This window comes from Juglans microcarpa x Juglans regia, chromosome 2D, assembly GCF_004785595.1.
Source record: "Juglans microcarpa x Juglans regia isolate MS1-56 chromosome 2D, Jm3101_v1.0, whole genome shotgun sequence".
NCBI classification, from domain to species: domain Eukaryota; kingdom Viridiplantae; phylum Streptophyta; class Magnoliopsida; order Fagales; family Juglandaceae; genus Juglans; species Juglans microcarpa x Juglans regia.
In genome coordinates, this window is record NC_054596.1 from 31131464 (window position 1) to 31203552 (window position 72089).

At 37.4% G+C, this 72089-nt stretch overlaps 3 protein-coding genes across 5 annotated transcripts; 1 reads left to right on the forward strand and 2 right to left on the reverse strand.

The window, feature by feature from the left end:
- Positions 1 to 6303: 6303 nt before the first annotated feature.
- LOC121248959 (phosphoinositide phosphatase SAC3) lies at positions 6304 to 29279 on the forward strand. 3 transcript variants are annotated; one of them, XM_041147588.1, is made up of 17 exons: positions 6304 to 7106; positions 7958 to 8162; positions 8248 to 8413; positions 9159 to 9381; positions 9913 to 9989; positions 10220 to 10407; positions 10482 to 10579; positions 10707 to 10840; positions 10957 to 11085; positions 11318 to 11693; positions 20589 to 20710; positions 21223 to 21336; positions 22170 to 22355; positions 27226 to 27402; positions 27768 to 27876; positions 28358 to 28391; positions 28533 to 29279. In XM_041147588.1, the coding sequence occupies exons 1-17, from the start codon at positions 6990 to 6992 to the stop codon at positions 28544 to 28546; spliced, it is 2469 nt and encodes an 822-aa protein (XP_041003522.1). In that variant the 5' UTR covers positions 6304 to 6989; the 3' UTR covers positions 28547 to 29279. The 3 variants fall into 3 exon arrangements, with proteins under 3 accessions (XP_041003522.1, XP_041003521.1, XP_041003520.1); XM_041147587.1 differs by having other exon boundaries at positions 6305 to 6525; positions 6686 to 7106; positions 28358 to 29279; XM_041147586.1 differs by having other exon boundaries at positions 6305 to 7106; positions 28358 to 29279.
- A 461-nt stretch (positions 29280 to 29740) lies between these two features.
- LOC121250651 (eukaryotic translation initiation factor 3 subunit K-like) lies at positions 29741 to 36127 on the reverse strand. Its single transcript, XM_041149834.1, has 7 exons — positions 35778 to 36127; positions 35573 to 35629; positions 35366 to 35479; positions 34912 to 34962; positions 34769 to 34835; positions 34028 to 34110; positions 29741 to 30128 (listed from the first exon to the last, which is right to left on the reverse strand). The coding sequence occupies exons 1-7, from the start codon at positions 35889 to 35891 to the stop codon at positions 29925 to 29927; spliced, it is 690 nt and encodes a 229-aa protein (XP_041005768.1). The 5' UTR covers positions 35892 to 36127; the 3' UTR covers positions 29741 to 29924.
- Positions 36128 to 44541: 8414 nt separating this feature from the next.
- LOC121251124 (kinesin-like protein NACK2) lies at positions 44542 to 53347 on the reverse strand. The gene is made up of 15 exons (XM_041150449.1): positions 53071 to 53347; positions 52042 to 52291; positions 51717 to 51806; positions 51504 to 51604; positions 51251 to 51364; positions 51072 to 51153; positions 50545 to 50612; positions 50395 to 50454; positions 50184 to 50308; positions 49333 to 49531; positions 47971 to 48108; positions 47357 to 47446; positions 46320 to 47240; positions 45085 to 45389; positions 44542 to 44915 (listed from the first exon to the last, which is right to left on the reverse strand). The coding sequence occupies exons 2-15, from the start codon at positions 52277 to 52279 to the stop codon at positions 44588 to 44590; spliced, it is 2859 nt and encodes a 952-aa protein (XP_041006383.1). The 5' UTR covers positions 52280 to 52291; positions 53071 to 53347; the 3' UTR covers positions 44542 to 44587.
- Between the last annotated feature and the right edge of the window lie 18742 nt (positions 53348 to 72089).

Consider the following 72089-nt stretch of genomic DNA (forward strand, 5'->3'; position numbering starts at 1 on the left):
TGGCATATGTGTGTCTTTTTGCCTTAGTCGACCATCTCTCTTTCTCTTTTGTCTTCATTTCCCACTAGGATTCTTCTAGAATCCTCAAACGATGCATGCACCCCTTCCTTAGGCCTCTATTACTCTTTCTTATGATTGTTTCCTTCTTGAAATTCCCTCACTAGGTGCATGCGTGACACATGACAAGGATGGTGGTGGGGTGCTTGTGGGGGGCGTGTAAATCCTGTTGGCCGAAACCCTAGAGCCCCTTTGAGCCTTGTGCATCAGATTTATCACCTTCCCCATGCGCCTCTCATTATCGCCATGGTATTCTAGGAACTTTCACGCCAATTATTACATGGGTGGTGGCGTGTTAAGGCTTAAGGTTTTTCCGAAACCCTATTTTCTCTCTCCCCTATCTCCCACTTTCACGTCCAGGTCCAATGCGTTCCTAGAGATAGGTTTGCTAGTGAGTCAAGTGGCGTGTGGGTGGGTGCAATGGGCATGTGCCAAAACCCTAACTTCTTCTTCTTCAACTTGGCTTTTTCTAGAAGCCATTAACATGCTTGCTAAGTGGCAAAGCATGTGCTCCTTCCCTAGACTCCTAATAATGAGGACTTAGGAAATCTAAAACACTTGTCCATCCCATAGGCACCTCCCATCTTCCCAAACTCTAACTAGGGTTTTTTTTTCCTAAACCTAACCTTCTAGTGGTCGAATGCCACATAGGCCCTTAGGCCTATTGGTGTGCTTTGGCACCCTAGGTGTGCAACAAGTTAAAGCCCACATTTCTCATTAAGTGCTCTCCTCATCTGGCCCAAAATTTCAGTTGGCTGTGACCTATCTCAATGACAATGACAAGTGAGGACTTGGCTAAGTCCGGGTTGTCACACAATGCGGTCGAGTCCATCTCCCGCCTGGTTATCTAAGTCGAAGCTTTACACTCACACGAGGGAATAAATGAGAGAACACCTCTTCTAAGTGTTCCATCTCTCCTCGCCACCCAACGCGGTTGAGTCCATCTCCCACCTAGTTGTCTAAGCTGAAACTTCGCACTTGCACAAAAAAAAACAAAAGAGAGAATGCCTCTCTTAACTGTCTCATCTCTCCTCGCCGCCCAGCACAGTCGAGTCCATCTCTCATCTAGTTAGCTAAGCCGAAGCTCCGCAATCGCACCGATGAACAATGGAGGGAACACCTCTCCTAAGTGTCACATCTCTCATCGCTGCCTAGTGTGGTCGAGTCTATCTCTTGCCTGATTAGCTAAGCTAAAGCTCTACGCTCGCACCGACCAACAAAGGAGGGAACACCTCTCCTAAATGTCCCACCTCTCCTCGACACCTAGGGCGGTCGAGTCAATCCCCTGCCTGTAGACAAAGGCAAATGGCCCTTTCACTCAAGACAAAGGGCATGCCTCCCAGACAATCAATATGCCTTACTCAACCCCGACATACAAGATAAAGGGCTCACGCAACAAGTAAACAAGAAAGGAAAGAAGCAAGAAATGTACGTATCCATACACACTAATAAAAGTCAAGGAATAAACAAAAAAGAGAGGACAAAGATCACTCAAAACAATGAGCGCCATAAAAATATATATTACAATAAGTTGTTCGTTCAATGTGGGGCTGGGGAAGGTGTCCAGCATCAAATCTCTGCCCAAGGAGTCGAGGTCCTCAGGTTAGGCTAGGGGTTCATCAAAAGGTACTCCCTCATCTTCTCTAGGCCTAGAGCATACCCATAACCCCAGGCTCGATTACAGATTGTCTTGGCCGCCATCATTTGTGGAGAGAGTCTAACAAGCTCTTCATTGGAATAGGCAAGCTCAAATTCCAATTCCTTCACCCGCTTCTTATGGGACTTCATCTTCGCCTTAGCATGCAACCAAGAGTCGCTAAACTCAACATACTTGTCTTCCGCTATAGTTTTGTCTCTCCTGAGCACCGTGTGCCGCTCCTCGAGATTCTCTTTCTTGACATAGTCGAGTTCCAAGCCCAAGTCTAGTTTGGCATCCTCATACTCCTCCAACGAGGTTATGTATTCGAGACAACGATGTTGGGCCTCTTCTAGCTCTTTTTCCAAGAGGGACACTCAAGCCCGCTCTAAATTCCACCCATCCTCCAAGGCTCTAGCCTTGAAATGATTATGAGATGCCTCCTTCGCGAAGGTTGGCAATGTCTTCTGCTGGAAAATGGTTTTAATCGTCAACTTGAGAAAAAGCCTGCTCGACCTAGTCTCTCTTGACCATCAGCTTGACGATCTAGCGATAAGCCTAGTTGGCATAAATCTGGAATGTACGAACCTCCTCGTCTAGCTCGGCCCTACTATCCATGATCCAAGTGGCCAATTGATCAATCCCCTATCAAACGAAATCACTCAATCGACTGATAACAAAAAAAAAAAAAAGAGCCTAATGAGAGACACTAAGAAAGTTTACCGGAGACAAAAAAGTCTATAAGCTCCTTGGCCATCCCGCAAAAGGATTCGGCCCTAGCTCCGCTAACACCAAGTTGGCAAAGTCGTGATCTAGAAGGGCCAGAGTGCCTCAAGAAAGTGGGATCCTCGCCTACAAGAGCCGACCTCGACCCCCAAATTGGCACAAGGGGAAATGATCGATGGTGACGAAGGTCCATCATGCTCTAGATCAATGGTCGTGTCTCCGCTCAGCCATGACGAGGTTCCAACACTCGCTTGGTCAACAGGACTTGGCTCTATCAATTGCTCCTCCTAGCCTTGTGGAGGGGCCTAGGAAGATACTTCCTCAAAAGCAGTAGGCTAGGAGACTCCTTGCCCAATGGATAAACTAAAGAGGGAAAAGGGTATCGAAACCCTATCTTCGTTCAATTCCACAGGGTCCTCGCAAGAAAGACCCTTGGGACTAGCTGGGCGAACAGGCATCTTGCCACCAGAGGCTATGGAAGGAATGGAACTTGGAGTACCTGCATAGCCCTCGGCACTATCTCGAGGAACCCTTTATACTTGATGTGAAGGCACCTCGAGAGCCGATGTTGCTCGATGCCATAAGACACAACCAACCTCCTATAAATGCTCTTCAGGCACTGGGCCTTGGGATACACAGGGAAGCGAATCAAGAAGGGCTTGAAAGAATGTCATCTTTATGTCCATGTCATCTTGGTTGAGAGCTCAACTGGCCCTGGGTCGTTAGCAAGGTAGGAGAAAGGGCGCATGCCGAACTTCTGGCATAGGGAGCTCAAAATCCAACACCATCGGCAAGTCGGCGACAGCTTGCTCCATGATGTCGTCGAAACTATTGGAGTCAGGGGAATCCTCCTTGATAGGAGCTCAGACACTCGACGGTGGCTGGGTTTGTTGTGGCCCCTCAACGGACGGGCAAGAAGTCCCCTATTTTGGCCCCATGCGACCACAGACTTTCTCCAACCTCCTTGCCTTCCCAACGAGGTCTTTTTTCTGCCCCTTCTAGTGGAGCATCAAAGGGTCTTTTCTTGCCCTGCAAAGCAACAGAGTCCCTCAACAAGTGGCGACCAACCGCGTGAGATCGATCTAGCATCACCAAGAATAAGTCGATATCCGCCCTAGTCAAAAGGGCGTTGGTCCAAACCTCTTTCTAGTGCTGCTTGATCCAAGAGTAAACCATTTGCAAACGAACTGCCTCTTTCTCGGAGAGGGTCACGGAGATTACTTTGTTGTCAGGGACAATCCACCATGTAGCTCGAATAGGAAATTCCTGGTTAACAACTTCGTTACCATGGAACTCCCATCCTTCGCTAGATACAAAAAGAAATTTGCATTGGCAGTTTTTGGCGTTGGAGTAGCGGCCTTCAAATTAGGCAACCCAGTACTTAGATTGAGAGCGAAAGCTGCAAATATTCCCCTCCAGGAATTGAATCCCATGAGTGAATATGAACTCTCAGGTATTCAAGTCGGGATACTCCTCGCCAGCAGGTTCTAGGACCATGTGCCATACCATACAACACGACATCAGGATTCTCCATGCATTGGGATGTAGTTGGATTGGGGTCATTTCTAGGAAGTCTAGAATGTCGCGAACAGAGTGACAAAAAAGGAGTCTCATCCTATGTGAGAAAGTACTAGTGTGTAGAGCAACCCTCTTGACGAATCCCTCTGAGTCAACAGCTCCATGGCAGGGCTTAGGGGTCTTCAAGATGATTGAGTTAGATCCCATACGCATCCCTCAATGCTTTGAGGTTCACCTAACTAATGGTGGCAGACCAACCTTACCCCTCATGATAAGTAAGGTCACATCATGAAGAAGGCTTGGACCCCTTCAAAGACCCACCCGGGCGAGGAGAATGCGAGCCACATGAAGAAAACTAAGAAGCATTTCTAGGAGCCATCGAAGGTGAGATGAGAAAGCTAGGTAAATGAGCAGGAGATTAGGGTTTCAGGAAAAAGCACACATAGGAAGGAGAGTGAGAGCTAGCATGGGGTAGAAAAAGTTTAAAGAACAGGGGGTTTAAATAGAAGACAGGTGATGGTCGAGTGACTCCAACGAGAAGCTGACAGGTGGATAGGGAATATAAACATAACCTCTTTGCGATCCTCACGACGTGAAAGGATGTGGAAACAGAACCGTCGTACCCTGTCCCGAGACGTGGGAATGTGTATTGTCGAAGAAATTTATAAGGATAAAGACAAAACGTGAGTGTTAAAAATTTCCACCATGCCCACTTGACAAAATTGGATCGCAAGAAGGGGATCTCGGCGAGAGATCTTGCCCTGATAGGTGCTGCTGCATTAAATGCAATGACATGCCGCCCAGAGCAAGAGGCAAACACCCTAGGCACAGAAAGAACAAAGACCTAACTGAAAAAATGGGATATAAAAGCCTAGACACAAGTACAATTCAGACTCATATGTTATCACAAACTCTCTCTCAAAAGATAAAACTTAGGCATCAAATGTGTTTTCTGGCACTCTGGGCCACCAAGTTACCTTGATACAGGTCAGATGAGAAAGTCAACGGGAAGCGAAACATGTCATTAACACCTTTATTTTATTATATTATTGTAACATTTAATTAATCTAAACTATTTAAAAGAAGAAGAGTTTAGGGATAAAGAATAATAATCATTTTTAAGATAAAGACATCATATTGAGTGCACATATAAGATAAAATCTTAAAATTAGATACCGTAGGATCTTGAGTTGTTTGTCAAAGATAGCTATCAAAACATAACAAACGTATCAAAGAAATGAGAATATTTGAAAACGGAAGAGGATTTTATGTCAGGTTGATGCCAAAAAAGTACGTGGAGAACTTTGCCAAGTAAGTACTATGATTGTCCATGATACTGTAGAACTCGTGGTTTTTGCTTTAGGGTAAAGCAAATACAAAGTTGAACAAGAAACGGCTTAGAAATCTCAATTACGTTGGTGAGAGAAATATAAAGATAAATAATATTATATGAGTATTGTTATTTTAAAGTCTCTACATCACATATTATTTATGTAATATAATTTGATTTGAAAAATAAATTTTAAAATTTAAATTTTACAAATCAAATCTTATCATTTAAGTGACGTGGATGACTTATTCTACATACCGATTAGAGAATAAAATAATTAATAGTATACGTAGAATCTTTTTTACAATTATTTATATAATTATATTTTAAATTAGAGAAGTGCTATAACCATAAACAGATCCTACAAAAATAAACTTACAAATTGACGTAACTTGATGTGGTACATTATATTTATTTTACAATAAAAGTAGTTTTATAATCTAGCGAATCATATTAAGATACGATTTGGATATTGAGATGAGATGATATGATTTTAGATAAAAGTTGAAAGTTGAATAAAATATTGTTAAAATATTATTTTTTCATATTATTATTGTTTTGAGATTTGAAAAAATTGAATTATTTATTATATTTTGTGTGAGAACTTGGAAAAATTATAAGAATGAGATGAGATAAAACACTCTCGCTATCCAAATGGAACTTTAAGTCACGTCTGTTTGTGAGTTTAATTTTATAGAATTTCTTTATAATTAAAATATTTCCTTTTAAATTGAAGATATTTATATTATTTTCATATAAAACAGTATAGTAAAAAGAGTTGTGAAAAGATTTTTATGTGTATTATTTTCCAAATTAGCATAATAAAGAAAAAAAAGACAAAAGAAAAATGAAAGCAAGGGAAGTGGGGAAGATTTTGGAATGGTGGGGAAATTCACGGGTGATAGTTAATAATAATAATAATAATAATTAATAATAACGTGTGGATCGTAGCGGTGGTGACCGAAGTTGTGGTTTTGATTTAATTTGCAATGCATACATTTTTATTTTTTACTTTTATTTTTTAAATTTTTCTGTGTTTTGTTTTGGATCTGAGTTTCTCTTTTTCCCGTCTCTCTATCTGGAGTGTTTGAATAACACAACAACAAAAACAGCAGCTGCTGCTGCTCTCTCTCTCTCTCTCTCTTATAAATATGAATAACATCACCAATAATTAGAAGTTCTCTCTCTCTGGTTTGGACTCCGGGTCTTCTTGAACCTCCCAAATCGATATCTTTCCAGCTCGATCTTCTTTCTGCTCGTATCTTTCCGAACCTCCCTCTTCTTCTTTCGATTTCTGTACATTTTTACGTATATATTCGGTACATATATCTGTTTCTTTTGGGTAAATATTCGATCTCTCTCTCTCTCACTTGTGCTCCCTTTGCCTTTATTTGATTCTGTTTTCCCCTTGATTGAAGAGATCAAAAGCTCTCTCTCTCTCTCTCTCGCGTTGGCTGGGAATGGAAGAAAAGGAGTTGGTGTTGGAATAATAAACAGTAATTGTAGGCAGGGGTCAAAGAGAAGAGCATGTTGTGTTAGAAGCAGCCTAACTCGATTGTATGCGCGGTGGGAGTTGTTTCTTGGAGACTATTTCGCTGATGTATATTCACATATTATTCGTAAGTATAGAAAACTGGATGCAATTCTGATAGTATAATCCCTTAGCCAGAGCCTGAGCCCCTAAGGCTCGGCGGGGGAGGGGGTCGATCTGGAATATTATCAATGGCGTCGCCAGAGAATGAGCCCTCCTCCCACTTTCCCTCTGTCGTTGACGAATCCCTTGGTCCTCCTCCTGCTCACGCTTTCATGCACAAATTCAGGCTTTACGAGACGCGATCGGTAAATCTCTCTCTCTCTCTCTCTCTCTCTCTCTCTCTCATTTCTATTCCAAATGTTAACATCTCTTATTTTTCTTCTTACTTAGGTGAAATGTGCAATTAATTAAAACCTGTGTTTTGTTTTAGCATTTGGATTTTTTTGGTACCACATCAAATTCCTTGTTCAAATGGCATGGGAGAAAGGAAGGTTGTTGTTTGGACTTCTAACTTTAAGGAACTAATTCAACTTGTGCTAGTATCTATAATAGCAATATAAAAAGTTTTAGAGGTCTAGCTGGTTGAGGCATTTTTTCGTATATCTTTTTGATTTGGAGTGTATGGTCTAATTCTCAATCGGCGTAACCTTTGCTCACCTACTAATTTATATTCTTACCCCTTTTTGCAGATTGCTTCCATCAAATGCAAATTTCCCATTATATATTACTCATTTCCTTTTGGGCATACCTTTATTCAGCTTGTGGCAGTTTCCAATCATTAGGCATTTTAATTGATTTATTTATTTATTTATTTTCGCATATGACATAAGAATCCTAACCCACATTTACCATATAGTTAGAGGACCATCCCAATTGGCCGGTCTCATTAAATTTGACAGTGTATTGAAATTGCCATGTCAATGTCATATAGCTCGCTCTAAGTCATTTTAATATTAGTGTTAGTAGATTTTCTGTTGTGACATTCTTTGCTTTATAAATTAGAAATTTATCGTTAGTATTAGTCTTTGGCTATTAAAAGTAGGTGAAATATTTGGTTCGTGTGAAAGTCATCCTGTAACTGGGTTAGTGTGCATTGCAAAATCTTTGTAATATGCAAACTAAGTCAAGCAACTATTTACTATGTTTTATGCTGCAGAATTTTTATATGATAGGAAGGGACAAGAGCAGAACATATTGGAGAGTGCTAAAGATTGACCGGTTGGACCCTTCAGAACTAAACATCCAGGAAGACTCTACCATGTATACGGAACCTGAGTGTTCTGACCTGTTGAGGCGGATACATGAAGGAAACAAGTCCACAGGTGGACTAAAGTTTGTCACTACTTGTTATGGAATTGTCGGTATGTGGACCGAAGTTTGCATTCTTTCAATCAAAATAATTTATTGTTATTATGATCGTACTCAAAAGTGGTTTACTGTGTTCAGGGTTCATCAAATTTTTGGGTCCTTATTACATGCTGCTTATCACAAAAAGAAGACAGATTGGTGCAATCTGTGGTCACACTGTATATGCTGTCTCCAAGAGTGAGATGATTCCACTTCCAAACTCTGATGTTCAGAACAGTATCACGAATTGGAAGAATGAGAACAGGTCCCTATTCCCTTCTGCATGTAAATGTATTTTGACTGTGGTACTTGTTAGGGGAACTGTGAATGCTACTTGGCTTTGTATCTCTATTTTTGTGAAAACCTAGTGTGTTTAATGCTATTCATCCATTCTTTATTTCCCTTTATTTTGGGAACAGAAAGTCCGACTTTGACCACATTCTCTTGTTGTTCATCACTTATTATGCACTTCAATGGTAATACATTGAAGCATAGTAATTTTGTCAATGCAAGAATATGGTGCGGCCATGTTAAGATGAGGATCTGTTAGTCTGCACCCTTGGAGTTATTTTCATTCCTTCCAAGTTTTAATCTTCATTAGAGATCACATGAATTGAATTGGTAAAGTATCACATTGAATTAATCGCGTCTTCCAAACTTGGTTTGAATTTGCTGAGGCTAGTTGATGAAATTCTGCAACTGACAAGTGAAGCTTGACTCCTTTATTCGTTAATGTCTACCTGCCTATATATACAAAATCAAGTTTTATGGGGCACAATCAGGCTTTATTCTTTTGAAAGTTGTTTATTTAATGTGTATCTTCCTTTTATGAATTAGTGTGTATCCATCTATATCTACAGAACCAAGTTTATGGGGCACATTCAGGCTTCATTCTATTGAAAGTTTCTTATAAATGTGTATCTTTCTTCTTCTTCTTATAACAAATTGTTCTTGCTCTAAATATTGCCACTGTTGTCACTAACTTCTTCTTTGTTGGATTGATGACTCAGATACAAGAAGCTCCTGTGCATGGTGGATCTCACAAAGGATTTCTTTTTTAGCTACTCATACCATATTATGCGTAGTCTTCAAAAGAACTTGTGTAATAAAGACACTGGCCAGGTTCTCTATGAAACCATGTTTGTCTGGAATGAGTTCTTGACTCGGGAAATCCGGAATCACCTCCAGAATACGCTTTGGACAGTTGCTTTGGTTTATGGGTTTTTTAAGCAGGTGAGAACCTATAATGTTGTTTTTGATTGGACATAAGTAGGGAAATATGGTAAGGTGGATGGGAAAATTGAGCAAAACTTTCAAATAACTCTGCTATAGCTGTTGCAAGGTTTTCTTTTCCCGTTCAGTAGTTTTTTTTAACTATAGACTCAATTCTGGATATGAATATTACTTTTTAAATAATTTCAATTTCAATTTTACCAGGTTCTGATACTGTGTGCATGGCATTTTATTCATTATGAAGATGAAACCATTTCATTTTTGTTCTCAATTGTCCAAGTGATTGTACTCGTCTCATTGACATGCTTTTGTTTTTTGGATTTAGTTTTGCGAAGTGAATGGAATGCGGACAAATAATATTTATTTCTTGGACTCATAGTTCTACTAATTATTGTTATTGCTGGTTTAATAAATTTACCGAAACTCGATGACTTGTTTGAATATTGCCTACCCAAAATACAGATAATATTTTGTCCCTCTTTGAGCTTCACTATTTTATATTTCTCTGATGGATTTGCTATTTGAATCTAGGCAACACTTTCTCTATATGGACGAGAATTCAAACTGACCCTAATTGCAAGGCGTTCCCGTCACTATGCGGGCACCAGGTAGGGGTGCATGTAGGCTTTTCAGATACACCATGTGCTTAGAATGGGAATGGATGCATATATTAGAAAATTGCTTTTTCTTCTTGTGGTTTTCAATGGTTTTAAATTATTGCTAGAACATTATATTATGTCCGTCACATAATTAAATTGGATAATATGTTCTCATTTGCCATTGTAAAACAATATAAATTATGTACCATGGTTAAGATTGAACTTTACTTCTTATTTAGGTATCTGAAAAGAGGTGTAAATGAGAAGGGCAGAGTTGCTAATGATGTTGAAACAGAACAGATTGTGTTTGAGGATGTTCCAGAAGGGTTTCCCATGCAGATAAGTTCTGTAGTCCAGAACCGAGGCTCAATTCCTCTTTTCTGGTCACAGGAGACGTCACGCTTGAATATTAAACCAGACATTATATGTATGTCCTTGCATAAGTAACATCAGCTAACTTTATGCCATATATTTCTTTTACTGATTTCCCCCCTTTTCCAGTGTCGAAGAAGGACCAAAATTTTGAAGCCACCAGACTTCATTTTGAAAATCTTGTCAATAGATATGAAAACCCTATAATAATTTTGAATTTGATTAAGGTGAGAATATATTTTAAGTTACTTACGGTTCAAATATTAAATACATTTGATTGTCTGTAATTGATATGTTTTTTTAATTTATTTTGACATCCCTCATGGTATCTATTTGAATTTTGGCAATAAATAGTCACATGAGAAGAAGCCCCGAGAGTCCATCCTCCGTGCAGAGTTTGCTAATGCAATTGATTTCATTAATAAGAGTTTGCCAGAGGAGAACCGTCTCAGGTTTCTTCACTGGGATCTACATAAACATTCTCGGAGGTATAAGTCTAACGTGCTCAGTTCTTGCTTCTTTCTTCTTTCAAACAATGCTATTTCTTTTATTGGTAGTTTGATTTTTCCTGCAAATGCTTATTTTCTCCCTAACCGAATTCCAGCAAAGCTACAAATGCATTACTCCTACTGAGCAAAGTGGCTGCATATGCATTGACGCTAACGGGATTCTTTTATTGCCAAGTAACACCAGCCTTTAGGCATGAAGGGTGTGTGAGATGGCTTTTGTCTGGGTTAGTTTTTTGCTATCTCATTGTAATATCTTCCCCCGAATCATTTATGTGATTTTGATCATCATGATTCTTTATACATACTTAAAAACTTGAGTCAGTGCTAAGAGGTTTTGTTCCAATGGTCATCTTATCAGCCTGATGAAGTTATATATTTAAGACTAACTAGTTTGCATGTTTTCTACTAATACTGGGGGTATCTGATGCCATGGCTTGATTTTGAAACTTGATTCAGGAATTTGGACAATGATAACTTTTCGCCTCAGAGGCACTGCAACTGTGATAATGAGGATGATGATTACGTAGAAAGGAAACTTGGTGGTTGTAATAATGGTGCTAGTAATGTTGCTAATGGGAATTACCCTGTCAAGCCACCCATGTTTCAGAAAGGGGTTCTCAGGACCAATTGTATAGATTGCCTGGATCGCACTAATGTTGCTCAATATGCTTATGGATTAGCAGCTCTTGGACAACAACTTCATGTTCTGGGAGTCGCAGACAACCCAAAGATAGATCTTGATGCTCCTTTAGCTGATGATTTTATGGGGTTTTATGAGAAAATGGGTGACACACTTGCTCACCAATATGGTGGCTCAGCTGCTCATAATAAGGTAATTCTCACTTTTCATGCTTCTTCTTAATGCACGCTGCTTAGTAATTCCAAAATTCAATATATTGACCCCAAGGAAAGCCCAAGCCACATTTGGGCTTGTACTCAAAAAGAATTAGTCAATATTACAATTTGAACCATTTGGAATCATTATAAATCTTCGTTTTACCTTGTAAGGAACCGATGTGAGATTTGGCACTCAAATGCATTTTTTTTTTTTTCGGTAAACAAATTTTTATTGATCAAAAGAGTATACAAGAGCCCAAGTATACGGGACATACAAGAGCAACGCCTAGGCGTGCTAGTTTAGTGATACAAGGAATTCATGAAAAGTCATGCGATGAAAATCTATTACAATCGACCAATGGAGTAAAGTATTAAAAAATAAGTTTCTAAGCTCATCCATTGATGCTCTTGATCTTTAAAGATTCTTTCATTCCTCTCCCTCCAAATGCACCACCATAGGCATATTGGGACCATCTTCCATGTTGATGCAATTTGAGAGTTGCCCGAATGTGTCTCCAAGAAGCAAGGAGATCGCTTACCCTTCTTGACATCACCCAAGCCAGTCCCAACCAAGCAAAGACATCATTCCACAAAGTCTTGGCAAACTCACAATGAAGTAGTAGATGGTCAGCAGACCCTCCACTCTTTTGCCACATACCACACCAGTCCATGACTATGATTTGACATTTCCTCAAGAGTGAGGATCTTTTCCAAAGAAGTTTCCATACAAAAAATGTTGCCTTTAGAGGTGCCTTTGTCTTCCAAATGCTTTTCCACAGGAATGGATTTGTGTTGCGCGTGGTCATGGTTTGGTAGAAAGAGCGGACTATGGCACCAAAAAATCTTGTCTTCCACTCCCCCTCGACAAATGGGTGGAATACACAATGTCAAAGAACGCCGAAAAAACATTAATTTCCCAATTTTGTGCTTCTCTAAGGAATCTAACTTTCCATCGGGGAATACCATTGGAGATGATTAGATGGTCCACAATCGAGGCTTCCTTCATTCTTGCTAGACCATAGACTTGTGGATAAGTTTCCTTGAGTGCCCTATCGCTGCACCATACATCATGCCAAAACTTGACCTTGGATCCATTACCCATAGTAAGTGGATATCTCTTGCATGTGCTCTGACCTCTTCTTATATGCTTCCACAACCCCACTCCATAAGGCCCGCTCACCTCATTAGAACATCATCCTCCCCATGGTTCTCCATGTTTCAATTCAATGACGGTTCTCCACAAGGCCTTCCTGTTCATAGTGATATCTCCATGACCATTTGCCAAGCTGCGCTTTGTTGAAAGATTTCAAGTTCTGAATACCCAATCCTCCTTTAATGGGAGAGCATATTGTTATCTTCTTCATTTAAAGATCTCAATGCACTGTTATCTTCTTCATTCACCTCTATCATAGATCTCCTGCCCAATGTGGGGACGTAGTGGTGTTTCATCTTAAGTGTGATGTGATGAAATTTTGTATAATTTCTTTCTTTCTTTGGCTATTCCAAAACTGATCTAACAGAATTACTTGGTGACAATGCGCATTCTAAAATGGTTGCCCCTGTGCAGGGGGTAGGATCTGTCTTTTTATATGGGTTTTATTTTGATTTGACTACAACTTTTTAAAGGGAAGCCATATTTTTCCATTGAAGAAGCTGAACATGCCTAATTCTCAACTGGCAAATCCAGCTTTTTTTAACGTTAATCTGGCCCAGTTGATAACTGGTATATTTTCGATATAAAATAATTTAAGGTTTTGTTTCTTTTCAAATAATATACATTTGGCCGCTTCACTATGGGATGAGAGACATACCTCCACTGTCACTGCCACTTAGTCACTAGGAGGTGCTCTCTCCCTGCTACTCAGTTTGTATTTCTATGATTTGTTACTTTCCCATACTTGATCATTTGATAATTGAATTAAGTTTAATTAAAAAGTGTGAGAGAGGGGTGTAACCCTGGTACATAGGAAGCATCCAAGAGATTACCCAAGGAAAAATAGAGCTAATTTCTAAAACCAGAAAAAAAAAAAAAAAAAAAAAAAAAAAAAAAAAAAAAAAGAAAGAAACACTGGTAGAGAAGATAAGGAAAAGCAGCAAGAAGAATCCATCCAAGCAAAGGACCCTCAAATCCCCTAGCATCCTCTCCAAATCTAAGGAATAGCCTTCCAAATCTCAATTCTATGCCTTCTAAATTGCTCTGTTAAATTAAGCCAACATGCCAGCCGTCAACCGGGGGATACCCAAAACAAACCGAGTACAAGTGACCAACGTTCTCTACTCAAAATGCAATGGATTTAAAGGTGGTCTCACTTCCGGATCTTGTTTTGCATCAGTTATTAGTTTCTAAACATGCTTGAGGTGTGGAAAATATAACGAGGGGGTTTGGGGATTTACTATGTTGTGTTAGATTCAAGCTGGTTGATGGAACTAAGCAGATGGTGTGGGGATTAGGCTTTGAAGACAGGTTCTCTCAACATTTTTTAGCATATCCCAATGTAAGAATGCATTGGTTGCGGAACATTTGCATATCTCTGATAGTGCGACCCTATGGAAGGTTGCTTGTTATTAGACCAGCACAAGATTGGGAGGTGGAGTTGACCTCATTCTTCTTTAATTGTTTGTACTTCATGTGGAGTGGTGGGGCTGACAAAACCTGTTGGATTCCCTTTACGAACATTTGGGGTTGAGTCTTTTTATAAAGCGCTCTTCCCAAAGTGTTACCCCTTATTTCCCTTAGAAAAGCATTTGGAGAAACAAGTGGGGACTCTATTTTCTGAACTTTCTAACTTGTGGTGTTCTAGCTATCCTGGGGTTCAATGGAGGAACTGTTGCCCTAGTTGGTGAGACCAGCTCTATGTAATGGTCAACAATTGCCTTTAGTGCCTTTGGTTAATATTAAAGCATTTTGCTTGCATGCCTATCAAAATTTAAACTAAATGTAGTGCTGAATGTGTAAAACTGAAGAAGTTACTGGAAGGAAGGTTTGAGATTTCAACACCAAAGAATAACTAGACTATGATTTTTTTTTTTTTTTATAAGTAAACGGTAGTATAAATAAGAATAGGCCAAGCCCAGGTCTACAAGGTGGAATACAAGAGATAGGACCTATCTAGTTGCTAAAAAAGAAAGAAGAAAATCATGTACAGTTAGGCCATTAAAATCTACAGCACTAGCCCACAGAAGTAAGGTGCGGTATAAGAAAATTCTAAGATCCTTTAATGTCAGCTCCTTATCCTCAAATGTCCGCTCATTACGCTCCCGCCATATGCACCACATAATACAAATAGGAACCATCTTCCACACAGCTTTGATTTGTGGAGCACCACCCGGCATAACCCAACAAGCCAATAACTCTACCACTGTAGCAGGCATGACCCAAATCAACCCTATACGTATGAACACATCGCTCCACAATGCTCTAGCTATCTCACAATGTAGCATAAGATGATCCACTGTCTCGCCAGCTTTCTTGCACATACAACACCATTCTAGAATAATAACCTGGCGCTTCCGCAGATTATCAGTGGTCAAAATCTTACCCAGAGCTGCTGTCCAAGTGAAAAATAGTGCTTTTGGAGGTGCCTTATTCCTCCACACACCTTTCCAAGGAAAATGCATGTTTGGAAGCTTAGTAAGGGACTTATAGAAGGAGCAAACCGAAAAAATACCCTTACCTGCCGGATTCCACCACAGCTTATCTTCTCTCAAACCAGACATCCTCGTAGAATACACTTGACTGAAAAAGGCCTCAATACTGTTAAGTTCCCAGTCATGTATTACTCTACTAAAGATGACATTCCAATGGAGTTGATCCCCTGAACGAACCATGAGATCCGCCACAGAAGCCTCTTGATCACATGCCACACGAAAAACAGAAGGGAATGCAACTACTAGAGCCTCCTCCCCACACCAAATGTCTCTCCAAAATTTTATACAAGTGCCCTCCCCCACCAAAAATTTAGTATGACGAGAAAACACCCCCCAACCACGTCGTATATGCTTCCAAACCCCCACCCCATAGGACCCATTCCCCTCTCTAGTACACCACTCCCCTCCCATCTTACCATGTTTGCAATCAACCACTAATTTCCATAGAGCTTCTGGTTCCACATTGTATCTCCAAAGCCATTTCCCAAGCAATGCCCGATTAAAAGTTCTCAAATTCTTTATCCCCAATCCACCTGAAGGAATTGGTCTGCATACCTTATCCCAACTGACTAGATGAAACTTGAATTCATCTCCCATCTCACTCCATAAGAAATCCCGATAAAGTTTTTCGATTCGCGCCGCCACACTAGCTGGAATTGGAAATAAAGATAGAAAGTAAGTTGGTAGGTTAGAGAGAGTACACTTGATAAGCGTCACCCGGCCTCCTTTCGATAAATAGTCTCTTCCACCCAACCAATCTTCGTTCTATTTTCTCAATAACTGTGTTCCAAACAGACAAAGCCCGTGAAGCAGCCCCCAATGGTAACCCCAAATACGTCATAGGAAGAGAAGCGACTTTGCACTCAAGAGTGTTAGCCAACTATCGAGAAATGTTGACGTTTCCAACAGACACTAATTCTGATTTATCGAAGTTAACTCTTAAACCTAACGTTGCTTCGAAACAAAAAAGAAGCGCCTTCAGTGCCCTAAGTTGATCTTGCTCTGCATCACAGAAAATTAAAGTGTCATCTGCGAATAATAAATGGGAGACCGAGATAAGGCCCCTTTGTGGATCACCCACAGAAAAACCAGCCATAAAACCATGACCAACCACAGCCGATAACATCCTACTCAAAGCCTCCATGACGATAACGAAAAGCAGAGGGGACAAAGGATCACCCTGTCTTAAGCCTCGAGAGCTATTGAAAAAACCCTCTGGGTTACCATTGATCAAGACTGAAAATCTTGCCTTGGAAATGCACCATCTGATCCACATACACCACCTTTCCCCAAAGCCACATCTCTTCAGTAAGTACAAGAGGAATTCCCAGTTAACATGATCATATGCTTTTTCCATATCTAGTTTACAAATAATACCTGGAGTGCTGGACTTTAATCTACTATCCAGACATTCATTTGCAATTAAGACCAAGTCCAGAATCTGACGACCCCTTACAAAAGCATTTTGTGGCTTTGAGATTACTTTATCAATTGCCACCCCTAACCTGTTAGCAAGCACCTTTGCAATGATTTTGTATATCCCATTAATGAGGCTAATGGGCCTAAAATCCTTCAACTCCACCGCTCCAGATTTCTTCAGAATCAAAGCAATAAAAGTAGCATTCAGACTTTTCTTGAATTTCCCTGCCGAGAAAAGCTCATGAAACACACTCATAATGTCATCTTTCACAACCTCCCAATATGTTTGAAAAAACCCCATCGTAAAACCATTGGGACCTGGTGCTTTATCATTTACCATCTTACGAACCACATCCAAAACCTCCACCTCCTCAAAAGATCTTTCCAACCAGGATGCTGTCTGTGGTTCTATGGACTCAAAACCAAGTCCATCTAGTTTGGGCCTCCAACCCTCATTTTCTATAAATAGACGATCATAGAAATTCACCACATGTTTTCGGATCGCAGGGGCCTCTGTGCAATCACTACTGTTGATTTTCAGCATCTCAATAGAGTTAGTTCTCCGATGAGAGTTAGCCACTTTATGGAAAAATTTAGTGCTTCGATCCCCTTCCTTTAACCAAAGAGCTCTTGACTTATGTCGCCAAGAGATCTCTTCTAAAGTTAAAACCCTTTCCAACTCTGATGCCAACGCTGTCTTGCTTGAAGCTTCCTCTGGGGTAAGAGCCCTATCCTCAATAATCCTTTCAAGATTCTGTAACTCCTCCATTAAAGTTTTCTTTTGCTCCCCTATATTTCCAAACGATTGGGAATTCCAAAGCTTTAAATCTTCCTTTAACGCTTTCAGTTTGCCTGCAAGAATATAAGAGGGGGGGTACCATAAAACTGATAAGAAGACCACCAAAGCCTTACCATCTCCATGAAGCCATCGCTTTTAAGCCACATGTTTTCGAACTTGAAATAACGACGACCTCCTTGAATACCACCTCCATCTAATAATATTGGAAAATGATCCGAGCATAGACACGATAGTCGCTTCTGACATACCTCCGGATAATGGCTTTCCCAGTCCGGCGATATTAAAAATCTATCTAGCCGGGACCAAGTTTGACTGTTAGACCATGTGAAGAGACCGCCAACTAGAGGGAGTTCAACCAAATTCAGGTAAAAAATGCACTCTGAAAATTCAGCCATGGCTGGATGTAATTGGGTGCTTCCAGATCTTTTACTAGGGAACCTTACTACAATAAAATCTCCTCCAATGCAACAAGGAAGTCCCCAGCCACTATAGATAGCAGTCATTTCATCCCACAAACGGCTTCTAATATTGTCAATGTTCGGTCCATAAACACCTGCAAAAGCCCACAAGAAATTATCCTCTACCATCTTAAAAGAGCAAGCCACTGTAAATTCCCCTACAAACTCCTCCATCTTCTCCACAACCCTTTTATCCCACATCACCAAAATACCACCCGATGCCCCCTCAGAAGCTAGATAGGCCCAATCTGTGTACGGGCAACCCCACACATTTCTCACGAGCTTTCTGTTTACCAATTTCAGTTTGGTTTCTTGTAAGCATACGATATCCGCCTTCCAATCCCGAAGTAGATTTCTTATGCGTAGCCGTTTATTAGCCTTGTTCAACCCGCGAACATTCCAAGACACAATTTTTGGCTTCATAAAGACACAGTCAACCCCTTCCCCTTGGACCTAACGCGGCTTGAGCTACCCTCATTCAACGACCAATTAAGCCTATTAAGCTCCCTTTTCTTCTTAGAATCAGCTTTCGTGGACTAAATATGACTCGCCTCAATGGACGTGAGGAGGGCCATAAACTGTTCTTCATATCCCACACATTTCATACCCACAACCTGTTGTATGTCCTTTACCGTTTGGAATACCCACTCAGAGAATTCAAAGTCATTCGGTAATGAACAATATAATGGAAAAGGCTCCCTTACTACTTCGTCTCCCTCCCCCCCGAACAGATTATTTCCTTTCCATTCTACTACAGTGCCCACTTTGTCCACTGCAAGAGAATCCGAGAAGTCCATATTAACCTCCAAGCGTCCCTGCGATAACCCCCCAGCTTTATCTTCCAAGAAAACCCCCCTCCTTATTTCTCCTTCTTCCGATAGTACCTCCAAATGTTCGTTGTAGGTAGAACAAAGACCCAACTGAAGAGATGAGGGCTCTACGGTATGGATCGGCATTTTCTGGGTGTCAAGTTCTTGAAAACTACTGAACGGAGATGGAATCTGCGATTTCTCCTCCTCGCGCGATGGTAGAACTTGATCCACCACCCTCGCCAGCGTAACTTGAGTCGAGGCCGAGTCGTCGACCACCGTCAGACAAGTCTGTGAATGTCCCGCAACCAAAGGAGGAAGAGTTCCCTCGATTTGGCTTCGAACCAGACCCTCACGCTCTGGAAAAGGACCCTCCGACGGCGTAGATGCCTTCGCCGATGGAGCGACGGCCTGCGGCGAGACCATTGGCGCGGACACCTGCGGCGAGCCCACCTGAAGCCTCATCGTCTATGTTGATAGGGGCCCATGGACCAATGGGTCAGCAGCGGCCTTTGGAGTCCCGACAGACTCTGCTGGGTCGAGAGTAAACCTTGGGCTGAGGCCCATCTACTGCTCCCAAAGCCTGTCCCTTTCCTAAGCCCCCGTAAGGTTCCAACTCCTGCCCCAAAACATTGCGTTTCAGCCAACCAACTATATCATTTAGTTCTCCCAAGCGTGTTTTGATGACAGCTAAGGCCTCTACAATGTTTCCTTATTCGGACCAACATCCCCCCTGCCATCAATGTCGCTGGACTGACCCCTCTCCAAAGCTGGAACACCACCAAGCTTGAGCAATCCTGACGTCTCTAACCCCTTTGCAACCCAAGGCCCCTCCTGTCGACCAACTAATGCCTCCCTGCATGACGACGAAAGAGCTCCATGCAAGGGTTTCACAGGTGCAACACCATCTTTAACAGCATCCTGCAACACCACCATGAGGTTCCTCCAGCCCACACCACCTCTGCCTTCAGGGATAAAGATGAAGCTCCTTCTTCCACCACCTTCATACTTTGCCAGAACCATATACGTCCCTCTAGCATTGGAACAACTTTGAGCAATATAGCCTCTGTCCCTATCCCTATGAGCAGAGTAGAAACCCTTATCTGTAGCCTTCATACCACCCTCCAGAGTTCTACAAAACCACCTAGCAGTCCCCACCCCTACTCTCATGTTTTTCACCCCTTTGCTTCCTTTCTCACTCAAAAATACGTAACGCCCATCCCTGCTCACCTCAAAAAGCTTAGCCTAAATCACAACACGTTTCATGACTAGCACTATCCAATGTAATAGAACACTAACCAACACCCACAACCACCAACACCTACGCCATTAACAGAAAACTAATGAAGAGAAAACTAACTGTGTGAATATTTCGCATGTGTACGGAGAGAAACTGTCCTAAAACCTCATATTTCCACTGGGCACTGATAAACAAACTAGACTATGATACCATGATGGGTGCACACTTATAACACTAATAGCTATGCTCCTTGTAAGTTTAAAATTTAGACTGAAGCATTAGCTTTTGGGGGTTTGGTGGTGAACTATGCAGTGTTATTTGATATGGTTGCTAATTAGGTGCCTGGTTGTGGATCCACCCATTGACAACTCCTATGGGTGTTAGGCAGAGTATATGACTTCCATTGCTGAATAGAATATGAAGCTTCTTCCCCTCTCCCACTATGTTGCCTAAGTAATCATCTAAATTGATACTATCCTGCTTCATTTGTTAACTTCTTCAACTTCTGATGCCATAGATATTCTCCGAGAGAAGGGGTCAGTGGAAAGCAGCAACGCAGTCTCAAGAATTCTTCAGAACTCTTCAACGATATTACAGCAATGCCTATATGGATGCGGAGAAACAAGATGCAATTAATGTGTAAGTCTTGCATTTGAAACCTTGTATTACTTTCTAGGAGAAATGCAAAGTTTGTGCTGATTCTAGATTATCTGCCAGTCGTGCTCTATTCTACAAGTTGGAAATACATGTTAGTTTGATTCTTTAGTTGGAGCATCTGTTTTCAGTGTTCGGGCACTGTCTTGGCTCAAATAACTTATCCTCTGGCCTATTCTATGTAAAGATTTAGTGGTGATGAGATAAAGTTTAGAGTGTGGTCTTGCTGCAATTTTATTATCTTCCGGTCTTTGTCTCCAAGTGTATATATCCTCCTTTATTAGAAGGGCTAGTGTTTGATCCATGTAATTGGTGTCATTTCAGGAAACAGCTGGGGTGGGGTTGACATTTGGGTTGGTTTACTCCTTGTTTTTGATAAAACTGCTACCACTTTTGAAAGAATAAAATGTTAACACAGCTTATTCCTTATGCTTTTACTTCAAATAAGTTTTTGCATTCTGTATTACATTCATTCACTTTTCAAATTATTTGTGCAGATTCTTGGGTCACTTTCAGCCGCAACAGGGCAAACCTGCACTTTGGGAACTGGATTCAGACCAGCACCATGATGCGAGTAGGAATGGGCATACATATGTGGATGAAGATGGAAGGTAACTAGCTAGCTAAATGAAGCCTTGAACTCCTTCAGTTGATTGCACACGGTGGCAAAAAGATATAGGCTTAGGCAAAAATAGATGCATGCATTTAAATGTTAATCTGACTTTCTTAGTTTCTAGTTTTTTTTTTTTTTTTTCCTCTTTGCCTTCAAGGTATCCATAGTTCATGCACTAGTATACTTATAAAAAAAAAAGTTCATCCGCTAGTATATATGCATGTGAGATTTGGTGTCAGAAGTTATTGGTTTAATGCCAAGATATATCATGAATCATGTGCAAGATCAGAATTTTAATTAATAGCATGTAGGATTTACTTTGTAGCAATTGTTAATTGTTTTGATAGTATTAGATGCTGCTAAAGTTAGGGCTGAGACATTAATTAAACCAGTTGTGACACCATACCATGGATGGGCTACGAGGTACCTTCTGGGTGGGAACCGTTTTGCTTACTACCTATGTACTTTTTCTGTCTATTTTCTTCTTCTTATTTTATTTTATTTTTTTTGCAAACAGTTTTACTTGTCTGTGGCAATAGTGCAGTTGACTATTTGCAGAAAATTAGAAAATAGTATATAAGTTCCTTATCTTGATTTTTGGAGAAATTTGACAAGCACAATATAACGATTGTGCTCTTTCAAGTTTTTGCCTGAATTTGTCCACTCCAGCCAAAACAAGAACGATTTTCTAGATTGCTAGGTTTTTTCATGGTTATGCATACTGCATGGATTGTTGAATTGCGAATAATTATGCCGGCTTTAACCAATATATGTTCTACAAAAATTTGCTGCTGCAGTGTAGTTTATGGTTGCTATGTTTTCATTCTCTAGGTCGATTCTCAAACGATCCTTATCAGATGGGAACATACATGGTGAAAGCAGCTCTCCCATGTCAGCCAAGAATGTGAAGCATGCCTCTAACTCAGTTTTGCCTGAGCAATCACAAGGATCAAGCAACTTTCTATCTGAATCATCACCAGAAATATCAACTTGTGAAAGTGATATAGCTTTTTCGAGGTTTGTTTACATCACTTTGTCTTTATTGGACTCGCCAAGTCCTTTCTCAATTTGTTTAGAGGCATCTTGTTTTTCAGTACATTTTTAGATTCGATAAAATCTAGTCCCATCCCTGGTCAGCTGCACATTTCTCTTCAGTCGATGTGAATTTTGAGCTTTAAAAATATCTCGCTTAGCAACCCCCCCCCAAAAAAAAAAAAAAATGCTGTCCTTAAAGTTACTGCAGCAGTCATTTTAGTTTCTTTTGTCCTGATGCAATGAAGGAGTCTGGGTACATCATGTTCCTTGTATTGCACAACAACAGTGTGTTACAATGGGGGAAGTTTCTGGTTTGCCGACTCTCCCCTTCCTTTTGTATCACAATGCAAAAGGAGATGCTCTGCCGACTCTCCCCCTCCTCTGCACATGCAACACCAGTCTGCAATAATGATCCTCCTTTTTCTCAAGTTATCAGTGGTGAGTATTTTTCCCAAAGAAGCAGTCCATACAAAGAAAGAAGCTTTGGGAGGTGCCTTGTGTCTCCAAATCTTTCTCCAAGGAAACTGAGTATTAGACTCTTGAGTAAGGGCCTTATAGAAAGAACGAACAGAAAAAGTACATTTGCCTACTAGAGTCCACCTCAAAACATCCTCTTGCCGCCTGTTTGGTCTCATAGAATATATGAGGCTATAAAAATCTTCAAAGGTGCTTATTTCCCAGTCCTGTGCCACCCTACTAAAATTAATGTTCCAAAGGATCTGTCCCCCCAGTATCTCCATAACTTCCGCCATTGAAACATCCTTAGCACTTGCAATCTAGAAAAGAGAAGGATACAAATCTTTTAAAGCCCTATTACCACACCACACATCTCTCCAGGATTTGATCCTCGAGCCCACACCCAACTGAAACTTAGCATACCGGCTAAACACCCCCCATCCTCTTCTAATGTATTTCCACAACCCAACTCCATATGCCCCCCTTACTTCTCTAGTACACCAATCCCCCCATAAACTACCATATTTCTTCTCAATTACCAATTTACATAGATTGTCTGGTTCCCTGGCAAATCTCCACAGCCACTTGCCTAATAACGCTCGATTGAACACCCTTAGATTTCTAACCCCCAAACCTCCACCAGAGATAGGACAACAAACCTGCTCCCACTTTACCAGATGAAACTTGAACTCCTCCCCCATACCCCCCCAAAAAAAAAATCACGTTGGAGCTTCTCAATACGATTCGCCACACTAGCTGGTATTGGGAAAAGAGATAAAAAATAAGTAGGTAGGTTTGAAAGTGTACTCTTTATCAAGGTAGTCCTTCCACCTTTCGACAAGTATATTCTCTTCCACCCCACCAATCTCCGCTCTATTTTCTCGATCACTGTATCCCAGACCGAAGGTGCCCTTGATGCACTCCCCAACGGAAGTCCCAGGTAAGTCATAGGAAAGGAGGATATCTTGCACCCCAATGTTTGAGCCAACTGACGTATGTTAGAGACTTCCCCCATTGGCACTAATTCTGATTTCTCCCAGTTCTCCTTCAAACCAGAAACTGCCTCAAAGCAAAATAGTATGGCCTTCAGAACTTGCATCTGGTTTCGAAGACCAGGAAAGATCGTTGGAGGAGCTTAAAGTTTTATTTTTTAGCACTCTTTGTAGTTGGGCTATTGCTGTGGATTTTAATGGCATGACCCTTCATGATTTTCTTGCCTCTAATGTGCCTACCTAGTTAGGGCATCAGAGTTGTGTACTGGCTTTGCCATTCTTTGATCAATATAATTTATTTATTTATCAAAAAGAAAAAAAAAAAAAACAGCGTTACAACAAACTTGTGGCAGTTTAAGCTTTCCAAATGAATTGGTTGATGGACGAAATCATACAAACTAACAAATGGGAATTTTGAAATATATTACAATCCTTTCTTCTTATATTTTGAAATATGCTTTACTTATAAAAAAAAAATATTTTGAAACATACTACGAACTTTAGAATTTTTTAACCAAACACTCTTTTTTTGCTTGAAAAGAGCTTTTTTAAAGTGTTAATAATGTGTTTTCGTCTCCCAAATGCAAAGCCAAATAGGCCCTCTATTCTCCAGGACTATTGGGTTATTTTGGTTTCAAACCATGTAGAGAAGTTACAACGTAACTTTTTATGCAGTGGGATAAGTGAAGAGTTATAAGTTTTCATTTAGTGAGTTGGGCAAAGGTATGCACTCTGATATTTGGTGGAGGGTTTGGAGTTTGAAATTTGTTAATGTTCAACCGGACTGGGAAATGGGTGCGGAGATATCAACAAGAAATGGACGCTCAGTGAAGGTGGTAATAGACTAAAAGTTTGGAACGGCTTGGGGTAGTCCATGCTCAAATGAGGTAAATGGACCCACATGGGGTGGGATTGTAAAAACATATAAGAAAAGGATGGAGAGCCTTTTCTAGTTATAGGGGATGTGAGGTGGGTGATGGGGTACAGAATTAAGTTTTGACATGATTTATGGTGTCAAGATAGGGTCCTCAAGGAAGCTTTTTTAGAAGCGTATGTATTAGAGCATCTGATTATCCTGCACCTGAGCACACCTGCTCAAAACAATCCTCTGCTGCCGACGCACTACCAAAACAGAATGGAGAAACAGAATTGCCAGCTCAGGATGGAGGAAACGGAATAAAGGAATCTTGTAGAAGCATCTAGAATATATTTCTCTCTCTGTAACAGAATTACACTTGAGAAACTGCCTATAAATATGGTACAGCACAGTGTGCTCATGTATTAAGGAAAGACATGTGTAGCGAATGATATTATGAAAAGCAAGAGCCCTTTGAGGCATTTCATCTAACGTCTCTCTTACATTGCTTTTCTCTTCAGTATGAGATTGTGTGGGTGCAGAAAGCCTCAATAGCCAATTTTCTGGAATTTTCCAATAGCTCCCCTTAGTAGAATTGTCAATTTTTCCAGAGCAGCTGATGCCTTCACTGAGTTTTTTGTACTGCAGTAGACCGAGAGTTGGAGACGTAGACAAGGCCTTTTGTTGCCCTTCTGAGAGAGGGAAGTGCTCATTCATATTATGGGTCCTCAGTATTCGAGACAGTAATCCATTTCCTTGGGAGAAAATTTGGAGGACCAAAGCCCCTCCAAAAGCAGTTTTTGTTTTTGGCTGTACAGCTTAGGAAAGATCCTTACTGTAGATAACCCAAGGAAACATCAAATCATTGTGGTGGATCAATGCTGTATTTGTAAAAGGAAACTACTCTAACCACAAAAGAATCACACAAAAGTAATCTCACAAACTGATGTGGCTTAATGTTGTTTGTCAAATTATAAAGTTATTTTTATTGTAAAGTAGATCTAACGGATCAGATGAAGCCCATCAGTTTGTGGGATTATTTTTGTGTAATTCTTTTGTAGATGTAGTAGTACTCTTTGTAAAAAGAATGGGGAAATGGTAGATCATCTGCAACTACACTGCTTGGTAGCCACCAGGGCACTATAGAATACTTCTTTGGATCGATTCGGGTCAGCATGGGTTATGCTTATAAGGGTGATAGAATTTCTACTGATCAAAAAAAAAAAATGAGGGTGATAGAATTTCCAGAAATTTGGGGGGTTTATATGGCAGCACACAAATTGCAGCAATAGGGAAGATGATTTCTCAATGATTGTGGTGGTACATATGAAGGTAAAGGAATGATAGAAGTTTCAAAGATCATAAGCGGACATTGGATGAACTTAAATTCTTCTTCAACACTTTGTTACTTTGGGCATTTGCAATAGAGTTTAATTGACTAAGTGTCCATATTTTTGTGTACCCGTTTATCATCTTCCTTAGGTCTCTTTTGTATACATTCCGGGCATATGGGACAACTCCAATAAAATTCTCGTTGACATTAAAAAAAACAGCAGTTACTTTTGTGAACTGGGGCTTGTAGCATCAGCTTTTGCTGATTGAAGTATGGAAGATATATTTTCAGGTTTAGGTCCACAATCCACCACCTCCAGAATCTATAGGGATTATGATCTCAAAACTAGTGGATGTTTTGGAAGAAATCTATAGGCCAAAGAAATAGAAAAGGATTAAATGGGCCATTCATATTCTAACTGGAACAAGTGATAATGGACCTAATCATTGGGTGGGCCAGTCAGGATATTGTTGAAGTCAAGCCCAACCTCCAGCCTAAGCTCAAAGGCAATCTATTTTTGGCTTTCTTATGGCTTTGTTGCAAGGATCAGTGCGTTGGAGACGAATTTCAAGACTCCAAGAGTAATCTTAGAGAGCCAATGAGAAATATCCCTGCCCACCCAGATATGCACACATATGAGATGATGCTACAAACACTTGAAGAGAATGGATGGAAGGTGCTTACTGGAGTAATTTTAGGGTAAAAGAAAAGCCTATAATCCTCGAATGGTTCTCCAAAAACTATGTTCAAAGAAAAAAGTGCGTATGTGTTTTGGGCTGGACTGGATTTCTGGCTTGATGGGCGTCAAATAAGTGTCTAAGTTGCCTGAAATACCTGCTGGTGTGTCTGATTATGATCAGGTCCTCGTGTTCTGATTTGGGAGGGAGTTTATCTGCTTGCGAATTAAACATGTTCGAGTAAGAAATGCGTATTTGGATTTGTATCAACAACCTTGTCTTATGTGTCAGCATGTATTGACACTTTCACTGTATCTCTTTGAACATGTATGTATTTAGTTAGTTTATGCCATCTTACTTTGTGTATTTAGCAATTAATTGAGTGATACTACCTTTCTTATGTTCATATTTGTGAACACAATCGTTGCAAACAGACTATATGCAGCACAGTTTTCTTTTGGGATTCATAAACTCATGTTACTTGATGATTCCTTACCTTATTTGGCTTATTTCCTGTGGTGTGGATGTTTTCATGCAGGTATACCCCATCAATACCTCGCAGGCAGCTTTTTGGAGATATGCAAAGAGATCGATGCCTTGAAACCAATCATATTTACTTCTCAGAACATGGAGATATGTCCAACTGCTCAAATTTTCTTGACCTTGACTGGTTATCTTCCTCTGGGAATTCATGCGAGGAAGAGCAATTCGAGAGGTAATTTTTTAATCAGCTCTAAGAAAGTGATAACCTTGTTAATAAAATATTCGGAAAGCCCAAACATAAAAAGAGCCACCTAAGCACAAGAGAAGGTTAAAGCAATGATCGGGAATTTCTTCGGTACAATGTTGTCACTTCATAGAAAAGGGCTTAAAGTTAGAACTATATCCAGATCACCCTTCCCCATATCCTACATTGGAAGGTTTGATGCTGGCTAATGGCTGTTTTTTGGCTAGGTGGATTAATGAGTTGTTTGTTTCTTTTTACTAGTTTGGTTCCCCTAGTTACTGTGGCTAGGATGTTATCTAATCTTTGAACTATAACTGAGGAAGCTAATTTCCCTCCATCAAATATGTCCACAGGTCATCGCTCACAAACTCTTCAGTTGCTGGGTTATCGTCAGAAAATGTTGTCAATGGAGTGATAGGAGAAACTACCCCCTCCACTAGTGAATATGGATCCAGCATGAAAGTAAGTACCCGCCTTTGGACTTTGGGAGCTTATGTAAGAATGTTATTGATCGACAGTATCTAGGTAAAAGTTGCAACTGTTTAGGAATTGGCCTGCACTAATTTCTTGTAGATCAAACTTGAAGCTCTCGTAGATACAAGATATCTTGTTTTCAGTAATATCTTTGACCATCATCTTTATTTCAATCAAATATATAGTGATCAAGGAATTATATTTGGAATAGTTGTTTTAGCTGTATACTTTTGTGCACTTAACGTTCACGTATGGAGTTTGCACAATAATGATGTTTGATGCATACTGAGCTGATTTTTGGTCATACTGGTTCTCTAGTGGATTGTGCTCTTAGTTATCTTGATTTGATCTTCAATTGTTGGTTGGTCCATCGGAAATACATTTTTAGCTTCAGAAGTTGGAGAAAGCTTACTGAAGGTTCTGTTGATATGCGCTGATGTTTTGTCTTTTCCTGTGTCATGTCATGTAGGGGAGGGAGCAGACCGGAACAGAGCTATCTTATGGTATTGCACAGAATTCCGATGTTCTTGAGGATTTTTCAGATGGCTTTGTGCACTGGGTGAACCATGGAGAGACACTCTGCCATTAAAGTTAGGCTAACTTTTTCCACCCTAATTCGATATATTCTCACTCTCGTTTCTCAGGCTGCTGTAACTGATCCATGGAGAAGAGACCATATTGAGTATAGCAAGGGTAGCGGGAACAAGAGAGATCAGAAACGGAGAATCCGGCAATTTTTCTGTAAGATGTTTTCCCACGAAGCAATCCTCTGGGCGCTCCTCATCTATGACTTGCAGCATTAAGTTCCATCCGAGAAACCACGATCAAAGAACCCAATACCAAAGTACAAGAGTAAATAGGCGACAATTAAAAATTCTTTTTGGAGCTCATCTTCTTCCTTCTTAATCCTAGTATTCGCGGACTCGTAGGGATGCCGCTTTTGTAAATATCATCATTCTACTCGACCGAGCTCCAGTTTCAGAATTGCAGGTCATTGATTCTTTATATTGCTTCATGTTTATTTGTGGTCAAGCGAGATCCAGGTACTGTAGAACTCCCTCCCTCCCTCTTTTGATATGTGTAATTGTAGCCCCCCCCCCCCCACAAAATAGACGTCTGTTTACATGGACCTTTTCTTATGGGTAGGTATCTACAAAGGACTTCTGTTCATTGATTGAAATGGACACTTCTTTTAAGCTTAAACTTTTGTAAGTTTTTGCTCCATCCAATGTTAAAAAGTGAGAGAGGAAAAATCCTAACATTCAGAGACAGAAAGAATGCTCATGTATATAAAGTGTTTAGCATGTTTAGAAAGGTTTGTTGGGATAAGGACATCCATGATATTGGAGTCCATCGACTTTAGGGAGCAATGAGAATCTTTTGAAAATAAATTTCACTATCGAGGCACGTGCTAGTTTTTTATGCTATTTTCTGACTACATTGCATAGAGGATTATTCAGATAAAAATAATTATTATTTTGAGGAATTAATATCATCGCATTTGTTTGTTGTAAAATGAATTATAAAATAATTTTATAAAGGGAATGTTATACACCATTCACCTCCACACTTTTAGTTTTTTTTTTTTTTTTTTTTTTTTTTTCTTTTCATAAGGTGCAGGATAGTAAATAGTAACTTATGAGAATAATTTTTCTTTTATAAATATCATTAATCTTTGAATTTACGCAATCCCGGGCCTCTTTTTGTTTAATTTTTTAGTTCTTCTGAAGATTAAATTTAATGAAAACTTGATCTCATGAGAAATATGTGCTGATTGCAAGTGAATATGGGCAATCTTATTACCAAACCCGAGATAGGTTGGAGAGAAATTAAGGAAAGGAAAAATCGATTCGAAAAGCAGACCTCTTCTCAATATTCAACACACTAATTTGGAAGAAAACGGAAACCCAAAACACAAGAAAACGGAGCAACAGCAATCCCTTTAAAGACGAGCATCTCGGAATAACAAAGATGGCGCCAGAACTTCTAGTCTCAACTTCTGAGAAACCGAAGATTCCTACTCTCCAGCAGAAACGTCAACCAAGAATGGGAAAGATTCGGGTTATGTGCTCGAGTGGAACAGTATCTGCTGTGTTTTTCTTCAGCTCAGGATGGTTGAATTCATTGCGAGGTAGGACAATGAGTTGGCCTCTGCCATGACTTTTCTCAAGAATCCAGCCAGAATTTGCAACGTGGTGCTCAAGGAATTTGTCCAAGGACAGACCTTCAATGTTGATAGCCTGCAAGATCGACCAGGAATAACAAGTTTTACATAGAAAGATAAATATATAAAGCAGCAACGCAAGACACCTAATAATCCCCACAGAAAAGAAAGACTAAATAAAAGAACAAATATCAAATTCAAGGATTAAATCACACATCATTGTCAGGTTACATTTAGGGGTGATAAACGGTAGGTCCGGTCCGGACCGGACCGGACCGAGATTGAGACCGGTTGGTCTCGGTACATATTTTAGAAGACCGAAAAGTTTCGGTCCGGTCCCGGTCTAGGGTTTTTCCACCCTAGACCGGACTGGACCGAATAAAAAATAAAAATAAAAAATATATTTTATATATATTATTTATATAATAATTGTACAATTTATTATGTAATTTTCATCTAACCTATCACTATTAACAATATAAAATTTTAAATATGTTATTAACAATTGTTAATATTCTATCAATTAACTAATATATAATATCAATTAGCTAATTATATAGTAATTATATAAATTAATAATGTAATTTTCATCTAATTTATTATCATTGACTATATAAAATATTTTTTTATTAAGTTAGTTACATAATCCACATTAATAAGTCACTTAATTTTAAACTAGTATTTTAAATAATTTTTTTACTAATTGATTTAAAAAATAAAAAATAATAATAATAATTAGGCTGGACCGAACGGACCAATAGCTACCGGTCCCTATGGGTGTTCGGTCCGGGAAAATGGACCGAAAATGTTCCATCGCCAGACCAAACTGACTGATTTGCACCCTTAGTTACATTGTTAGATTCAAGCCTTATATATACATACATATATATATATTAAAAGAGTTTGGAACCTTCGACTTATAGTAGAAAAACCTCACTTAAAGGAAGGCCGGGGGGGGGGATTGTGGTTACAGAGCTAAAGGCCCAAACAAAAGGAAAAGACTCCAAAAGAATTCGGGTACACTATCAAGCTAACAAAAAATAAAATAAAATCGGGAGCACTATTGGCATAAGTAATGAAGTCCCCATTTATCCGTACACGAAAGACCACGAAGGCTGCTCTGTCCAAATCCATTTCCTTGAAAATCCATAGCACGTCCTTTGGCCCCCTCTTTAACCAAATAGTCAACCGCCATATTTGCTTCTCTGAAAACATGGCAAACATGTGCATTTAGTGACCGAGTGAGGGCCTGTGCTTCCTCCCAAGTCACATGCGTTCCAGTTCTTGCACACTTTCGAAAGAAGCCAATCCACCACTACACTAGATATAGACTCAACTAGGAAGTCTCTCAACCCGAGCTAGCGACACAACTTGAGGCCATCAAGGAGTTAGTAGAAAGGGCCCGACATTCAGCGATGGTGTTAGTAGCAGTCCCATAATAGTGCGCAAAACCAGCCACAACATGTCCCTGGTCATCCCAGATGATTCCCCCCCCCCCCCCCCCCCCCCGAGGCCCGAAGAGACCTTGGATTGCCATTAGACCCTCCATCCACATTTAATTTTACGGTCCCACGCCCGAGTCGAGACCACACTATAGGTTGCGGTGGTTTAGATGATATCGGAGAGATAGGGAAATTAAGATCCTGCAAAACTGATTGATCTCTCGAGCCTAGCTTCTTGAACGACCAAAGGGTACCTAAGACTTCCATGAGGTGGCTTTTAACCATGCAGATGACAGCCCTCCAATCATGAACACCATCCATACGTGCTGCGCAACGTGCTCGCCAAAGAGCCCAGGTAATAAGGATGGGGGTGATGCCGCGTAACAGGCCTACTTGAAAGGAGGAGGACACCCGTAGCCACCACACGTTTAGAACTCCCTGCCAACAACATATCTGAGGTAGCTGAATGCCAAAAGAAGCAACAAAAAAATTTCATACCTTCCTCACCCCTTCCCCATCACACAACACATGGTCCAGTGTCTCCATTTGAGGGGCTTCACGGCAATTACATTTGGACACTACGAGGATGCCAAGCTATTTTATCGACTCATCGAGAGGAAGCTTCCTAGCCCTCCAACATACAAAAGGCATCTTATTTGGCACGTGAGGTTGCCAAAGCCATTTCCTCCACTGACAAGGGTTACCATGCTTTTGAATCAGCTGCCAAGCCGACTTGGTGCTAAATAAACCCTCTGCATTGGGCTTCCATACATGGATATCCTTGCCTTCACGCAGCCAAATATGAGAAAGACATCTTCTCCACCATACCATCATCTACCAGCGCCCATAAGGTCTGGAAATCCCAGCCTGATGAGTTTAACAAGGAGCGAACCTGAAGGCCCGAATCACCCACCACTGTTTTGTGTCCGCAATGGCTCCATCCCCCAACCAGTTATCGAACCAGAAATTTATCTCCCCTCTGCATACTAGGTATCTCGTGTTGCCTAGCACATGTGGCATAACTCACATGATACCTTTCCAAAAACTGGAGCCCCGTGTGCCATTTAGAAGCATAGAAAAATGCGAGTTGCCAACATATTTTGCATTGAAAAAATCTGACCAGAGCTGCCAGTAAGAAGTTTCCATGCAAACTTCATTAGGAGAGAAGTTTGCACTACCGAGAGATCACGAATGCCCAAGCCGCCCTCTTCCACTAGCAAACAGATCTTGCGCCAAGACACCCATTTCCATTTTTTTGTTTCCATTCTGGATCCCCAAAGGAAATTTGAGAAGATCGACTTAATGGTTGTGAGGACTCCTTTTGGAAAGTTCATCACCAAAAGCATATGGATAGGCATGCTATTCAAAACATGCATTATAAGAGTTACTTTTCCCCCGAATGATAGAAGCTTGCTCTTCCAACTGGCTAGTTTCTTTTGAAGCTTGGTAATCAAGGGGTCAAACAAACGTGTGGTGAGCCACCCCACGTGCAGAGGAACCCCCAGATAATTGCAAGGCCACGTCCCCTCCTCAAAGCTGGTTAAGTGCATCATTTCTAGTTTCTAGGAATGAGTGTAATTATAGGGGGAAAAAATTAAGGATTTAGTTGGACTTACAAGTTGGCCGGGAATGCTTTCGAATTTGTGAAGTAGCCGAATGAGGTTACAGATTGACGGCTTTCCACTATTTGAAAAAAGAAGAAGGTCATCGGCATACAGCAGGTGACTAATCATGGTACCGGGGGGGTTAAAAGGCTTTATTTTCCCCAATTGGAATTCTTGATGAAGTATGCATGAGAGAAGTTCTTCCGATAAAATAAAAAGATACAGGGACAAAGGATCGCCTAAGACCATGAGACGACTTAAAGAATCCATTAGAACCATTTAGCATCACAAAGTACACAATGAGGAGATGCAATTAAAGATGAGGGCTCTCCACTTGTCCGAAAAGCCCAACCTCCTCAACACTTCCATCAAAAAAGCCAAGTCACCTGGTCATAAGCTTTGGCCATATCGATTTTAATCATGACATCTTCCCCCCCGGTCTTCCAATTCATTCCATGTACCAGATCCAGTGCGAGCGCAATATTATCAAAAATACTATGTCTACGGAGAAAGGCCGCCTGTTCAGCAGAGATAATACCCCCAAACAGCGGTGCCATGCAAAAACCCCACGACCACAATCTGGAAAGTAAAATGCAATTTCCCCCCCCCCCCCCCCTGGTATTTCGACTCAAGCCTTATATGAGCGGGTCATTAGGCAATAGAATAACAAAAGTAAAATGCAATGAAAACCCCACGACCACAATCTGGAAAATCATCATAAATTAGTGTCCTCAAATTACACATCCTACCGCACATAGCCTTTAGATATTCGTTCTCTGTTATTATGCTGAAATATATTTGATTCTCATCCAGGCATTGATTCCTCAACAACACAAGCACTATACCATGCAGGTATGAGCTGGCAATCAGACCATGTCCTAGAAATAGAAATGACATAGCACAGTAAGGAAACAATATCAAGGGCCTACCTCAGCAAGCACAGCTCTGGGAACCTTCTGATAAGTCACGGAAAGGACATGAATTGCATAGGCTTGGATTTCTTGCTCAAAACCTGCATTTTGTTTTCTTGTGAGCATTAATGATCATACAAGCAGAAAACAATAGATGAACGGATAGAAAACAGCAACATAAACATAAGAACAAGAGACGAAAGCAATTTAAATTGAGCAGCAGAAAGTCGGAATAATGAGCCATGAGCCATTTGAGCAACACAAACAGGAGCTCAAACTTTGCTAACACAAGCTTTAATCAACAATGGTATATCTAGCCAAAAGGTGACAACACTAACCACAGAATCAGTTTATATATATGCGTATGATCGCATCATACGATTCTGATACCATCAGTTGGACTAACATACTCAACGAACAGCCAGAAATCCTCACAAAGGTTTTAGAACTTCATAAGAATGGCAACAGTGCATTGCAATTAACTATTATAAAGAGGCATACCATCAGATTATCCAAATCTATAACCCTATGAACAGTGTAATATCAGGAATCACATTCTCGTATGAGAGTGGCCCCATATCGTCTTCATTATTCTATAATCTAAAGGTAGAAAGTGATTATTCTACCAAAGACACCATCCTTGATAAATGGAACAATCATATTGCTTCAACTGGATAGAAAATCCAAATAGTATATACCACGAACATACACCGACAATTCACTGCATCAACAATTCACTGCATCAAAAATCATTACTACCTGGCACAGCTTCAACTATGTGACGATTCTTAGCTGCTTCATCCCAGAACTGACGGAATCTTCCTGTCTGCAAACAAAGTAGGTGAGTTCTTATAATATGAATGGCACAGATGAGTCAAGAAACACAAACCAAAAATACATACCTCCAAGTAGTGTGAGAGAACAATAAGGGTCTTGAACTGCTCCTCCATTTGCTAACTCAATCAAATGAAAGAAGGAAAACTTTTACCAACAACAGCTATGAGGAATCTAATTGTTAAAACTCAAATCTAGCGAAAGAAAATTTAATCAAATAACATATTTTTTATGCTTCCATTGAGAGGCTTACGAAAACAGAAGAATTAAAGTACTTATCAAAAAAGAAATTACGAAGTGTTCAGTTAGAATATCAGAAAACCCATATCACCTAATATATACATAAATCTCTAGTTTAATCTAACTCTGAACACCAGAAAGTTATAGTAGATGATCAAACACGCCTAAAATAAGCGTGAATTTTTTAGTGCCATATTGAGTAAGTGCTACTGATGGCGGAAAGCACAATAATGAATAGAAAATATTTGAAATGGAGAGAGAGAGACAGAGAGAGAGAGTTACCACTCGTTCTGGAATCAAAAAGAGACACAAGCTAAAATCTGGAGCCGGCATTGCCATGAGTGCCTTAACCAAGATGCGGGACACAATTTGGGTACTCATCCGCTCTGGCTCAAACTGCACAAAACGCAAAGCTTTTTTCTTTTTTGAAGCATAACAAAACCAATCATATATGTATGTATGCATGCATTTAATAGCACTTCTCCTAACCTGATAAAGGCGAAGAAGGCAGAGATTTGCTGCAAGGCTGTACGTTTTCGACGATACCTGGTATTTATTTTTTTAAAGAAAAACAAGATTACATGATAAATACCATCATTCTTTGATTCATAACGATGAGATTGAAATGCTTTAATTCGTTTTTATTAATTGTTCTAAAAAGAAGAATGAAGTGAAAGAGAGTTAAAGAGGAAACCTGGTCGTTAACGTAGTTCTCGAGATCGGGAAGGATGTCGGGATTGTACGGGTTCACAGCCACCAGCTGCTCCACCGTGTACTGCTGCACCTCCCTCTCTCTCTCCCTTCCCATTTTTTTTCCTTTTTCGTTTAGGATTTTCGTATGGCGTCCCCTCAGTCTCAAAAACCCTAAATCAAAATTATTAATCAGAGATTAATACTGTGAGAGAGAGGGAGTAGGAATCGAACTTTGTTTTTTCGGATTCCGAGAAACCATATGACCCGACCGGGACTGAAATTTCGACCCGACTCGATATGAAACGGCCCGGAAAACAAAAACCTTATGTCGCATAAGCCTTGGCCCAAATCGAAAAATTAGTTGGACCCGATCAGAACCAACCAAATAGGTAGATTCGTTTGAATTCAAAATTCACCTCAACTCATCTCATCTAATCTCATCATTATAATTTTTACAAATTTTCATACAAAATATAATAAACAATTCAACTTTTATTCTACTATTCACAAACTATCTAAACTCATCTTTGAAACGACTCCTGACTCCATTTGAATGAAGAAACACTCTCAATTTATTTCATCTCATCTCATCATTATAATTTTCTCAAATTTTTATACAAAATATAATAAACAATTCAACTTTTATTCTACTATTCACAAACTATCTAAACTCATCTTTGAAACGACTCCTGACTCCATTTGAATGAAGAAACACTCTCAATTTATTTCATCTCATCTCATCATTATAATTTTCTCAAATTTTTATACAAAATATAATAAATAATTCAACATTTTCAAATTTTAAAAAAATAATAATATTAAAAAATAATATTTTAACAATATTTTATTCAACTTATCTAAAAACATCTCATCTCATCTCATTATCCAAACCAACCCTGAATCTGATTCGTAATCAGTCCAGTATCGATTTTTAAAAGTCAAAACTGGTACGATAATAATTTTTATATTTTGAGAACCGAACCAAAATATATATTTTTAATTTTTTATATTATATATAAAGATTTTATACATAATTTTTTATATTATAACATATATTATATGCTAAATTATTAATTTTTCAGAAAATTAATATTAAGTTATAAATATGAAGTTACTTTTGATAAGTTAATCTTACTAATAAGTTCGACACTATTTATATTATACTAGTCTAGTTAGAGACTAATGAATTAATAAATGTTAATAATAAATATTAAATTCTAACAATTAAATTTAATATTGAAGAAATTATAATGCTAAACGTATGTAGTACCATACGTATAAACGGTAAATTGAAATAATCAGACTCAAACCAAAAAAATCGAAAGTTTGAGTTTCAATGATGAACTGGTCCATATCAGTTCTCAAATTTTCAAAATTGGTGTATACTGATTTGGTTCCAAAATTTATCTAAAACTGGACCATTTACACCCTACAAATCACTTATCAAGTAATGTACTCAAACCCAACCCTTGGACTTCCTTTAGGTAACTCTCCCTCTCTCTTTCATAAATGTTAAATTAGCGACATAAGATCTTATGAAATTAGTAAAATTTGAATTTCATATAAAGTTAGGAAATACACACGATAGAATTAGTGCCACAGAAGCATAATCTAGAATCACGTGGCGCCATGGTAACGTGGCAATTTGATGGTATAGCAATAGATAAAATCATGGGCTGTGCAAGCGTCGTGTATTTCTTTTAAAAATGTGTAAGGTATATCATTAAAAAATTATTTTTTTATGTGAGTCACATATTTACTCACTTTTTCAAAAAGAATGCATGACATTTACAATGATCTATCACGACAGATGTCATTCCTCTTGATGGTATGGCATGTCAATGTGGCATTCTTATTCCAATTTAGATGCTTATGTGACAGGTTTGGAGAGTGAGAATTATCCAGCTTGCATCAATTAGGTTTCATGTCATTTGTGTAATAACTCAGTCTAATATTAATAGGTATAGAATAAGGATAATTTTATTTAACCTAATTTAGATTTAATGGGGCATTATGGGTAAACTCAGAGACTATAATTTATGAAAAAGTCTTATTGGAAGCGAGTTCGCGCACCGATGCTGACATGTAAGGCAATGAATTTTTAATTAGGCCCAAAAATTTGTTTTAAGGCTTGTTAAGGTTTAGTAAATGACTTTGGATGACTCTAATGTACCAATATTTTTGGAAAGCTCAATTGAGGTTTATAGTGTAATTTTAAATAGGTTACGAGCTCAATATTTATTATGGTAGATTATGAAATTTTATTGTACTCAATAATTCAATTAAAGCCCATTTAATAGTCATTGAGCAAGTAAGCCCACATTTATTAGATAATAGGCTCAAGGAATTATTTAAAAGTCCAAAAGTATTTTTTGGACAACTTGACTTACTTTGGACTTAAATCCGATTAATTAGAATTTGTTACTCTACTTGGCCTACAAAATTATAGGGAAGTCTTGGAATTCGGTTAGACCTATTAAATAATCAAACCCACTTACCAAGCCCAAAGAGATCTTTAAAAGTCCACAAAATAGGCCCAATAAGAAAACCCTAACACCCATGGGCTAAGCCTATAAAAATAGACCTAATTTATGTATGTACATATATGGGTAGGAACCAGCTTAAGACCAAAACCCATTAAAAAGCTCAAGCTCATTTCCCATCAAACCCGTATTAAACTCCCCCATGTATTATTACATGATGAACCTTCATCTACTAGTACTCCCTAGGGTTGTTGTTGTAACCTCCATAGCCTCCTCTCCAACAAGACAGCCTCGAACATCCACCAACTCCTCTATGTACCACCGTTTAACTTTTGTAAAATATTGTACAAAATACACACACCAACGATGATAAATAAAGTAAAAACAATCACAATCAAGTACACAAAGCACAATATACATGGTTCGGCAAATTACATATATCCACAGAGCTACATAAATCTTATTAACTAGAGGAGATTACAATCACTCAATCTCAATTCACACTCTCTAGCGGTTTTTGCTCTCTCACACAATATGCACTCACTTGACAATTGTTCTCTCTCAAAATATACTTAAGGTCATGCAAGACATGTCTAATATGATATATTTATAGCAAACGGTGTTGAAAACTCTAGTTTAACAAAATCAGTGTTCTTTGCTTGAGCGGCGTGTCGAGCGCGCCTCAAGCGAACAGCCAAATCAACATTGGCTCGAGCAGGATGTCGAGCGAGACTCAAGTGAACACTAGGGTTCGTGTCTCGCTCGAGCGGAGTGTCGAGCGGGACTCAAGCAAACTCTTGGACTTGAACTTCGCTCGAGCGCACTTTCAACAAACATATTTTTCAACTCTAAAACCAGCTCTACATACACCCCAACAATCTCCCACTTGGAGACTGGGTCTTCACATGCCAGCCATTGTTTCCATCCAAGCTCTATCATCTCTGCAGCTCATAGCTGGCGTCTTCAAGCTAGAAGACGCATTGAAGTCAAGCCCAACTTCAATCTTTTACGTACATAGCCCTTAGTCAGCATATTCACTAGGCGACTCACAACTCACACTGCACTAGGAGTATCTAGTTTTGCACCGATCTTGGCAACCTTAGCCAACTTTCTCGGCCTTTCATGAGGAACGACAAAGCTGACTCCCTTTGGCTTCCTCACATGTTTCGCACGATCAAGCTTGCATTTTTGCACTCTTATATTTCCCTGCACATCATTGGACCCTGACATTAAATACAACGAGTTAGATCTCTTACCATGCGCTAGAACCAGCATACTCTTGGTGATCTTCCAAGCTTCTCCAGAGAACGCTACTACAAAACCACTGTCATCAAGCTGTCCCACAGAGATTAGGTTTTTCTTTAGATCTGGAATATGTCTGATTTACTGTAAAGTCCACATGCTCCTGTTTGGGAGTGTGATGTGCACATCATCTACTCCCACTACATCCATTGCCTCTCCATCAGCCGCATACATCTTTCCAAAATCACCAACAACATAATTTTACATAATTTCTCGATATGAGGTGATATGAAACGAAGACCTTGAATCCAACACCCAATCATCAATCGGACTGTGCACTACAAGAAGTAAGGCATCATGAATTTCTTCTGCATTCATAGCATCATCCTTAGCACTTTCTTGACTCCTGCAGTTTCTCCTGATGTGGCCTAGCTTGCCACAACTCCAGCATGTGATCTACTATCCAGATCTCATCTTGCTCTTCTCTCTGCTCTTGTAGTTTGACCTATCATATCCTCTGCCCCGATTGTCAACAATTAGGGCTGATGCCTGATGCAGAACCTAAGAACTCACCCGAGTGTCTCCTATGTACCTCTTCAGCAAGGACCATGTCACGTATGTCATCTAGTTCAATTTCGTCTTGCCAGCTGAACTACTCAAGTCATCCTCATGGCTTCCCAACTATTTGACAGGATGCCAACAGAATCAACGCTCTGATCTAATCATCAAACTCAATCTCTACATAAAACAATTGATTTGTGATCGTATTGAATTCATTCAAGTGTTGGGCTACAAATATACATTCCTACATCTTCAGATTGAAAAATTTCTTTATCAAGTGCACCTTATTCGCAGACGACTTTTCATACATACCTGACAAAGTCTCCATGAGATCCACCATGGTTCTCTCTTTATTGGCATTGTGTGCCACTGTTCTGGACAAGGTCAGCCAAACAAGCCCTAGAACATGTCGATCTAACAGGGTCCACTCAGCATAATCCATGCTCTTCAGCTTCTTTCCCAATAGTGGAAGGTGGAGCCTCTTCCCATAGAGATAGTTCTCGATCTGCATCTTTCAGTACCCAAAATCAGTACCGTCGAACTTCTCGATCCAGGGTGCGATCACTTTATCTCCAGCCATCATTCTTCTTCAGATCCGACCTTGGCTCTTGATACCAGTTGTTGTGAAATGATGTGCAATATACACATACCAACGATGACAAATAAAGTAAAAGCAATAACAATCAAGTACACGACGCACAATATATGTGGTTCGGCAAATTACCTATGTCCACAAAGCTGCAGAAATCTTATTAATCAGAGGAGATTACAATCAGTCAATCTCAACTCACACTCTCTAGGGCTTTTTGCTCTCTCACACAATATGCACTCACTAGACAATTGTCATTTTTCAAAATATGCTTAAGGTCGTGTAAGACATGTCTAATATGATATATTTATAGCGAACGGCGCTGGAAACCCTAATATGGTAAAATCAGCGTTATTCACTTGAGCAGCATGTCGAGCGCGCCTCGAGTGAACAACCAAATCAATATTGACTCGAGCGGAGTGCCGAGTGGGATTCGAGTAAACACTAGGGTTTGCATCTCGCTCGAGAGGAGTGTCGAGCGGGACTCGAGCGAACTCTCAGACTTGAACTTCGCTCGAGCAGTATGTCGAGCAAACTTCGCTCAAGCCCACTTTCAGCAAATACCTTTTTCAACTCCAAAACTAATCTCCACATACACTCCAACACTAACCTTTCCTCAAACATCAAAACTTTGCCTCAAGCACAATCACAGCCATCTGATCTGCAAGCTATTGCAAACACATACAGATGCAACAAGTCGCAACCCAACTCTAGCTAGCCATCTCAATGGTAACCATTTGTCGGTCAATCCAGTGCCCAAAGTTCCCCCCACCCCTCCTCTCATGTTCCACTTCCCACTATCATCCACCTGCACCAACGTCGTTCAATTAGTGGACTACCAAAACCACCATAGTATCAACTTGCCCCTACGTTTCCAAGAGACCTTCATGCCTTAGACTCAAACTTAATTTTACCTCCCAATGGCCCCCTGGTGTTGTACACGTTGCAACTGCTAGCTGCTCTCTATTCTTCCATAGGAAACTTTAGGAGAAACACATAGAGAGCATGTGTTTTGAACAACTGACACAGAGTAACCAAGTCCACACCAAGTTACACCATGCAAATGAGCACCACCTGATATGAACCCGTGGGAATGGAATCTTTTGAACCCACAATCAATTTGAAAACTCACCCAAGAGAACCAAAATCAAGCTAATGGAAAATTTAGACTCTTTGAGAAACTCATTTCAAGAATCTAGATTATATGAAAATCTAGACCGGTTAAAAAACCTGTCTCAAGAACCTAAATTATAAGGAAGAACGCCACAAAGGTTGTGATTTACTTCTGATCAATTAAAAAGTTCATTCAAGAATAAGAGGAGATAAACTCAACTCACAATGCATAAATTCATCAAATTTCATAAATTAATTAAAATGAGGCTACGAAGAGTATTTAAACTAAAATCTAATTAAAATCCTAACCAAAATAAAGTCATTTTTTCCAAAAATACCCCTAAATAAATAGTGTCGTGGTTACAGTAACTCAGCTACAATAACTTCTTAAAACCCTAGTTCAACAAAATAAAATATATGTGGGTCAAGCATCCTTAAGTCCGATTATTCTTGACTAATTCTTATAACTAATAAAATAAACCCCTTTAATGAAATAAACAAGTCCGAGGCTTTCAATTACATAAACATAATAATAGGCCCTAATTTATGTTGCACTCTTCCATAGCTTGTATCACGTAGGTGATCACTGGATTTCCTTCTCTCAAGTCCATCTTGAATATTCGGTTCTTGCTAGACTCGTTCCAAGTGGATTGCATCAATACTTGCATTGATTCCTTGTACTTCTTAGCTCTCAATCTTGTGATTACCCCATTTGAAGCTTGCAACGGATCTTTAAGACTTGATCCACCTTGGTGTCCATCACCACCTTTAGAAGCTTACACCACCAAGTATGCACTATCACAAATGTGTTTTCTGACCAAGCAACTCTGCCTAGGCCAGCAGTTGGTTGCATGGTGAGGACTAGTTGCATGGTGAGGACTAGCCTCTTGCACCATGGAAGACCCTCCACTGGAAAACAACCTCATGGCACGCCCCAATTGTAGCACTACAACCCCTTTGGACATCCATCATGCGAACTCACACACACACACACACACTCTCTCTCTCTCTCTCTTGTTAGAAAATGAAGAATGAACGTGTTGGTGTTTTTGCAAAATGGCGATAATCTCATTAGGGAGTTTGTCCTATGTGTTGGTGTTTAACTGAGGAAATTAAGTACTTGAATTGTGTACAAATGGTCTTTATTTATAGATCATAAGGCACTGGTTGGCGAAAGGGTACAACCATTGTTAAGGGACACTATCATTTGACTAAAACGGTTGTTTCTCTTGACACTTACTCAACCAACACCTCACATGGAAACTGTAACACACGTCCTTGTGGTAGGACTTTAGAAAATAATTTTAAAAAATGAGACGGAAGTTACTGAACCTTTTAAAACTTTTTTCCTTCTCTTCCCAGGATATAAAAGATTTTATAGTTAAAATTTAAAACTTACATTTATAAACCTAAGAAAGAGTTTTACAGCAGAATTCATTTAATTAAAATACAAATCCTTTTACGAAATATGATTTAATAAGTTACATAAAATGTCTAGACTTCAAGGGAGCTATAATGATAACATAATATTGTGTTTGTTGATTTCAGCGGTGCTATATACAAGAATTAAGAATACCAAAAGGTCCTTTTCTGGTTGTCGAATGAGGATGTATATAAGTCTGTCAAAAAAAAAAAAAAAAAATGAGGATGTATATGTCGTTGCTTTCTTGGACTATTCTGCCGAACGAACTCGGGGGTGGCAGGCAATTGGCAAAAGACCGTACGTATTTCACCCTCACATGCACAATAACCTTTGTGGATCCACGGAGAGCTAGGGTTCCCAAAGTAACCCTTTTGTAATGTTTATAGTTTTTTTTATTTGTCATTACCTTTTGAAAATGAGAAATATTTTAATCACAAATGACTATTTATAAAATTATTTTTATTACAAAATATATTTTTGTATCTATAACACTTCTCTTTAAAAAAAAAAAATTCTCACCCACGAACCCAATAATATAATATGGGTCGAGGTAATAGAAGACAAGAGCAAAATATCACAAGACCAGTGAAGTCAAAGCCACAAACTCCCTCATATGCGTGGCCCAGCTCAAAGTCCTCGCAAACAAGGCTATTCCATATTTGTACCATCAGTCTTCTTCTGCTAGACTGGAGTGCTACTATATTTTGTGTTCTCCAGCAGTAAAAAATAAAAAAACTTTTCCAAGATTGATTGACCTTGTCTCTGTTCTTTGGGTTTATTATTCTTAACGAAGCATCCAAATTGAAGTAATTTCAACTCGATGCAATATATGACTTGTTTAAACCTAAACTAGGTGGGTTTGGATACACAAAACATCTCATCTCATCTTGTCTCGTTTCATTATTACAACTTTCTCAAATTCTCATACAAAAATATAATAAACAATTTAATATTTTTAAATTATAAAATAAAAATAATACTAAAAATTTATATTTTAACAATATTTTATTCAACTTTTAACAAAACATCTCATCTCATCTGTGCTGTATATCCAAACCCACCCTAGTTAAGGCGATTGGCTATCCATCAGATCCAGATTTTTCATTACAAGCGTCCCCTAACTTTTACTGTACAAATCCTTTACTGGCTATATAGAATAATTTGAGCAAGTGCCTCTCTCTCTCTCTCTCTCTCTTTAGTCTCTGGACAAAATTTTGAATCTGTTTTGTGATGGCTAGAGATAACAATACAGTGAGTTGTTTGTTTCCTACCCCTTGTAATAACTTCATTTATGGATTAGAAGCTACGCTGGGTGCATACCATGCAAGCTTACTTGACCAAAATGCTTCTAGACTAATATTAGAAATATTAGGTGTAGTTGGACCAAAAAGAGTGTTTTGTTACAGATTTAAGAGATTTGAAATCAAATTCCAGCCCATCCATGTCTTCTTATCAGAAGGGTATACGAAATTTAGCTCAAACATCTCCTTACTAACATGCTCACCAGATTCGCAGAAGCCAACCAACTTTGCAACAATTTCAGCACTCTCTTTTACATGCTGCATGTTATGAGGGTCTGTCCACAATTTGTTCACCAATTGCAATCTCCTTTGTTTTCCGCCAGGAGGTATTTCCCATTTTGTATAAAGCATTTCTCTTTCCTCTACTGTTAGTTTGGAATTCACCCTCTTTGCTAGATATTCCCTTTCTTGCTTAAGAGCCTTGATACTGCATTCAACACCATGAAACAAATGGTAAGGAGTTGTGAGGAATTAATTGTATAATGAACAAGTCGTCAACTACTTGTATCAGTTGTAAGTTCATCTAACTCAATCTCCTTGTACAAAGTTTGATATATTATACAATTAGGAGGCATTGGTACTAATGCTTGAAGTACCTTGCTGAAACTGAGCCTGCAGGTTCATCGCCTAGAAGTGCAGGACTTGCATTTCCAAGCTCTGCAAAGTGCAGCTCCAACCATGTCAATCTTCTAAGTTCAACCTCTATATATATCTCATCAGCAGGGTCTCCCCTAAATAACAAGTAAAATTGAGTGCGGTGCAGAATTGAAACATGACACAAATGCCATAACATGACAATTTGCTTTCTCTCATCCTCAAACTTTAAGTGCCATGGCTTTGGGGGAGTCTGATCAATTATATTTGGTTCATCAGCTCCAGCCGCATTCTCCAGCTCCAATACCTACATAAAATATGGAATGAAAGCAAAAGGTGAGGTACTCTCACTCTGTGTTGGTTGAACATAATAGAAAAATCACAACCTATAAAAGATTTCATATTCTAGCATAAAGAGCGAGTCAAAGTATTTATTATACTGGTCATCCAATATCCAAAAATGATAATAATTCTTCGCACTTTTAGAAACTGTGCAAGTTCTACTCTCCCTGTAGGCACGGGATACCCACCCGCGAAGGAGGAGAGTTGAGGACCGAATGCCTTCAACCTTTCATTGGACACAAACACCCAAAAGTACAAACTAATCATCCATGCGCAAGATCTTAACACTAATCATCCTACACTTTTTGTTGGCTGGTTTTGTAAAAGCCCACCTGACTCAAGTTTTATCTAGTGAACTATTCACCGATGTATGCTTAGACTAATATTTTCATGACAAACATAAGATTGGAAGGGGTTTTCAGAACCCCACAGTTTCCTTTGTGAAACCAAACATCAGGAAAATTAGAATAAATAGTTTTTATGGAAGTGTGAAATCTAGGTGTATAGGTTTCAGGTTTTGTTGGTTTTATTAATAAATATTTTTTGTGCTCCATCTTTGGTTGGTGAAACTCTTCCTGAATGTTTTCTCCTGTGGACATACCTCACATTGGGGGAGCCACATAAATATCGCATTCTCATGTGGATTACTTTGTGGAATTTACTAAGATTGTGATATATTCCATCGCAAAATCCATAGAAGATGATCAGGCCAAGCAATTTTGAGATTAAAGGCTGGAAAATAAACATTTGCCTAGTAGATATAAGAGGCTAATCGATGCAATGGTAACTAGTATAGCTTAATGAGTCGTACGTCTATGAAATATAAATTACATCTTACATGTAGAGTAAAATTTTTAATTCTAAGGTAAATTGAGACATATAAATGATTTTTTACCTGGCAAACCAGAAGCTGCTTTTGATATTGTAGCTTTGCCACCCGTTCTTTTAACTCAGTAACATAAGCTTGAATGCTCCGAATATTCTCCTCAGCAGCGTTTTTGAACATCCTCTGCATTTTCTTCACATTAACTGAATTCGATTGCTGTGTAACTGGAGTTCCCTCCCTTGATGGGACACAGTTACCGTGTCCTTCACTCTTTATTGGAGTTAGTTTACAAGGCATGGGGAATGTATCACTACTAGGCAAAACATCATTATTCTCAGGGGCTTTGTTTTCTGTCTCAGATTCCATCATCTTATTAGAAGAGGACAGAGGTGAACATGGCGATCGAATTATGTTTTGCATATTTGCATTGTTGCTCACGGTGAAAGGAAGAAATTTCTTCATTTTGGATTGGGTCTTGCACTTAGGAGTCTCCTTGCTACTAGCAAAAGATGAAACCAGCCTGTCTATAGATTCCTGAACATTCTCAAGCTTCTTTTCCAAAGATTCAATGGTGCTTCCTTGGCACTTCAATCGATTTATTTCTTCCATCAGGTTGGTCTTATCTCCAATCACAATTTCTTCAGGAATGGAGCTAACCACTTGCATGTCCTTTATTTCCGACAGCAGTTTTGCAATGGTTTCAGCGGCTTCTCCACTCCCTATTCTATGTGAAGCAACCTCCTTATGCAGTACTTCAAGGGCCCGGTTTGCTTCCTCACCAAGCTGCTTCTGCCGCTGCTCAAGCTTTCTTATTTCATGCACGAGCATGGATTGATCTGTTGAAGTAACTGATTGCCTCAACATTGCCTGGCTTCCAATTGCATTTCTTGGCCCAGTTACCGGGCTAGATTTATCAGAAACTGAGTCGTTCTCACCAGGGAAAGCAAGACACCTAACAACTTGACAAGAAGGCCCGCATTGCCTTAACCCCTGTGTGGTTTTTCTTTTTGATAAGTAATGAGTCAAATATAATTAAAGATGAAATGTTTATATGAGATAAAGATAAAAATATAATTAAAAGTGTATAACAGTGATCACTGTCGTACCTTTTGAGCCTTGTGTGATTTTCTTTCCAGTTCAAGTTGGGAATGAGCAATGTCTCTCTGGCGCTTAAGCTCTTCCATCTCTCTCTCCATCTAGGAAATGTAATTTTCATTACAGTTAGATTACATTGATTGATGATAGTCACTTTGTTTTCAATTTTCAACTCCTCCCCCTCTTTTTCATTGTCCTTTTGGTTGATAAAAGACTAGTAGAATATACATTTCTTTATCAATCTAATGCTCAAAAACTGGAGCCCTTTAGGTCAAAGACCAACTCAAATGCATCTAAACAAGATTATTCCACTAGTGCCCAGTATATCATCGTGCATGTTGAATTTATGGCCTAGGATTAAAAGGAGGAAAGCATTTATGTCGCCGCATCCCTTTAGTTGGGGTAATATGGCTTTATTGAGTTAAGTTCGGTTGAATCACACTTTTATGAAGCCATTTACTTACAAAAGTTATGTGGCTACAAAGGCACCACGATTAAGCTAGGTCATTTAGAACATATATGCAGAAAACAGCGCGTCCAAGACTTCTATAGATATACTAGAAACTTAAAAAACTCATGTTGTGGAAGTTACAAATTATCAATTACTCAAAAAGAAAAGGTATACCTGTTGTATTTTTAAGTCCTTCTCCAGCAGTAAAGACCTCAAACACGAAGATGAAGAAGGCTCAGGACTCCGTAACTCTGCTTCAAGTCTGGCCACTTCCTTCTGCAAATGCTTCACCAGTGTCTTGTCTGAAACAACCTAAACCGAAATCCAGTGGGATAATTAGGCTGTTTTGACTGTTGCAGGTACTTTGTAAGTATGCAGGATAACACAATCACCATAATAACCAAGATCCCAAGCACTATATTAATCTAGTCGCATGACAAGATCAAAAGATCTACACAAATAATTTCATTTAGAAAGATATATTATACACGCAAGTATGCTTTAGAATCAATATATAAACAAATACAACCATACATTGTTTTGTTTTCCTTATAAGCAAGATCTTGAATAAGGGCACCCACGGCCCGCATGGTACACAACTAACATGACCTATTTACTATATTATTACTTGTGAATCAGAAGGTAAGAAAAAGAGCCTCAGACATTGCGAAACAAATACTTGAAATTTTTCTTTCCTTCTAGAAATAATTAACTCAAAACAGCTTGTTAGTTCATGTGATGGACTCGATATTGCCAAAGTAACAAGTTCTCAGTAACAATTGCAGGAAACATACAAAACAGTAACTAGCTAGATACATGAACACATACATACATCCAATAATGCGTATGTTAATTCCAATTTGTGAAAAAAAAAACGTAGCACTGGGTTCCCAAATAATTATTCTTGAATACTTCATCCTAAAATAAAAATCTTGGATCAGAAACACTATTATCAATAAAAAGTAGATAGGCTAAGTCAAATGACCTTCATTCTATGTCAGAGGCAAGCATGAGTTTTAATGAGAATCTTCTTTATTGTTGTCGTTTTTATTATTCTTATTCTAGTTATTATTTTGAAAATAATGAGGATAGTTGAGAAAATGTTGGGGAGTAAATGTTTTCTATTTCTAGAAGGAAAATTATTAGTGCAATCCTAGGTCGTGCAAGCCACGTGTAGTCCTAATAGCCTAATGTCCTTAGTTGTGATTCTTCCTTAAAGTAGCTTCCTGATTCTTCCTAATCTTATCTCCTTCATGGTAAATATGATCTAGATTTCTTTAAGCAAGAGAACCGAACTTCTGGCAAGTTATATGATCTTACTCATCCTAAGTTTCCAATAGCCTTGTCAGCCTCACTCAACCTATAATGAAGCAAGTTATTGAGAAACACTCCTTTATAGCAGATTCAATATATGAACTTCAGTTAGCTGTTATGAAAAACACTCCTTTATAATAATGTCACTAGACATTCAGGACAGATAACAGAGTAATTACTATAAAATACAGAAGTAGAAGTATGGTTTGCTAATTATCATACCATGTTTATTTGGGCATTATTGGTAACTTCCTTTGCGCTAGTTGCAAATGAGAGTGTATTCCTCGTTTGCTCCACATGACTTAAAGCTGGACTCATGGTACAAATAATTGCTGTCCGAGCATTTCCCCCAAGTGAAGACTGCAATATTCGTGTGAGTTTTGAATCCCGGTATGGTACATGGCCACTCCTTTTGCCACCACTGAAACCAGAAAAACCAATATGGCATATAATTACATGCAGTTGAATTTCATATATCAAGATACATTTAAGGTCCAAGACTTTTCCATGGGTCAACATAGATATTTATTGATAGGCAAATTTTTTACAACTCTCAGCTTCCAAATCCTGTAATATTCATTCATCAGAAACTTCTACTGAGTCATTCCACTGATTTGATTTGTTAAAGACTCGTAAGTTTATCTCTCCAGTTTGGTTGTCACCAAATGTTTCTGGCATCAATATCATACAGAAGAAAAATTGTACAAGGATGAGCTGAATTGTTACCGGCCCCTAGTATATTCATTATTCATTCGTATATATATAGAAGTAGCAGTTACATAGCCATTCTAGAGAATGGTAGCTGGTGAGGACAGTCGGTAGGGACATCACATCCAGGTTATCTTCTTGAAGGTACACCTTATACTAGTAATGTAACAGAGTTTCATGAGCATCATGGTAATAGTTTTGCACACAATAGCAAGCAACTTGATTCAACTAGAATTAACAAAAATTGAATTAAAACTACTTCTTTTTTTTTTTGGGAATGTCACAACATAACACTAAGACAAACTTATGAAACTGAGGTTCCAACTGTATTAGAATGTGATGCTTCCATGTTTGCACTTTCTTACCTTAGCTTCCTGATCACTGTTGTGAGTGTCAGCAAGCTACGGTTGATGTGACTGCCTTCCTTCAATCTTGTGCCATCTGCATTTGTTTGGGAGGCACGTTCACTTCCAGCAAGGTCCACAAGATTCTGCAATGTTCCATAACTCCGATCAACATAACTGAGCAACTCTTTACCGTTAAGAAGCCAAAACATTGGATAGCAAACAACCATACCAAACTTGCTATGAAAGACTTTACACGGCCTGAACTTTCCCGAAGGCTACTCTTTATTGTCTGAAAGAAAAAAGTAAAATATTCCAGTCTCATGCATTATTTATAGTAGGATGGAAAAAATCATACAAGGAATACAATAGATAGACATACCAGCCTGAATATTTGATGAGATCTTGAGCTTTTATCATTTAGAGCAGTTTCCCCCACCTGCCTTTGAGCTGCACCCACAAACGGAATTGGTATAAGATTGTACAAGACATTAAAGACAATACAAAAATTATCTTAGTAAATGGGAGAAAAGAGGAAAAGGTCAGGCTAGTAGCTAAAGGCTTGCAGTAGGATTTATCTATCTTTACCTTATTCAGATTCATGCGTTGAATACAAGGAAAAGAAAAGAAATTTGGTATTGAAAATTGTAGGTGAGTTTATTCCAGTAACTATCAGAGCAAGATCCAATGCTGGATGATATGAAAATCTCATTTAATAAAACCACTAAACGTAGAAAAATGTACAGCTCTGCCAACAGACTGATCAGTCATAATACAAAACCCAAAGATATGCATCGTGGACGTTGATGTGAATTGAAGTATGAAACCTGATAAAGATATGCATCTTGGACGTGATGGAGTTAAAGTAGGAAACCTTAAAGTGAATAATTAATGTAAAGTCATGATCACCTTCACAAATGCCAATTAAATGGCGTAAATGTTGGCCATCCTTAACAACTTCCTCAACAAGTTTTTCCACGACAGTCCCTTTCTGCGTGTTTCACAACAACAGAAACAAGAATAGGGTTTCAGTAAAAACGTTATAAATTCATATAACTTTATTCATAGGAAAATATTCTTGCAAGTACCTCAGGATCATCCAGAAGCCGAAGGGAACCAGATTCGCGATTCAGAAGGTCTATAACAGCCTCATTATAGATCTCCAAAGCAGAAGCACTCAAAACAAAATCCCTCTCTGGATGCTGTGAAACAACTCACACATGTGGAGCAAACATAAATGCAACTTGAAAAAAAAAAATCAAATGATCTAAAGTTTTCCCCTCACAAGACAAAGGGAATCCCAGAAGTACTACAACTGCTTTTGCTACGAATTAAACTTACAATTCTGATGTGTTCAAAGATGTCCCTGACGGCATTTTCAGTAATTCCTCTCATCGTATATGTCTTACCACTGCTGGTCTGCCCATATGCAAAAATTGTCGCTGCAAGGGAAAAAGGAATTTTGTACTTAGAGTAGGCCAAAAGCACCAGTTATCACAAGGGAAACATAACTAAAACTGCAAGTTGCTGGCTAGATATGCGGTATATAGTTACCATTCATTCCAGTAAGTGCGGATAAAGCAACATCCTTAGCGCCTTCTTCATAAACCTTCTGAGTTGAGCATGTAAGATCAAAAACTTTATCTGTCACGTAAAATACAGTAAATAAAGCTTCAATTTCTCTCAAAAACCTAAAAGGACCAATTTTACCGTCCAAAGGGACACTCTATCATGTACTTATTGTGACTCAATTGCAAAAAATGAGCGTTTACAGTTTAAAAGGTTCTTAAAAATATTCTCCAATTAACAAAGTTCAACATTTAATTTAAAAAAACCAGAGAATCACAAGAAGAATAGGCAGTTTCCATATAACATATACCAAAGGAGTATGTGGTTGCAGTGCGCTCATGATTTGGGTTCTTGAATACAATAGTACGATCATCGATGCAATCCCAAGCAATGAGATCATACATTGCTTGCTCCTTCCGGCTCAGCGGCCTCATCCGAACAGTGACTAATATTTTCTCCTCACGAACTTTTGGACCACCAGGGGTGCATGACAGGGTCCTTTGTATCTTAGACAACGGCGTGGCTGGTGTCCCAACCATCTTGTCCATAACTGGTCTCCACTGTACAAAATTGGTCAACTTATACGTAGAGGATGAAACACTCTAAAACAGAGTAAAAGCATTCAGAATGATCATATCATTATTTCTATATAGTCATTGCAAATAGCAACATCACTCTTATCAGTAAGTTATTTTTTCACTGGTAAGTTCTATGTTCACCTAGTGGGTCTTGAATTTACGATGTCACCCTCCAACTTGTTCTTAAAAGTAAAAGAGGTGTCATTTGAGCTATAACTCTTTGGCATTGATAGTATAAAGTCCATTATAGGTAGACCCACTAAATTATCACCATATAATATCCAATGTTGTGAATAAACATGGCCCATGGTTGTAATTCATCATCTGATTTTTTAATGCAGTATTAACAAGAATCATATGGGACACAAATCGACCCCAAGAGAGAAACTAGGGTTTCTCGGACAAACTAGTTAGATTTCCTCAATTCTTTCCCCCAGATATGCAAGTGATTCCCCCGGCCCCCCAAAAAAAATCCTAAACTCTGCGAGTCTCACGCATGGCATAATCAGCAACAATTTAAAGCCTGAAGGAGGACCTATCAATCAATGCGCCTGAAAAATGGTTTAAAAAGATGAAAGAATACGGTAAAGAAAGCAGAAGCTTTTATAAGTATTCAAACTCCAAAGGACCGCTCTTCTTGATTTCTTTCTTTACCAGGAAAAAAAAAAAAAAGGCAATCCAACAAAAAGCACCTGAAGTGAAGAAAGGAGAAAATAAAAAAAGAACTCTCAAGTGAAGAAAATAGAGAAATGATAACTCACAGAGAAATCTTTGATTCCTCCAAAGTGCTCTAACAATGCCAGACAATCTAGTTGCCCCCGCCGGAAGAAAGAACGCCGATTTTAAGTCGAAAGCGGTACGAATATTTTTGTCAGGGTTTTGTGAGAGGACTCTGTAAAATCACTCAACCAGTGATCCACGAGAGAAGGAGAGAGAGGTCAGAAGAGATTCTTTGTCCAGCATGTGGCCGTGAGGTTGAAGTAGAGAGAGAGAGAGAGAAGATTTCAAAGAATGTAACTGTTAACGGCTAGTTCCGCTTTCTTCCTTCTTTTTCTTATTTATTTTTTTGATATTTCGTTGTTATCCTCCGATCACGTCTGTGCATGCCCGCTCCTGAAAAGTTGCGAATTTGAATTAATTTCGTGGGTCCACTCTGAACAAAAATCCAATAACGTTTTCCCGCTGGGCCCTTCAGGCTTTCTGGGCCAAGTTTTCTTCTCACAAAACCCAATTAACTTGTCAGCCATTACTAAGGATTCAGTCCACACAGGTACCTCCTCCGTATCAATTATTTTTTCATGAAAAAGTCTATTTACAACCGATCAGGGGAACCGCGGAGGCACCACGTCCCACGTGACCAGTTGTTTTAAGGAAAAAAAAATATCTTAAATTGAATAACAATGACTCGAATAACTTCAAAATGATCCAAGCATAAACCCACATCTAAAATGGAAGTACACGCGATTTAGAGCAATTAGATGAAGAAGAAATTATCTGAGAACCAGTAACCCAGAGAAAGTGATGCGTTAATAACAATTTGAATATTTCCAGAGGAAAAGGAAAATGAGAAGGGAAATGAAAGGATGTGTGAAGAGGAAAGACTGACAAGCTTGGATTGAGAAGAGCAAAGGAAAATAGAAGAAAAAGAAATAAAAAGGGGCAATGGCCTATGCTTTTGATGCTTTTCCTTATCCTTGAAAAAGAAACGAAAAGTGTAGTCTGCAAATGAAGAAAAAAAAAATCTGTGTGAACCTTTGTTGCCGTAATGGTCTGCTATCGATCGAAGAAGAAAAATAGAAAATATTATTTGCTTCAAAGCATGGTCTGCTACACCGAAGGAAGAAGAAAAATTTGTGTTAACCTTTGTTGCCACAGTGGTCTGCAACTCCACCGAAGAAGAAGAAGAAGAAGAAGAAGAATATAAAATCTTCAAAATGTAGTCTGCTACCGAAGGAAGAAGAAAAAATATAACTTTGTCCTTTTCTGCTTTTGCCTTTTTACTTTTTGTTTTTTTTTTTTACTTATTTTTTTCTTCCACGTAAGTTTTGCCCCGTACAGCCGATTGCATCTTGTTTACGCAAGCCGGTTGTACGAAACAAAACTGTTTCTTCATCCACTGCCAAATTAGGCACTCACAAGGAGGGAGAGATTATAATAAAGGCAGTTGCCATTTCTATTCATACTTATGTAATGAGTTGTTTCATGCTTCCTTTGAGCCTATATCATGAGCTTGAAGGGATGATGGCTAGATTTTGATGGGGTCAACGAAGCAATGAGAAAAAAATACATTGGTTGAGTTGGCAAAAGTTGTATGTGTCTAAATTCAGAGGGGGTATGGGGTTCAAGAAGTTGCATGCTTTTAATATGTCTCTATTAGCTAAACAATGATGGAGACTATTGCATAATGAAAATTTTTTACTGCAGAAAACTTTAAGGCAAAATATTTCCCAAATGTTTCCTTTTTTTAGTCAAAATTGGGTGTAAACCCCTCATATGTATAGAGGGGGATTTATGAAAGCAAGAAATGGCTTAAAGAAGGTTGCATGTTTAGAGCAAGGTCAGGTGAGCAGGTTCGAATTTGGAAGGATTCTTGAGTTCCAGGATTCAGTATTTTAAAACCTGAGATTCATGGAAATGGGCAGGTGGATGTTGATGAGGATGCTACAGTTGCTACTATTGTGGATCCCTCAAATAGTTCTTGGAAAATAAAATATGTTTGACCTCTCTTCAACCCAATGGTAGCTGGCAATATATTCAAGATAAGATTATCTGCACTGCTAGTTAGTGATAAGTGGATATAGGGTGTGGAATCTAATGGCAGGTTTTCTGTTAGAAGTGCTTATAAGTTTATCCAATCTCATAATGCTAGCATTTGTGGTGAAAGTTCAACTATGATGCAAGATAAGAAGTTGTGGAAATGGTTGTGCAGATGAAAATGCCTAGAAAAATTAAAACATTTGCTTGGAAGGCATGCAAGGATATACTCCCAACACTTACTAATATGAGGAAGAAAAAAGTAGTGGTGTCAGATGGTTGTTGTTTTTGTATGGAACCTGTTAAAGATGTCTCTCATGCTCTATTGCACTGTCCCCCCATCCAAGCATTATGGAAGAGGTACCTTCCTTTCCTACAGACCTTTTCGATTTCTATGAACTTTTTGGATACAGTTAGGTCTGTTTTGCAATTTGGTACAAAATATAAATTCACTTTGTTGTTTTTGCTGAGTTGGGGTATTTGATTTAGACGTAATAAAATGCAAATGAAAAAAGCTACACAATCTCCCACTATTCACACAACCTCCACACATCAGCCCATGTGGCTTTTTTTTTTTAAACGTTAAAACGGTGCTACATTTTTCCATTTGAAATCAATTTCCCAGAACCCCCCGTGTTACATCATCCCGCGTCTTCCCTCCCCCCCGGTGTACATAATATCCTCAAGCCTTCTAAGCCCATCTCTTCTCCCTCATTTCTTTCATCGTACTCTCCCTCAACCCATCTCTTCTCCCTCATAGATGCCCATCTCTTCTCTCTCACCCCTGAAACCCTAGAAATGTGATTTTTTCCTCCTCAACGAAGACCCCATCTCCCTCACCCCCTTCTGTCCCTCTCACTGAGCCCTCTTTGTAAGGATCTCATGCTAACCCCAGCCATCTCTCTCGCTCTCAAACTCTGGAAGGTGGCTGTTTTTAGTGTAGAATATTGTTGCATTGTTAATTTTTTTGACTGTTTTTTGCTTTATTTCGCGAATCAACTTGTGTGGCTGACTTATGTTATATGAGGCATATTTAGATTTCAGAGAGCGAAATCAATAATCGTAGACCCGGGGTATTATATGACAAAGAAAGCAGACATTTTTTGGTCACGCAGGGGAGAAGTATGCCTACAACATTCAAACTCTTCACAGGTGCGAAGTTCCCGTCATATGTTTTGTGTTTGTTCATGCCTTCTATATTAATTACAGAATACCACTCTACTTAATCCCCTTTAGTAAAACTATTTTAGCAATCAATAATTTTGCTTCATCTTCTTGGGTATTGGTTCACAAGCTTTTTAAATGAGGAATTCTCTTACAGTATTGTTAATGACCAAACCTGCTTGGGAATCAAATAATTGGTTTGTAATAGATAGTAATGTTACGTCATGGAATGAGCTTAATTGGTTGTACATATGTAGTGCGATAGACAAACATATGATATAATCTCCCTAAAATTTAAAGTATAAAAAAAAAAAAATCAATTTATTGGAAGCATAATTTTTGTCTATCGCACAGCATATGAACAAAGCACATGCAATACTAGTCTTAGAACAAATTGCTATCAAAATTTTAGTCGCAAAATACAATAATTGGCTTATACATAAAAGTATGACCTTAAATTTGTCTATTTAAGTAGATGAAGAAGAGGGCCAATTTTAATTGATAGTGTGAGTTGCTTGTTGAGCTTGGGAGTGAATCTCAAATGTGGTCCAACATTATTTTTAAGAAATGTTTCATCAGTGGTGGATTACATGAAGAGCCTGGACAAAATATATTATATTGCACTTCAATCTTCATTGTTCTCGTTCTCCAAGTGAATTCACCTAATTACCATTCCAGTCATTTCTTTGTTTTGTTTGATTGTACCAAACTATCATCCCTATCACATGATATATTGATACTTTGGGTCTTCTTTTACAATTGATATATTGCCTATTTTCGTCACTTTCGAATGCATGTACAAAGTTGTTATTTTTTAAACTTGAAATTCTTGAATTCTATGCAGGGAGAAGCAAGATATAAATTTTTTGTATAGGTAGATATATTGAAAATATTGTAACAAGAGAGAATGCAATTCAAAAAAAGGATGATGATTTATTGCTGCATGAGTATGAAGTTAAAAAAAAAAAACCAAAGATAAACTAATAAAGAGAGAGAATGAGCTTCACAAGCAAGAATGCGAACTTTAAAGGCAAATCGCAGAGAATAGGGGTGCATGTACAATGTTATGTTTGTACTAAATCATATCTCTTGTAATAGTTTTTGGTTGGGTTGGGCTATAGAATGCATGGGGATAGTTTGAATGTAATCTAATCTATTTTGAGTAAGTAGTTCTCATTTTTAAGTCCAAAAATATGTTTTGGTAGTTAAGTAGATTATTCTTGAGTAGATTATTCTGGTAGTTGGGAACAGATGCAGAGTGAAGTAAATTATTATGGTGGTTGATCCCTTGTATATGTGGTTGACGAGTAGCTTGTTTTTATAAACAAGTATTTGGAGGGGAGGATTATAGTGCAATTTTCCTACACCCATACTGATGCACAAAAGGCATTAGATTTAAAAAATCATGTAATGAAAAATCAAAGTTTTTCTATGATATTTTAGTGGTACAACTTTGGATAACCTCCACGAAAACTTAAGAAAAAGAATGAAAATGTTTTGGGTAAAAAGATTGCTTCTACTTATTGCAAATAGAAAGTTATTGCATCCCTAGAACGAGTCTATCCATAAAATTTGAACTTCTTTAGAGTCTACATAAATAATATCAGTCGGCCTTAACTCTTTAACACCCGAGTTATAATGTCATCGCTCCTAAAGTTAAGATGACACTTCGAAATGCAGCACTCAAAATTATACTACAAGCTGCCCTGCCCTTTCAATTCAAGAAGCCAGAGATTCATTTCTAGATGCTTCACTTCCATATGTGCACTGGAGTTTCCACCCTCGAGAAGATTGCCATACACGTTGAATACAATCCTGAAGACCATTCACTTCACCACCACTTGCATTTCAAACTCAATCAACTACCAACTTAAGCCTTTCAAAAAAAAATATCATCTTGCTTGAACTAATAATCCAAATACAATAGGAAAAAAAAAAAATATATATATATATATATACTCGATTGTGATCCACCAGGACCACCAAAATATTTACAACCACTTTTTTTTTTACAATCATTTCCATATCGGCTCTAGTAAGTCACAAAAAATTATTTTTCAGATCATGTTCAACCATTTTACAATCATTTCCATAACAGCTCTAGTTAGTCACACCAAAAATGTTTTCTATACCCATTTACAAATACACCTTTACCCATATTTTACACAAAACATTGTTGCTCAAACTTGACCACTAAGTTGCACTAAGTCTCATGGAGCATGCACGACATTTCTTGCAGATATGTAAAATTATAAAATTAACCCAAAAACATCAACATTTGAAGATTCAAGAAAGATTTATAAAGGTAAAAAATAAACTCATACCTCATTATTGTCCGGTTGCGTTGGTTGTGTTAGAATACTACATTAAGTTGGGATAACAATCTTGTCAAGACTACCACCAACTTGTGATTCCGAAAGGTCACTATACTGTGTTTTGTCGTCAAATATTTTCCTACATGTCTAAATTGACTAAAAACAATTATGAACGTGTCAGAAAGTAATATGCATGCAATCCAATAGTTACACAAGTACTTGACCAAAACATAATACATATTTTTTCTTTAGCTCCTTCATTGTAGCCTTCTCCACTAGCGGTACCTTTATTCTTGTTGGCGACCTCCATTTTTTCCGAACTACGTGAGAGCTTAATATTTTCTTACCATTGTCGACGAACATCTTCTCTTTCACCTTGGTTGAACCAGACTCAAGTTGTAATCCTACAAGTTTGTGCTCAAAGTCATCCAAATGCTGCAAGAATGCAATCACATGGTCATCACTTGGGAATACACGCATCGCCAATCTCAAACATCTTTTAACCACAAGGTCATATCGTTGTGCATCCATAATGATCCGCAAGTCGTCATAGCTACTCTTCACCAGTGTGTATCTCCATTGATCCAATACATATTTCTCTGGCAGCTCATGAATACACTTCATCTAACAGACTCTAAATTCATGCCTACAGAAAATTCCCCTCATCTCAAACAAGGCACATGTGCATTTAACTTTGCACTCCTATTCATTATAGTAAGCTGAGTACTTGACAATTTTTACACGTTTATCGGAGGTGAAAATTTCTTCGAAAACATCAAAGGTGGAAATGTAACCTTGTGTGTTGAGGATTGTAAGGTTACACAGAATCATCCCCCAAACCTCTTGTTGGACCTGTTTAAACTTCGGATTCGTATACAATGATTGAAACTGCTTCTTAATCTTGAATGCAGATGCACATGGTATCATTTGGTTGCAAGAATGGAAATCAGCCGTCGTCTCCACCTTCACCTTCTTCCTTAGAGCATTATCAAAAACCTATTGGGTTAGAACGAATCGGATGCACGAGCATACAGGAAAACATTTCTCAAACATAAAAACATATTACCTTCATCATATCTTCAACTGGTCTCAAATCCTCTGGATTACTCGACGGAGAGTAAGACATAGTTGGTCTAAATGGTGGAATTGTCGGATTCTGCAATTACTAACTGTGTTAGAAAGAGTCCATTATAAAGACTCAGTCACATGCAACTAAAAAAAATTAATAAAAAAACATGTCTATTTGGCTACCCCAAGCATACGGATATGTATTTAGTGGCAGCATATATGGCGAGTAGTATGGATTTAACAGATCATAGTATCCCCATAACAAAGTATAAAAAATGCATTAACTTAATGCTGCAATATAAAACATTAACAATATTTTCAACTAACAATGTGCGTCATACCTGATTCGGTGAAATCGATATCGAAGGCGTGAGTGGCCTTTCATCTTCCCCTTCACTCATCACGCTATTTAATTCAAATTTAATTACAACTGACTAACACACACCCCTTCAACTGCACACACAAAAATAAAGATATAAATAATAGAATAGCCACCCCTTCATGATCCCGAATAGCCAAACATATATGTAAAATATTTGGAAAGCGCTCATATAGTTTCAGGAGCACTTATACCAAATGCATCAATGAAAAACACTTTCCATATAAAGTTATGCTATGTAAATGTGAAAACTTGCACATGACCCTAAGAGTACAAATGTTATTTCTCTTTAGTCTTTACAAGTTAATTCATAATTATCAATATCTCGCTAATTCTCAAGATTAGTTGATTTTTTTTTATATATATTTTGATTTAGTTAAGAAAGTACAATTTGATCAACAACTAGTACTAATAATTGGACTGGCATATTATTAGAAGTTAATTAGAATTAAGAAGAATCAGATAATATCTAATTGGGAAACTTTTCATAGTTTTTTTGAACTATTTTTTTTGATTTCATATTACATTAAACAAATACAATTAATAATATCAAGTAAAGGATTTGAGATGTGACTTAATAATTTGTCTTGAATTAATTAATGCTCTAACATGTAGCTCTATAGTAATATTTCACTCATATACAGACTTGAGTTACAAAAATACACGAGAAGACGGAACTATCATGATCAATAACAAGGTGTGACTCAATAACAAGTTCCCCCATCTAGGTAGCATTCTAACTTTTTCAGAATAGATCTAAATCACCCCAATCAAAACACCACAAAATAGAACACAAATCTTCACCAAACAGAACAAAAAATCCACAAAACATAACAAAAAGCCCCACAAAATAGAACACAACACCCCACAAATATATAATGAATACAAATCACAAATCAACCAAAAAGCTTACAAAAATTGGAAAAAAATATGCAACAACCAAAAACCCCACAAAACACAGATAAAAAAAACACACAAACCCTTAGATCCATTAAACACAAAAACACATAATATGCTAGAAATGGAGAGACAAAACGAAAAGAGAAAAATAAAAATATTTTTTTTTTCGTTTCTTACCTGAAAAACAAAACAATGTTGGGCCTAGTGTGACAATGAGCTGAGTGGTGGGAGGGAGGATGATGCCGAATGTTGAATGGGGGATGCGGGACAATGTACACTTTTGGGTTTTGGGGGGGGGGGGGGGGGGGGGGGGGTGGAGGTTCTGGAAAATTGATTTCAAATGGAAAAACCGGTTTAACATTTAAAAAAAAAAACAAAGAAAAGCCATGTGGGCTAGTGTGTGGAGGTTGTGTGAACAGTGGGAGGTTGTGTAGCTTTACTTGACATGCATAACATTTAACATGCCACGTGGCAGTTAATACAAAATATTTAATTCTAAACATAAAAAATAAAAATAAAAAATTAGTTAAAACGAAATTCAGATTTCTTTTTTTAAATTGTAGAAAAAGGAAAAGTGGCCTTACAAGCAGGGGTGTTAATTTGTGTTCATGAGTCGTGTTCGTATCGTATCAAGTCATGAACATTCAATTATATAAATCAATCCTAACACGACCTATTAAGTTATAGGAGTCAGACCTTCAAATCATAACACTGTTAATTTAAATAACGGATCGTGTTATGTCACATGTTTAATAATTAATTAGAAACTGGTCAACACAACACGACAAATTTCAATCTATTTCATGTAAATGGGTTGAATTAACCCGTATAATCCATTCGACCTGATTAATATAATTCTACATAATAGTTCAAATCTATATTTATTAATAGCCATAATATCTAAAAATAATAGTAAAACTACCTACTAATAAAAAATATCAATATTTTCCAGATTTTAACCTATAATAAAACGAATATTACAAACTCAACAATAATAAATATGAGCATACGTCCAAAATTACAATCCCAGCAATAAAAGCGTAAGCATATTGAGAAATATCAATATTACAACCCAACAATAATAACATTATAATTTTGAAATAAGATTTAAATGGGTTATTGTAAGTTGATTTCAGGTTAAACGGATTAACACGTTATTGACCCGTTTATTAATCGTGTATTAACGGGTCTACCCGCTCACTTTGACCCGAACTCATTTATATCAAATCTAGATCCGTTAATTTCATGTTATGTTCGTGTTAAGTTCACTAATCGTGTCAGATATTACCACCTCTAATTATGAGTTACTCATTGGGTGAAAGGTGACCCAAATCTATTAACGGCAACTCATTAGGCAACGCAAATAAGGTCGACCCCTAGCTCAAATTGGGCCACCTGTAGGGCGAGGTCTATCTAGCTACTCGTGGTTGACGTTGTGATCCATCCTATCAACCCCTCCTCGACTTTTTGTTTCTTAATATATATATATATATATATATATATATTTAGTTTTTATCCAATGAAGTTTATAGTTTTTTTCTTTAAAATTCAGGTTTAACATAGTTGAGTTTTTTTTGCTTCAATGTTTTTATTTACTTTTTACTAAACATTAGCTTTTTTAGTTTGTTAGTATGTATGTTAGTGTATTTGTGTTATTTGTTAGTGTATATGTGTTATTTGTCAATGTATTTGTGTTAGTCCCACCTTGCTAGAGTGAGGCCCTTGTATAGCTATTAGCCCTCTTATATAAGGAATATATGTATTAGTTCCAGATTGCTAGAGTAAGGCTCTGGTATAGTCATTGACCTCTTATATAAAGGCCACATTGTATAGTCTTGAGATGTAGTTGACTACCTTCAGATTTTAATCTTTTTATATTTTTGTTTTCCATTTTTGTTTTTATAGTTTCTTATTATTTTATGTTATTTTTCAATTTTAGCTTTCAGATTTCTAAAATTTCTATTTTTTTATTTATGTAATATTTTTTGGGTTTTTAAAAAAATATTAATAAAGGCTTATTAATAGAATTCTGACCAAAAAAACAAAAAAAAGTAAGAGTTTCCATTAAAAAGTACTGAGAGTAATTTGACTTTGAGATAAACCACAAGGACCAATTTTACATTTAAGCCTAAATAAGAAATCACTTCAAATGCTATACATTAAAAAGAAAAAAGAAAATTTCAAGAAACTTTACATTATGCTTCAGGCTGTTTATAGTCAGATCTCCCTTGTGTTGCATTTGGATGACTATATTTGAAGAGGATGAGGATTTGGGTTTTTAAAATCTAAATCATCTCCTTGGATCATATATTAAAATTTGGATTTAGATCAGATTTTAAAATCGAATCTATAACATTAAAAATAAAGGAATTTGAAATCATACTACTGACTTGAGAGATAAATCTAAATTTCAAGTTCTTTTATATCTAAGTGCAATTATGAATTGTACAACTGTCGCATAATTATTTTGAAAAAAATGAATAAAACATAGAATCTACATGAAAAAAAATTAATTTTTTAATAGTAAATTCTACTCTTTTTCAAAACGATTACGCGATATTTACACACTTCATGATTGTATATAAAATTACTCTTTTCTTTAATTTCTTATCATCGTAACGACTTTGGACCTCTTGAGCCTTAATGGGCCTTTGCAGCCTATTTACACAACACTTGTTTATTAGCAGGCTTTAATTATCAAAATTAAAATCTCATAGGTCATAATCAATCTAACATGTAAGGACTTAATAGTACAACTCAATTTTCCTTCATATTATTGTGAATTATTATTATGAAAATTTTGATCGAGAAGTCGGTGTATAAAGCACATTTAATAAAATATTTATATGTTATAATTTAATTAAAAAAATAAATCTTAAAATTTAAATATTACAAATCAAACTTTACGATTTAATTTTTATTGACAACAAAATTTCACTTAAAGAGGACACACCACACATCCTATGTCAGCAATTATAAATGGTCATTTTTGCCCTCAATTACAAACGACAGCTCCTTTTTCTCCTTGAACGGTTTCTTCTTCTCCGTGTCTTGAACAGTTAGTGGAGTTAGAACAATGGGGGGAGAGAGAACTATTACTGGAGTCAGAACAATTGGAGGAAAAAGGTTCTTACATCGTGAAAGCATTCCAAGCAAGTCATAATCACAAGTAATTATTAGTGGAGTTAGAATAATACTAAAAATCAAATCCAATTTGAAGAACAAGGAGAGAGAGAGAGAGTCTTGATTTTATCTTAAACCGCTGGTTTATTGTCAAGTCTACAAACCCGGTTTGCCACCGGACAAAGGTGTGTGGTGTGTGTTCTAGAACCGGCTTATGAATAGAATTTTTCTGTACTTTTTAAAATTTTTGAGCATTGCTATTCATAAGCCTATACACCACACACCATAATTTTTTTTATTTTTTTTATTTTTGTAAAATTTTTTTAAAATTTTTTTTGATTTTATTATTCTTAAAATAATTGAATTATTTTACTTATAATTCATATACCATACATTTAATAAGAGAATAAAATTTAAAAAATCATAAAAATGATGGTGTGTGGTGTGTGTTCTAGAACCGGCTTAAGAATAGAATTTTTCTGTACTTTTTTAAATTTTTATTTTTACATGTATAAGACATTTTATATATTTTTTCTTCAAAATGAAAGGTCCCTTAAATTAGATAATTTTATCGCTATGTAACTTTTATATATAATTATCGTCTTACAATTTACAGTTGAATTAAATATAAATATTTTTTTTTATATATAACTGAAAAATTAGCCTCTCACGTAAAAATGTCTGGTTCTGCCACTGTATACACTAGCTTAATAATAAAATAATTTTGTTATTGTTGTTATTATTATTATTGTTATATGATAAAAAGTATTTTGCAACTTCAAATTGAGCATTTGGTAGATCTCGTTCCATTGGAAGCTCCATAACCAATAGTCGAAAGGAATAAAAGCTAATCACTTGCATATATCCAAGAAAACATTAATCACTCGAGTCAAATCTAAAGCCAAATTAAATACAAGCCGTCCAAAGTGGTTGGAAAGGAACTACTCTTTCTCTCTCTCTCCCCCTCTCTAAGAAAAGGACTCTTTGTCTTCTACTTTCTCTTTATCTTCCTCTTTACCCTTTATAGATCCAACTCACTATTCTCCTAACCTTTCATATCACTAAAGCGGAGGCTCGTATGTGTCATGTTGTGTGAGCTTCTCACGCAACCACTTCCTACAGCCTTTACATTTCATTAGAGATTTAGATCTCACCATTCTTACTCATGTTTTTTTTTTTTTTTTGGTTATAGGAAACATCACAAACTTTTTATTAAAAAACATCAAACATTAAAACTGTTTATCAACCCAAACAGGTTGTTTAATTGAAATAGGACTATCATCACACCAAACATTGATATCATGGACATTCAAAACTAGTGTAGTTAACTTGTGAGCCACCACATTGGCATCTCGAAATACATGTTGGATAGAACACTTAGACACTCTTTGTATCAATTGTTTAACATCAAGAAGCATATGCCCCATCAAAGATGAAGAACCATTTGGAGCTTGGATATTTTGAACCATCAATAGTGAGTCACATTCATGAATACCCATAGGAAGACAAAATTGCATACCTCTCAGGACTGCAAGCAATTTTACTTCATATTAATCTGTCACAACCAATTCTTTCTTTGACACTGCCATAAGAACCTTTCCCTTACTATCTCTTAGTACTAAACCCACACCTGTTGCACCTTGTTTATGAAAAATTGTTCTATCTACATTCAATTTGAGAACATCATTTGCAAGAGGAGACCACTTTGTAATTCTGTTTTTCCTGATTCCTGCATCTGATTTGATAATCTTGTATATATGTTTCATTGAGACAGCTTGAGAAACCACACATTCAGCTTGTAGCAGTTTGTCCTAAAAAAAATTCTAGTTTCTCCCATTTAACAACAGCATAAATTTCACCTCTTCTTTAATTTTTGTTTTGACAAAGTTGCTTAAAAAGATTGAAAAATGCACATTAGGATTTGATATCTGCAAAACTGGAAACAACTACAACCAGCATTCTTTGATTTGTACACATTAACAAAATACATGCATGGTAGTCTCTGGTTGCATATTATATTGTTGGCATTCTTCATTCAACCCTGGAAGTCTCTGTTTCAGATTCACTAATATTGGTAGGCCCTCCAAGCAAGCTCTCCATGAGAACACCTTAACTTTATTTGGAATATTTAGTTCCCAAAGTACTTTCTAAACTCTATTCTGGTTACTGGTATTGGATGATTCAGGCAGCCCAATTCCCATCTCCATTTCATAAAATAACCTATATACACTTTTTACTGTGAAGCAACCACTTCTCTCCATACTTCAAATCATTAAATCTTCATGATTATCATAACTTTAAAGTAATTTTTAGGACCTCATCTGCTATTTGAGGTGGCAGTTCCTTTCTCATTTTAAAAACATCCCACCATTTAGTAAAAGGGTCAATAAGTGTTTCCACCTTAACCCCCTCATCTTGAATTCTTTTCACATCCACAATTACTTAAGGTTTGATATCCCTAGTATCCAGTTGTCCTTTCATATTTCGATCGATCTTCCATTACCTACTCTCCTTTTATAATCAGCAAATCTCCAACTTTATTTTACAAGAATTGCATCATTAAAAATACTCGAACTTTTGAAACCCATGCCACCTATACACTTTTGTTACTCATGTTGTCATGTTGTGTGAGGCTGAACATCTATTTTGCCAAAAACTATCTTCGCATGATAGCTCTTTTGTTCTAAGATACAACAAGATGGGATCCTCATCACTAATCACCTTATCAATACATATAAATAAAAAGAAAGGGAAAATGATAGACACAATCTTTTTTATAATTTTTTTTTATAAAATATCTTTATTTTAAAATACATAAAATATTATTAAAAATATTGTAGTGGACAAATATTTAAAAAAAAAATAAAAAAAATTAAAACACGTGCATAGTAGTCAAATTCTAGAAGTGATTGACAGATATTCTCTTCTTATCAAGCACAGGGGAAAATTGATAAAATCCTCTTTTAACAATGTTTATGAATTTTGAAAGGAGTTTGTTATAGCGACCATTGAGATCGACGTGATGCCCCACTCCACCAGACATACTTATTGCGTTATGACACAGAAAAAGCTCACCAATCTTTCAATCCAATCAAATTAAAACAGTAGGACAACTCCTCAGATTTTAGGCCGTTTAAATGCAGAGGGGTGAGATATAATAACTAATATCATTTTATTTTATCTAATTTTAATTAATAATTTTATTATTATTTATAAATTATTATAAATTACAATAGTATATGAATAACGCTATATGCATATAATCTACACAGCTATTAAATAAACTATCACGTGCATTCCCCATAATACACAGTATAGTACAATACTAACTATCATACTAAATACATAATGAACCGATCATATTTTTTAGAATAACGTAAGATATAAGTTTAGGATATGAAATTCTTGTAAGGACTCTTTGAAAAAAGTAAAATTCATTTAAAAAAAAAACTGACTTTTAATGATAGGCTCTATTTTTCTTCAAATGAACTACACTAAACTTACACATCTTAAACTTATATTTAACATTAATCATGTTATAAAATGTATATGTTATAATTATCACTATTAAGCTATAAGAAAAACCATAAACTTACAACTCTTTTATAATATTTAATGGTTTAGATGGATAAAATTGATAGATAACATCAAGTACTATGGTCAATGAGAGTTTATAAGAAGTATTATCTACCTTGTTGGGGTGTATATAGAGATTGGTTTTAGAGCCGAAAAATATGTTTGTTGAAAATGCACTCGACATTGCGCTCGAGCGAAATTCGCTCGACATGCGCTCGATACTGGGCTCGAGCGAAGCTTAAGTCCGAGAATTCACTTGAGTCCCGCTCGACAGTAAGCTCCAACAAAACACAAATCCTAGTATTTGCTCGACATCTCACTCGAGTCAATATTGATTTGGTTGTTTGTTCGAGGTGCGCTCAAATGAAGTACACAGATTTTGTCAGATTAGGGTTTCCTGCGCTGTTTGCTATAAATATATCATATTATACTTATTTTTGTACTGTCTTAAGCATATTTTGAGAGAAAACAATTGTCTAGTGAGTGCGTATTGTGTGAGAGAGCAAAAAGTCTAAAAAAATATGAGTTGAGATTGAGTGATTGTAATTTCCTCTATAAGACTGTTCACCCGGCCCGGCCCGAAAATTGATATTCTGACCCGACCCGATTCAAAGCTGTTTCGTTTGACCGATTAACCGAATGCCCGACCCGAAATGCTTTTCAGAAGAAACGGTATTCCGACTCCTTTTTTTTTAAATGATCTAGAATAAAATAAAGGCATTTTGATAGATTTCAAATCATCATTTGTACATTTAAACGAGAAAAAATCCATTTACAAATCTGTTTGTTAAAGCATTCATCATTGGTTCTCCCAAGCATAACATCTGAACCAAAAAATTATACTGCACATATCTTTTAACTTGATCGCTAGAGAACAATATTTACAATTCAATCCAGGCTCAGTAGCGGCTACATTGATAGGTATTCCACCTTAGAAACTTCTCTGCAATACAATCTGCCTTCTACAAAATTTACATCAAATGGAACACAAATAAGATTAGTTCACCTTGTTGCTGGACACAATCATGGCAAAAAAAACTCAAATGCACAAATTTTCTGTGAGAACAAGAAAATGTACATCACAAACAGCAAAGAAACATATCTGGATCAGCTCAAAATAGCATCAGCCTTAAACATAAAACAATACCCATTAAAGAGAAAAAGCAAACCAAAAAGATCAATGCATTGCCAAATTAAAAAACTATAACTTGAGAAAAAGGGCGACAAGGTAGTAGAGACTGTATAAAGAATGATGTATTAGTAAAGAAAAATCAGAAGCTAGTCTTCATTCCTGAAAGCTCTCCTCATTCAAGTTCATTCATGTATGCTCTCTCCTTGGCAGAACCAGAGCTCTCTAGGTGCCCCGCACAAATCAAGAAATGGTCCAAACATCTGTTATTAGATATATAAGTTCATCTGCAAGATACAACCCTGTTTGGGCATTACTTATCACTGTAGCCATTTCAAATTATGAAAGCTATAGACCGCAAGAAATAGATTAAAACCCACTACGAAGAATTTCAAACACCCACAAAAACACCCAAAAATCCCACACCAGAACAAAAACACCCACAGAAAAAATACTAGGAAAAAATGAAAGATTTAGAGAGAGAAAGACATTTGTAAATTGTAGATCTGCAAACATATAGTGGGTATTTGGATTATTGATTATGCCGAAACCCAAACCCAACCTAACCTTCAAATAATTCTTACCATGAAAGTGAAGATGCACTTGAGTCTGAGAGAATGAGAGAGCCATGGAGATGGGACTTGGGAGACAGAGTGAACTTAGTGAGAATGAGGGAGTGAGCAGCGACAAAAAGTGAGACACAGAGAGAGCTCAGAGAGGAGAGGAGAAAGGGTTAGTGTCTGAGAGGGCAGAAATGAAAACGAATAAACGACGCTTTTCGTTTAAAATTGGGTAACGGTTAGAGCATTAGGATTGTTTCCATTAAAATTATTTTTAAAATTTGATAAAAAGTATATAATTTTTATAAATTTAAAATTTTTTTAATCATAATTTCATATTGAATTAGTCATTAAATTTATCAAAATAATAATATAATATTATTTTTTTAATAAAAATATATATTTTTTTCATATTTTACAATTACACTAATCATATATTGATTAATAATTTAATTTGATTCTTACATTATTATTACAAGACGGTTGAAGATTAAATGTGAATAAAAAAGACTTTTAGAGATTAAAAGTGAATAAAAAATAGATTTGATGAATGAATAGTAGACCTTTAAATTTGAAGAAACCTATAGATTTATTGTAGCTCAAAGTTTCACATTTATCTATTTGACTAATCCAATGCAGTCCTATTTTGATGAAATTCAGCAAATTTTACATTTGGCTAGGCTTTTGATGAAGTCAATGCCAATGCTCTAATACCCGTTAAAATTAAAAAACGGTGCAGCCATTTCCATTTCCATTTTACCCGTGAACGGGTCGGGTTTTTGGGTTGGGTCACTTCAAAAAAACGGTCGGGTCGGGTATTCAATTTTTTTGTTCATCTTTACTTCTCTAGTTAATAAGATTTCTACAATTCTGTAGAGGTAGATAATTTGTCAAACTACGTATATTGTGCATCATGTGCTTAATTGTGATTATTTTTACTTTATTTACAATCGTTAATATGTGTATTTTACACAATATTTCACGCCATACCTCTCTAGTTTCTTAATGAGTAAAATCTGCCTAACAACAGATAACTACAAAAGCATGCATGCATTTCATATCCATGCAATAAATACTTGTTGGGGCCGGGTCAGGGCCATGCAACCACAACTTCTGGACCCGAAATAAATCGAACGCATGGTTTTTTTCAAGTCATTACAGATATGACAAGGACTCAGAGAAAAAAAAGCATAATGCCATGAAGTACTTGATCCCTTTCATTCTCAACTTGTTACGAGAAAGCTGGCTGGCTGGCTGGCTGGCCGGACAGGTGTAATACAAACCCGTACGTACGTGTAGATCAGATTGCATTTCGATCCCTCGAGTTCATGGTAATTAATTATAAGCAGCTGGTTGGACCATCCAACTCACGACAAATGAAATAATGTTAGAATTATATATATTTTATAATTTTATACCGCCAATAATTATAGATAGGTGACGCTTAGAGTATAAGAAAAGTAATTCAACAGCAACCAAACAAAGGAAAAAAGGCTATTAATTAGCCTTTGAGATTGGCGCCCCCACAAACCAACCAACCAACCAACCAAACCACTGTTTTCTTTTGAAAATTGTGGTTAATTAGCACTTATATAAGTGCAAAATAAACTACTCATGAATTATCTGATCTCCTACATCATCATCATCCATGATCAACATAATGCTAATGGATTAGTAGTTATTTATTTATTTATTTATTTATTTATTGTTTATTGTCACCTTTTGTGATATCACTGATTAATCTGCTTGCTTCAGCAGCACTGAGAAAATTATAACTGTGTATTAATACTACTGATCACCTTTTAAGTCAAAACCTTGGATTAAGCATGCAGCATGCATCACTCTTTTTTTATTTTTGCTTTTTGTTTAAATTTCATGGCATGAACCCATTATATTCAACAGTACTATGATTTTAGAATCAATAGTTAAATCTTTAATAATTAGTATCAAAGTAGAGACCATTTCACAAGTTTAAGTCACAAAAGATGCGATTTATAGACTGAATTAAATATTTTAGTACTATATATAAGTATTGTGCTAAGTCATTGAAAATTAATAGATGAGCGAAACTGCCAAACAATAATAAAATATTATAATCTTAAAAGTTAAAAGTTAAAATTAAATTAATATCCAACGTTCCTATAACTTTTGAATCAATAATTGGATTACAATTAACAGAAGTCTAGCTAACAAGGCAGTAATTTTAGGGTACAAAGTTACCAGCTAAAAAAAAGAATAAAAAAAAAAAAGGATGTTGCGTACTGAGTTCTTGTCTCATTTTTGAGTTCTTATATTTTTAAGTTAGATAATAATAATATCACATCAATGTTATAATAAAATAAAAGTGACATATATATATATATATGAATTTATTTTGTATCAACTATTATTTACTCTCACATCTCACATCTATAATTTCTTTATAGAATGTATGAGTATTTTTTATAAGATTATATGAGTATTTTTCATAGTATATAGGATGTGGAATGGTGAATAGTAAAAAAAATTTCATATATATACTAGGGAACGACTCTAGGTGCGTTAGTCCTAAGGTGCACCTGACATAATACTTTAAATAAAAAAAGTAAAAAAGTCAATAGTTTATTTGTCTAAAAAAGAAAATATAAGATTAAAAAAAGAAAAAAATAAGATTAAAAAAAAATCTAAACTTTAGTAAAGTATCTAATTGCGGGGTTATTAAGGGCCTTTTGATAAAACATAATCCTTCATTAAATTCTACAAAAGAGTTACAAGTCAAATGGTTAAGGGTCTTAAAGATTTTTTAGTAAAATAGGATCATTCATTAAATTTT

Coding starts and splice junctions, on each gene's coding strand:
- LOC121250651 (XM_041149834.1), bottom strand. CDS start 35,891: ATGGGAAGGGAGAGAGAGAGGGAGGTGCAGCAGTACACGGTGGAGCAG. Junction 35,630..35,777: donor AGAACTACGTTAACGACCAG/GTTTCCTCTTTA, acceptor AATAAATACCAG/GTATCGTCGAAAACGTACAG. Junction 30,129..34,027: donor CCAGAGCTGTGCTTGCTGAG/GTAGGCCCTTGA, acceptor TCGATCTTGCAG/GCTATCAACATTGAAGGTCT.
- LOC121251124 (XM_041150449.1), bottom strand. CDS start 52,279: ATGGACAAGATGGTTGGGACACCAGCCACGCCGTTGTCTAAGATACAA. Junction 50,455..50,544: donor CTCATCAAATATTCAGGCTG/GTATGTCTATCT, acceptor TTTTTCTTTCAG/ACAATAAAGAGTAGCCTTCG. Junction 50,309..50,394: donor AGTCTTTCATAGCAAGTTTG/GTATGGTTGTTT, acceptor GGAACATTGCAG/AATCTTGTGGACCTTGCTGG.
- LOC121248959 (XM_041147586.1), top strand. CDS start 6,990: ATGGCGTCGCCAGAGAATGAGCCCTCCTCCCACTTTCCCTCTGTCGTT. Junction 7,107..7,957: donor GGCTTTACGAGACGCGATCG/GTAAATCTCTCT, acceptor TTTATGCTGCAG/AATTTTTATATGATAGGAAG. Junction 10,841..10,956: donor CTACATAAACATTCTCGGAG/GTATAAGTCTAA, acceptor ACCGAATTCCAG/CAAAGCTACAAATGCATTAC.